At 47.2% G+C, this 72089-nt stretch overlaps 2 protein-coding genes across 2 annotated transcripts; both read right to left on the bottom strand.

Moving 5' to 3' along the window:
• Positions 1 to 17420: 17420 nt before the first annotated feature.
• LOC144128267 (uncharacterized) lies at positions 17421 to 20371 on the bottom strand. The gene is made up of 4 exons (XM_077661544.1): positions 20250 to 20371; positions 18597 to 18795; positions 18370 to 18491; positions 17421 to 17547 (listed from the first exon to the last, which is right to left on the bottom strand). The coding sequence occupies exons 1-4, from the start codon at positions 20369 to 20371 to the stop codon at positions 17421 to 17423; spliced, it is 570 nt and encodes a 189-aa protein (XP_077517670.1).
• Positions 20372 to 45173: 24802 nt separating this feature from the next.
• On the bottom strand, positions 45174 to 68019 carry LOC144128261 (kinesin-like protein KIF20A). Its single transcript, XM_077661530.1, is given in 10 exon segments — positions 45174 to 45242; positions 50836 to 50922; positions 50924 to 51002; positions 53602 to 53948; positions 56191 to 56625; positions 56628 to 56714; positions 60388 to 60609; positions 60900 to 61106; positions 66754 to 66905; positions 67899 to 68019. Coding segments are annotated over 10 exon segments (1806 nt in total).
• Between the last annotated feature and the right edge of the window lie 4070 nt (positions 68020 to 72089).

Genomic DNA, 72089 nt, shown 5'->3' with positions numbered 1-72089 from the left:
CACGAGTCCTGCAGTCTGACTCTCCATCTGTTGCTTCTTTTCTGGTCGCAGATGTTGTCCGAGTGGCGCGAGAGGCACGAGTGGTGCGCCAAGTAGTACGCAGATGGTTTTCATCAGCTGCTGGCTCATCCCCCCCCGGTGGCAGACTGCCGCAATCAACGCAGCTTTTCCTCTTTTGCTTCCACAAGCTCCGTGGCTGCCTTGTGGGAGGACAGCTCTCTGCGAGGCATGCACAGCGGGGACATTTCATTCCTTGGATGAGCTGCAGTGGTCATTGCTCATTTGCTTGGGCTTCATTTTATTCATCAGCTGTTTCATGAAGGGATGCTGAAGGGGGATCTGCAGGCTGCGAATGTCATTTTTTTGCTAAGAACAGATCTTGAATAAGCCAGAAGGTCATGGACTGCAACAATTTGCGGTAATTCTAGTAACTCTGCCTGGTCAAGTTACAGCACTGGCTGCAATTGATTCATTGCTTTATTGTGCAATGCTATTCAGCGCCGAGAAATAGGAACAAAATTAGAGAAATGCTTTGCATTTATCATTGCCGAGAAGAATGGATATCACAGCATGAAAGGTGGTAATCTGTAGTATATGCAATAATTATAGGCCAAGTGGTCATTTCTCTCAGATCCACCAACTACCTGACATGTACACATCATAAAAACTACATGAACAGCTACACTGCGTATGACTGTGTAAAGAGGGAGCAAATTGGAACCACTTAAGAATCTGGCATCAACACAGCCAGTTTTTGATGCAGGAAAAACGGCTAAGCCGTGAAGTGCAGTGCAGGTCATTTCAGGTCACATGCCACAACTTTGCATTCGCTGTACATACTCTAGAACTGGCTATTGCAGAGTTGGCGATATGCATGCTCGTGGATGCATACCGTATAACTGCAGCTGATATGTAGAACACGCGGCACCTCATGCACCCCACAATCTCCATTTTTCAGCCACGTTGTCTGGAGCTCGCCAAACTGTTGGCGCCAAAATCCTGAATACCTCAACCTCTTCACCGTATGACTACCGACAGCTGCTGCTCTTGTGTCGACACCATCTCTGGAGGCGCGGGAGTGTGTTTGCAACACAGAAAATTTGCAACACAGAAAACACAGAAAAACCCAATGCACTTTCACTAGAGAATTTAGTGAATCTGCACAATTGTAGTGTCATAAAAAAAAAGTACAGTAGAATCAGAAGCCAGTGACAACAATGCAAAATGTGCTTGGAGTTCATCCACATGCATGATTTCTAGTAAGTGGTGGCTGGAGAAATTAGGTAGAATCTGGACAGCAGAGTTACAGTTGATGCGAGGGTCGTAGTTGCAACCACGCCTTAGAGCACTAAGCACTACCCGCGCATCGTTGATGTGCGGTGAGCCACAAACAGATCACAAACAGATCAGGCTGAATGCATTTCTCGTGCTTCTGCATACAAATTTTGTTTGCTTTGGACAATAAGAACATTTTTCCAAGAATCCATGAGATTCGTATGATCTAATTATTAATGTACATAGTGCTGATTACTATCCCGCAGGGAAACGATTAAAAATGGATGTCATGAGCCAATGCAGAGGCAATCACGGCGTGCCTTCACCTTGCCGCCAGCTCCTCGAGACAGTCTGGCAGGTTGGCATTTGACTGCTTGGCCTCACAAGCCGACTCGGTGGTGTCCTCGAGTTCCATGGCCAGTTTGGAGCAGCGCTCTTCCGCAGCCATCCTCACTGCCACCTCCCTTTCCAGGTCCTCCTTGAGGGCATGAAAACTCAGCTCAGCTTCCCTGAGTGCCTTATCCTTGTCATCGAGCTTCTAGCGCAGGGAGAGCTCGTGATTCTCAATCTGGCACCTCAGCTGCTCCAGTTCTTGGCACAGTTTAGAGGAGGCAGGCTGCAACACTTCTCCAGCACCCCGCTCTAGCTGCTCGATGCGCTGTTGCAGACTCGAGCTGTGCGCAACCTCTTCCGCGAGTTTCTCCGAGACAGTGGACAGCTCTTCGTGCGCTTGTTGGGCAGAGTATTCGGCATCACTGCGTGCTTGTACTTCGCATGCCAGCTGAGATGACATCTCTTCAAGCAAGTAGCGAAGGCTCTCCAGCTCTACTCCTGCAGCAGTCCGCTGAGCCTGTGCTTCTCGTTCCACTGCAGCACCTCCGTCTGTCTGCACTGCCTTGTCATCCATCAGGGCGGCAAGACTGCATTTGAGCAAAGAGCACATGTTAGACAAGTTAATAGCAAATTAATAGTAAAGGAGAAGTGGGACGTAACGGGTCCACAGGTGAACAGTACATCTTGTGAATCTGCCTTTAGCACCGTTGCTTCGAAAGGTGTTTGCTGTATCACGGCACAATCCAACAATTTTGTAGTAGCCAACAGCGCCAGCTAATCACGGTGAGATAAAGTGAACATGCTGAACATGGCGCTGAAGGACAGGTGCACGTCTTTTACGGGAGGCTAAAAAACCCTCCGGACGGTTACTAGTGTGTACTTTGAATGTTTAATCGTTAGCTGGGACGCGAGAGAGGTTAGGCCTTTTTGCTCCTGATCTCGTGCTCGCCAGATTGCTTGGGGGCCTGAAGGCCCTGCTTCCTCAGCGTTCAGGTTGCAACTGCTACGCTCCTCTACAAAGCTCAAACGCTCGCCTGCTTTCCAAGCATACAATGGTACAACGGTGCAACAACCTAATCGCAAACGCAAAAAAAAAAACGACGCCAGTGAGAACAAGCCAACAAGAGTCGACGCCAGCTAGAGTCACTGGATGGTTGGAGGGAAGGTAGGACTGTCCCCTTTGAAACGGGGTGATGGCAGTTGCGACCATGCTCAGCTTTTTTCTTTATTTTTGTTTAGCTATGTTCTAAGTCATTCAAATTCACAACATTCTTTAAATACACTTCCTACACATTTAACTTTATGTTACCTCTCTTCTTTTGAGCCACCAATCTTCCAATCGCTTTTTGCTAATTTCCACCACAGATTTACTTACATGACTATTGTTATCTCTAAACCCTAAGGCCTCAGGAAGAGTGACTGTGCTATCGACATCGGAATGGATACCATCATATTTTAGAATGAGGTGTTCTGTTGTTTCTACAGATTTACCACACACAGCACATGTGTCATCTTCGTTAAATTTCTTTTTGTAGCTGCGCATTCTAAGACACCCTGACCTAGCTTCAAAGAGGAGGGCACTGCCTCTTGAGTTATCATAAAATGTTTCCTTCCTGATCGGCCTTTTCCAGCATCGAAATAGTTCTACACTATGCTTCTTTTTTCATTGAAGCTGCCTAATTTTTACCTTCGATGTTTTTAACCTGTCGTTTAATGCTCTTTCTTTCTCGTTCCTCGTCTCTGGCAAACTTATTGGCCAGCTTTCTAGTTTGTTTCCGCCCCTGTGCGTCAACGCTCTTTCTGTACAGGTATTTAAATACCTTAGCTGCCCACCTGTTATCGTTCAATATCCTCAGGCATTCTTCGTATGGTACTTTACTCTGAGCTTCCCATGCTTTGAACGTTGTCCAGCCCATATCCCTCTGTACTGCCTCGTTTGTGGTTTTTCCGCGGGCACCTGCTAATCTTCCAACAGTTTTCCGATTTACTTCTAATTGCGACTGAACTTCAGCCCTTACGCATAGAACCGCATTCCCAAAAGTAAGCCCCGGCACCATTATTTCTTTCCAAAGACCTCTGAGGACTTCATACCTGTTGTACCCCCACAATGCCCTATGTTTCATTATCCCGGCATCTCTTCGCCCGCCCTTTTTCTATGAGAGACTGTTCGTGCTTTTCCATGTACATATGCCATAGTTTACCCATACCCCGAGATATTTGTATTCGGCCACTTGCGGTATTTCATGGCCTTGTATTGTAAGCTCCTGATCAGTTGTACCGTTGAAAACCATCACACCTGACTTAGTTGCGTTAAAACTGAAACCTAGACTGTCTCCTTTGTCTCCACAGCAATTCACCAACTGGCGCGATGAGAGGGCGCCACCTCTTGACGAATGCTCGCAACCTGTAGCGAGGTTTGTGGCCTCCGTGACCGCAAAAGGAAACAGCCATCTCGAAGGCACCGAGTGCTCGCAATTGCCGCCAAGACGCCAGCAAAGGAGCGAGCGATCCCACCGCCATCTGTCTGTTAATCCTTGCAACTGATGCAAAAACGTGGCCATGTGACTAACAGGCAGCAGGGCATGGAGCAGCGTGCTTTGTTCGCTCTTTCTCGTGTTTGGTGTCAGTGCGTGTAGTTCTGCATTCCGTGCTTCGAGTCTTAGGCCTATCCCCATCAAACGGTCGAGTTGCCTTCAAGCGGAATGGCGTGCTCACGCGCTCAGTATACAGCTGGCTTCAAGTGCAACGCTATTCTGCTTGCTCAGAAAGTGGGAAATTGAGCGGCTGCAAGACGTCTGGACGTCAACGAATCGACGATCAGGGGATGGAGGAAACATCGCGAGGAATTGTTTAACTTCAACAGCCTGCGAAAAGGCTTTCGGGGGCCCAAGAAAGGCCGCTTCTCGGAGTTGGAGCGTCGCCTTGCAGAGTTCATTACCGAGCAACATTCCAAACTTCTTGGAGTAAGCGTCGAAATGCTTCAATGCAAAGCACAGGAGCTTGCGTGGGACATGGGTTTGACCCAAAACCAGTTTAAGGCATCACGAGGCTGGGTGCAGAGGTTTATGCGAAGGGCCGGGTTCTGCCTTCGACGCACGACTTCTATTTGCCAAAATCTGCCCGGGGACTTTGAATCCAAACTTCGAGAGTTCCAGCACTACGTCATCGATCTTCGTCACTCGACCAACATGCCACTTGGACATATCGGCAATGCCAACCAGACCCCCGTGTATCCGGACATGCCTATGTTCAGAACAGTGCACAAGTCTGGTGAGCATGAAGTTCGCCTTAGAAGCACAGGCAACGAAGAAAATAGGATTACCGTTATGCTGGCATGTTTGGCTGACGGCCGCAAGCTCCCTCCATTAATCATTTTTTCGCCGGAAGACGATCCCGAAGGAAACTTTCCCGAAAGACGTTATCGTGCGCTGTCACGAAAAATGTTGGATGGATTCGAATCTTGTCATAAATTGGATTCAAAGCGGGTGGGACCGAAGGCCAGGCGCATTGCTGCATGAAGAAGCAATATTGGTTCTGGACTCTTTCCGAGGTCACCTGACACCCAACATCGAATAAAAGCTACAGCATGACCAAACGCATCTCGTTGTTATACCGGATGGCATGACCTCCATTCTGCAGTATCTGGACGTTTGCATGAACAAGCCCTAGAAGGATCGTTTGCGACAATTATACTGGGAGTGGATTGAAATCGGATCAGCAACACCTGCAGGTAGGCTGAAATGCCCAAGCGCGTCTATCGTTGCCCATTGGGTTTCAGCAGCCTGGTACGGGCTGCCTCATGATTTGGGCTACCGCGCATTTAAAAAATGCTCAATTTCAAATGCTATAGACGGAAGCGAGGACGACCTGCTGTGGGAGGCAGCTAGTGACAAAGAAGAGTCAAGCTGTGATGATGACAGTGACGGCGACAACTGTCGTGGGGATGAGGGTGCAGAGGAATGCCTGTTTGGCTTGTATTTCAATAAAGTTGTCTTTGGCCCTCAGAACTGTGCGATGTCCATTCCTCGCGTCACATTCGGGTTCTTTCGGTTTTTCTGTCGCATGCCTGAAGTCTACCCTCGCATTACAATCGTAGTATTTTTTTTTCCCTTTTCATACCCGAAAAGTCGACCCTCGCGTTACAATCATGGTCGCGTTACATTCGAGTAAATACGGTACTCTGCTCCAGGGCAACGATTAAAAATGGATGTCATGAGCAAATGCAATGGCAATCCCGGCATGCCCTCACCTTGCTGCCAGATCCTCCCGACAGTCTGGCAGGTTGGCATTTCCCTTTTCTAGACATGACTGCACTTTTCTCATCGACTGCTTGGCCTCACAAGCCGACTCGGTGGTGTACTCGAGCTCCATGGCCAGTTTGGAACAGCGCTCTTCCGCAGCCATCCTCACTGCCACCTCCCTTTCCAGGTTCTCCTTGAGGGCAAGCAAACTCAGCTCGGCTTCCCTGAGTTCCTCATCCTTGTCATTGAGCTTCTTGCGCAGGGAGAGCTCATGCTTCTCAATCTGGCACCTCAGCTGCTCCAGTTTTTGGCACAGTTTAGAGGAGGCAGGCTGCAGCACTTCTCCAGCGCCGCGCTCTACCTGCTCGATGCGCTGTTGCAGACTCGAGCTGTGCGCAACCTCTTCCGCGAGTTTCTCCGAGACAGTGGACAGCTCTTCATGCGCTTGTTGGGCAGAGTCTTCGGCATCACTACGTGCTTGTACTTCGCATGCCAGCTGGGATGACATCTTTTCAAGCAAGAAGGGAAGGCTCTCCAGCCCTACTCCTGTAGCAGTCAGCCGAGCCTCTGCTTCTCGTTCCGCTGCAGCACCTCCGTCTGTCTGCATTGCCTTGTCATCCATCAGGGCGGCAACACTGCATTTGAGCAAAGAGCACATGTTAGAGAAGTTAATAGTAAATAATAGTAAAGGGGACGTGGGACGTAACGGGTCTGCAGGTGAACAGTACATCTTGTAAATCTGCCTTTAGCATCATTGCTTCGAAAGGTGTTTGCTGTATCACGGCGCAATCAAACAATTTTGTAGTAGCCAACGGCACCAGTTAATCACGGCGAGATAAAGTGAACATGCTGAACATGGCCCTGAAAGACAGGTGCATGTCTTTTACGAGAGGTTAAAAAACTCTCCGGACGGTTACTAGTGTGTACTTCGAATGTTTAACTGTCAGCTGGGACGCGAGAGAGGTTAGGTCTTTTTGCTCCTAATCTCGAGCTCGCCAGATTGCTTGGGGGCCGAAGGCCCTGCTTCCTCAGCGTTCAGGTTGAAACTGCTACGCTCCTCTACAAAGCTCAAATGCTCGCCTGCTTTCCAAGCATACAATGGTACAAGGGTGCAGCTGGATGCGCAGCAGCGTGCCGAGCAAGCCACTGCCGCTGGTGCTCCTGCGAAGGGCGAGCAGCATCTTTGTGCTCTGCCAAGTATGCCGAGTGGGCAGTTCCCACAAGAGCTCTGGTCAAAAAAGGAAAAAAATACTCCGCTGTGATGTTATCAGTGTACATCCTCTTGGCGCGCTGCCATGGCCCATGCTGCAGACGGAACAGAACTGAGGATTGCGCTAAAACGCTTAAAAACAAACAACTTTCTACGATAAAAGTGGACGTGAGTAAAGAGGGTAAATACAGCACAATGCCACGTACAGTTCACAAAAACGACCACCCAAAGTTGGGGGGGAGAGTTGTATACAAGGATACATGGCTCATGCGGGTACCTGTTCCTAATAGAATACTTCGAACTGCGAGCCCCCCCAAAAAAAGAAACATTGTTGATTCATGCCCAAATCGATTCCATTAAAGAAAATTGAAACTGCATGCCGCTTTACCTGGCTCATTTGTGTTAGTAGTTTCTTCCTCGAACAAGTGGTAGGTGGCAAGAGAACAAAACTTCGGATAATCAAGGGAATGTGCATTGTGCTGGAATCCCGAACTGCGGGGCTGTTCGTAATTTAGTATGCCACTAGCCAATTGGGCAGTGTCCCTGCTCTTGATCTTTATTTGTTTCCACCTGCTGGCTTGGTGATCACATTGTTATCAGTTTATTGCTTTAAGTTGCAGGGGCAACACGCTGTTATCCCGTGTGAAACTAAACAACAGTGTCAGTGGCAGGGAGAAGCAAGGTGGCATGTGTCGAATATTTTGTAAGCTAAGGCAACGAATTGGAGGGTCAACGGCAAATTACGGTATTTTGAAAGAGTAAATGACAGGGTGTCTACCAAGTGGCTGGGATGCCAACATCACATGCAGTTACATTCAAACAGTGCACACAATTTGGAAATAAGTTGCTGATGAAGCCACAAACTTCCCATTCATTTCAGGAATGGTAGATACACCCCTCCAAAGCATGCAGAGCCATTTGCCATTTTGCCTGTATGGATACCACGTACACCGTGTGTCCAACTTGTGCCAATTTCATCACTTACAAAAAAGCAAGCATGAGCAATAAATGCACATTTAGCACTTTTCCAAACCTGTAGCGATGAAAAATATGGTAGCAAATATTGCGGCTGCAATGTCAATTCATCAAATCTGGCTTACCTGAGATGCCGCTCTTCTGCATTGTGCCGATCACTGCCCTCGTCAAGCAATTTCGTCACTCTGCAACGCGCCGCTCTGCCTCTTCTAAACGCCCCAGGTGTTCCATGGTGGAGCCCGCCTCAGCCTGCACACATACATTAGGAGTGTCCAGGAAAAGAAATATTACCGTCCTGCAAGCAGCAGATATGTGAGAAATATTTTTTCCTGCTGGTGAGCCTGTGGTGCAAAGGGCTGTTCAGATAACTGCAATAGGCCTGGCATAATACCACAACAGATTTGAAATGTCATATCACATAAGTATGAGCTTGAATTGGTAGAGGGGCTGAAAAAATCTCCATGCCATTTTGTTAGTAAAAAATTTTATGGCTCTAGCCGGGTACGTTGACAGAGGCAATCGCATCAAGAAATTTTCCTGCCCCTCACTTGCAATGTCTACACTGAAAAGAACTCTAATCACAGTTTTGAAGTGAATGCCGTATATACTCATGCAATGGCCACACCCCGAACTTTGCAACTGGTAATTAAAAAAAAGTAAGATGGCTGATTTGCGTAGTTAGGCCAAATGCGAATTAGGTGTGCTGGCAATTCAGTTTTCACTACGGTTTCAGTGTTCAGATCCACTGTTCATAAATAGCAGCTGACCAGACAGCGATAGTGGGTTAGTAATCATACACAGTAGAATTTGTGATACGAATCATACGTGGTCGTGGAAAAATTCATGTCATCAGAAATTTTGTATCACTCGTACAAACTAAATTCATAAGCAGAAGCATGAGAAATGCATTCACACAGATCTGTTTAGTGCTGATGGTAGTTATTTCCTGCTGTGTGGCCACAGCTCGCTACTGACGGTGCATAACGCACCATAAGAAATCGCGAAGTCAGCAATGAGCGGGCCGCGGACCGCCGCTCACTGCTCGTGGTGAGTGCTGTGCGGTTAGAGATCGCCACTTCAGCGATGTACGGGCAGCGCTTAGTGCTCGACAATGCAGACGCGGCTCGCGTATTCGTATCATCCGTCCGATTCGTATTACCATGTCCGAAATTCCACACATTGTACGCGATGCACTCAAGGCAGGAAATTTTAGTGTTTCGTATCATTGCGAAATTCAGATCAACAGTGCTTATATCACAGATTATACTGTATGCGGAATTGGTCATTCTCTCCATTCGTAGATTCCTGGAAGTCTTCCTGCGACTCGCGGCACAGCGGTCTAGCGACTGCCCTTCTACGGCAGGTGCTACAATCGGTGGCACCTGGGTCCAGGTTCCTCTTCCCAGGCAGCCTTTCACGATCATTTGTGCTTCCGCCTGACACAGTGGGCATGTGAGCAGCCTGCTACAATAGTGGCTTCAGACAAACACTAAATGCAGCAGATGGCCACTATAAGTGCTAGTGCATTAAGAGGGGACACTGGTCTTTGGGACCAAAAGATGGCCCAAAAATCAGTTTTTTATAAAATGACATTTTTAGAGCCTATAGCTATTATTCTTCAACTCCACCAGTTTTGTCCTCCAGGAAATCGGTATTTTGACCATAATATTAAATTCAGATCACTGTGTGGGCTCAATTTGTGCAGGAGCAGGCGATTTAACACCATGAAAATTTTAGACAGCTGGCTGTCTTAGTACGTCAATATCTCAACGTCTAGGTCAGATAGACATGTCACATTGCTTGCTAAGAGAAGCTGAAGGCACAATGTATGAAATAATTGAAGCACAATTGTTCAATCACGCTTCAAGAATTTATAATTTTGCAAAGTTTATCTATGCATGATTTTCACACTTTGACTACTACTATTCTAAGTGCTGCAAAATTACTAATGAGGGTGAATTGAGAAAACTGCTTTGATTATTGCGCTGTTTACTCACCATACTATGTAGCCATGGGTTAAAAATTGTTTTTTATTGAGCCATTTTTTTACCGAGGTACTATTAAATGACTAAAGCTAATTATCTTAGGAACTAACAAATTAATTAAAAAGCAACTTCATATTTAAAATCCGCATAAAACAACTGACCAAGGTGATACAGTTTCATTAGGATTGGGCTTAAAAATAAGAAAAATAAGTCTAAGACCAGTGTCCCCTTGAAAAAAAAAGAAAAGTCAGCCACAAGGACTGCTTTATGTGTGCACAATTTTGCTGATATGGTATGTTACTCAGGGAGCTGATAGACGATAACAGCCTGCGACATTCTGTACAAAAACTCACTCCCTGGACTGCCTGGACTCCGCCTGGAAAAGCGAACATGTAGTGCCTCAGTGCTGCTAACGCGCCTTGTGCACTCTGTTTTCACCAAAAAGCACAAAACACTGCTGCGCAAAAACTAAAATTGGGAGTACCCTCTGCAGTGGTACATCACCAGTTTTGGGCACGGCGAAAGAACAACTACAGTAATCCCTAGTTATAATGAAATCAGCATGATGGCGAAAAAATTCGTTATAAGTGGTAATTCTATATAACCGACCACCCGAGAAAATCTAAAGCAGTCGAGCTTTCATTGCGCCGCAACGGTGAGGAAGTCAGAAATACAATGTATTCAGTGAAGCAAAACTTTATTCAGGTGCAAAAAAGGCAGTGAGCTTTGGTTGTTTAAAGTTCTTACCGGGCGTGTGCAACCCCCGCTCTAATCTGGCCAAGCTTTGAATGAGAACGCGGTCGCCGCGCCTGTGCATTCAACCTTCGGGGCGTTTCGAATCGCGAAGGCAGTGGCCGCTTTTATGAGGGTATTTCGAAGGCAGTGCCCGATTTCATGCGGGGGGGTCACGGAAATGTCGTGGCTCGAGTCTGAGGTTGTGTTTGTTGTGCTCAAAAAACGATTAGCCGCTCATTGTAGATACGCAGCGCAATCATGAAAACTGAACTGTTTTGCAATAGGGGCTTTGCATGATTACTGGGCACTTTTTCCCGAAGTGTAGAGCTGTGAAGTTTGCAATTGGGTTTTTCGGCGCACTGTTGCCGACGACACTTGTTGCCAATGACGTTTTCGCGCGCTTTCGAGAGTTTCATCTGCTTTGGCCGATGTGAAACGGTGTGGCTTAGCGACGACTACGACAGCCAGGGCGCTGCTAAGTTCGTTGCCGAAAGCTCACCTCGCTCGCTACTCGCAAGCGTGAATGGGCTTCTAATCGGAGGGACACTTCTTTTGTGCTTTTTGGGACGTTTCAGCACCAGAAATGTTCTTTAGAGCAATAAAATTTTAAAATAGGGGCTTTGCATGATTACTGGGCACTTTTTCCCGAAGTGTAGAGCTGTGAAGTTTGCAATTGGGTTTTTCGGCGCACTGTTGCCGACGACACTTGTTGCCAATGGCGTTTTCGCGCGCTTTCGAGAGTTTCATCTGCTTTGGCCGATGTGAAACGGTGTGGCTTAGCGACGACTACGACAGCCAGGGCGCAGCTAAGTTCGTTGCCGAAAGCTCACCTCGCTCGCTACTCGCAAGCGTGAATGGGCTCCTATTCGGAGGGACACTTCTTTTGTGCTTTTTGGGACGTTTCAGCACCAGAAATGTTCTTTAGAGCAATAAAATTTTAAAATAGGGGCTTTGCATGATTACTGGGCAGTTTTTCCCGAAGTGTAGAGCTGTGAAGTTTGCAATTGGGTTTTTCGGCGCACTGTTGTCGACGACACTATGCTAAATCTACGGATCTAGTGTCAGTGCTCGCGCAGCGTCGTGTCTGCGCCATTGACAGTTTTCTAGGAACAAACCTCAATGACCCTACCACGCATTTAGACCGTTTGTCTAGTTGGATGGCGCAAATCGCCGTCTCTGGAGAAAATCGCCATAGAAACACAGTGGTTGCGTTGACCCACCATGTTGACAGCCTGACTCGCCGCTAGCGACGCTCGGATTTTTTGTGTCTTCGGCAAGTTACCAATCTATTTGCATTGTCAAAAGTGCAACGAAACTAGGGGCAGTGTTTTATTGTGATGCAGGCTGATAATCAGACGAGCGGCAAGCAGATTTCTAGACCGGCTTCACAAAGTCGTCTGCCCGATTTGTTAACGTAGCTCGTCGCGTTGAACACGGTAAAGAGCATGCGACCAGCAGTCGCTTGCGACCAGGCAGGAGCTCGACAACACCGTTGTTCACACTTGCAAGCGCGACCTGCTAGTCACCTTCTCGTTTGAAGCCAAAACTCTCGGGAATGACGTTTTCGCGCGCTTTCGAGAGTTTCATCTGCTTTGGCCGATGTGAAACGGTGTGGCTTAGCGACGACTACGACAGCCAGGGAGCAGCTAAGTTCGTTGCCGAAAGCTCACCTCGCTCGCTACTCGCAAGCGTGAATGGGCTCCTAATCGGAGGGACAATTCTTTTGTGCTTTTTGGGCCGTTTCAGCACCAGAAATGTTCTTTAGAGCAATAAAATTTTGCTCCCCGAGCACACCCAATGGAATGCTACGTCGCAAGTCTGCTCACGGTCTTTTGGCCACTTTTCGGCATCCAAGAGACCACGGTTTTCTGGAATCGCAAAGCGTCACGAAAATTTCATTTTCGTTTGGATTCTATCACGGGGGACACCAGAGATATGATTGTGACCGGATCGGGCGCGCTTCCGTTCGCATCCACTGTTAACAGCTGGGGCACTCGGCACTCGCTTACTCGTTACTAGGCAGGTCATCGGTCGTAGGTTTGGTACTTTTGTGGCCTGTTCTGTGCCTGCCTGAGACTAATTCGTCGGCTGCATTAATTTGACACTGCATGCGCAAAAGGGTCGCCACCGCAGCGGCAATGCCTCCGCTCGCCACTTCGCTCTAAGCGGGTCAAGCTATTTGTGCGCTTCGAGTAATGCGACCTAAAATGCATGCGTTTGGGTCAGGAGCGAAAGAAATTTCGAATAAAACAAAATTTTGAGTAAAGCGATTTTGTTATAACGAGGTATTACTGTACGCAAAAACTCGTGGAATGTTTACTGCTGTCAATGTATGTATGTCACTATGTATGGAGCCTCTGGCAGGTGGCAACCCGGCCTCCAGGTTGTGGGTAACTTGCAAGAAGGGTTTATAGGCCAGCTATACAAAATACTTAGTGTGTGAGGACAAAGCCTTCAATCTCAGATTTCGCCAATGTTTGTGTGTCCGAAGCCTCTCCGTGATCCTGAGGCTGCTCAGGAAGAGCAACTTTGGTCTCGCAGCCTACTGGTGCCAATACGTCCCTTCGCAAAGCAGTGGAGCATCGCTTAACTTCTGCACCACTGTGCCAGGAGTGGTATAAGGATTCCCAGCGAACTATGAATATAATGTCGAGAATGACCAATTCTGCATAGCGCATGGACATTAACCCTTTTACGCCATCATGTCATACTCTTAAGAAGTACAATTTCGCCGGCCTTTATATGAAGCCCACTTTACCTTTAAAACCGAGCTTCAAACTGAAAGCAAAGTGAAAACTGAAGTGCTAGCGCACCTAATTCCCATTCGGCCTTACCGCGCTAAATTGTCCGCCATTTTCTGGTATTTCTTCATGCGCCCCAAGACTCAAAAATATTTGGGCAGAGATGGTGTGTCATGCATAGCGAGAAAAATGCGTGCATTTCAATCACAAAAAAGCTTGCGGAACAGCACACCGGAATGGCCATGTTCCATTGTTTGGAGGGACCCAATAAAGGACCACAAAGGGTACCATAGAAATGTGTAACTGGAAACAAGAAGCCATGCAAGAGTGGCCATATACCTTGTGGGAACATTAAAGCTGCTTTTTTTCTGCACAAAGAAGCGACTACACTGCGGAGGAAATAGCAACCCCAATTTCTTCCACTCTTTGGAGGGCAGCCTATTTGCACTGTATAAGGAATGCCATTTGGGAGAGCTCTGGATAAAGTTCCACCACCCACTAGCCATACCAGAACCACATCACTCCCTGCTTCGAAGCTGGGCAAATTATGGCACAGAGTGGAGAACTGAAGTGGGACATAAAGTGTTCCTCAAGGCAACAACGAGCGTGCTAACCCAAGGTGGGGACACGCTGGAAAAAGCATGCCTCCAATCCACCCCTCTTTCTCAGATAGTGTAGCTGCCTTAACAATGCGATCGCATGCTAGAAGCAGGTGCACTTCGCATGCTGCAGTGCTGCCATACAGGGCTCCTTTTATTATTATTATTAAGTGCCCGGTTTGTGTAACGAAGTTTGCTCTATAATATAACACTGGACAGAAGGCCTAATTGTTCACAATTTACGATGAAGAGACCAAAAAATCTTTCAGTACATTGCGTATCTCTGAACTTTTTATTTTTAAAACTTTTTGTTCAAGTTACTGAGGGCTAAGTGTACTATACTGTTCTGCAGCAAATTTGTGTAAACACAGAACGCCAACAAATGCAGCTGCAGTGCAGTAGAAAACATAAAACATCTTGACATATATGTCAATCAGATGAAAGTAAACAGCTACTTTACCTGCTAATAAGCTTGTGTAACAAGCTCTAGACTTCTTTGGTGAAAGTCCTAGTGGCTGGGTGGCAACAAAAACACAGCGAGCGATCAATAAGGAATCAAAACACTTAACCCTGCACATAAACAGCTTCTCATATAATAGACAAACACTCCTCTCCTCTACTTGTCTCTTATAAAGGGGTTCAACGGGTGAATTTCAGGCACAGATTGGTGTGGCAGCTGCAGGCAGCTCAGATTCATCCTGCGGAAGCACGGGCGCAGACCTGCACCAGTGCACAGACATGGTGCGTGGGTATTGGTTGCTCATGCACCATGGTCCTGCTGAACAGACTGCTTGAAGCAAGCATTCCAGAAACTTTATTCGCTAGAGAATAATACTTCGAGCTTTTGAATATCAAACATTTGGATTGAATATCTAATACTTAATTATTTCACCAAACGTTCGAAATTATCGAATAGTGTTCGCACAGCCCTAGTAATTAGGAGCGATGAGAGCAGCCAAACATGGGATAATTACCGTGCGGTACAAGTCCAGTCGCATGATCTCGCAGGCATTGCGGATGCGAGTGGCCATCTCTTTGTCTGCAATACGCAAGAGCTCATGCTGTCTTCTCCATCTCTGCAACCAGATTCTTGTAGTCTGCGACCTCTGCCCTGCTAGCACTGAGCATCCTCTCATTCCACCTGCGGTGAAGACAGAACAAATTGACCATTTAAGTGGGCATCATGGCACTACATCGGTTGCAAGACTGCTCTGACACCCGTAGGTAACATCACCACTGCCAGAAGGAAGACCTCTGATGAGTGACAACATAGACTGAAGCACCTAGGAAAATGTAACTGCGACGCTACGCTAAAGAAAGGCGTCTGAAAAAGGTCGTCTGAACACATCGCAGGACTACAACTTGAAAAAAAAAAGTTTCATGTGCTGCCATGCAAGCATTCTTTTCTTCCAAAAGGAACTTCGGTCGCCCTATACCTGGCGGACACACTGTGTCTGAGCAATGATACTCCACATGGTGATTGAACCACAAAGATCAGAAATCTGTGTTGCATGTACTGTCCCACATATGGACACACCACAGCTGTTGAAATGCGATGAGCAGCTAGCACCCCAGAAGGACTGGCATGCAAGACGGATGGCTGGCTTAATAGCGGCAATATCTGACAGAAGCAGTTGCGGATTACACATGAAGTACTTTTATGGGGTGAGCAACATAGTGCAGCTTTCTTGGTGAGAATGTTGAGAGAGCTGCTGCACACACTGCCACAATACCCATTTGTTTTAACACCTTTCGAAATTCATTACTGTTGGATTGAATCTAATGCCCCGGGCATTATGATGGAGTTCCATTCCTTGCTTCAGAAGTGCGGGTCACCCAACCAGTTTTGCACCTTGCTCGTGCCCAAGAACAAACATCACCTGTGCTTAAATAGCACTTTCAGGTTTTATTTTGTGACATGCTTCATACACATGGAATTGCTAGGAGTCTCGTTTGCGCAGTAGAAATAGAAACCCACAGTTTGCATGCCCATCCGTGATAGCTGGCAGTACCAGTCAATTTGGCTGGCTAACTCCCTCTTCGGGAGGTTAGAGGATTAGCCCCGAGTTCCAGTGCCTGGCAGATGCAACTTATCTTCAAAGGTCAACCGAATGAATTGGACGAACTTAAAGGGGTGAAATATGTGAAAGCTGCAGGCAAGGCATGTCAAGTCTTCTCGTGCTAGCGTTAAAAATGACAATCGCTGAATAAAGCTGCAGTGGCGTTAAGGCTTCTCCACAGCGCATAGGCTTCTCCACAGCGCAGTGACAGTTTACAGTGAGAAGCTGTTACAGAGGGCTTAACCATCATGTCATCACAGCACAGTTGCAATGCAGCAGGAGTGCATCAAACACACCCTTGGCTGCAAGACTGTAAACGTTCGCCAACAGGGTAAGGTGTACCTGTAATTGCAAATTCCAGCCCATCGTGGGATAGAAGGCAAAGCCGCTAGGTTGCACAGACAAACCAGACATCTTCACCAGACGAATGCAGCTTATGTTCAGGAGTGTTGCAAGTGTACAGGGGAAGCATCTGGCAAAGATGTCCTGACAATGCCCAGACTGTCGACAGATGTCACTGCTAATGTTTACAGACGGATCAGTAGTGCACTTGCACAGTCTAGTGGCACCGGAAATGCCACCACGAGGACAGCTTTTCATTGAATTGTTCATGTTCAGCAGTGCCTTTGCCGATGGCTTTTTTTGTAACATAGCTAGCAAATAAAAATATGCTCAAGAAGTACCCTTTCCACCTCGCTTTCACTGTGGCTCTTTAATGGAAGAATATTTTAGTGAAATTTCATCATTTTGCTCACAGCACAACAAGAATGGGACACACTGAGTGCTGTGTTGTGCTGTGAGCAAAATGATGAACACTTAACAACTTGCCCAAATTTCAGCCTTGCTGTTAGTGGAATTTCACACACACAAAAAGGAATGCCTATTTGTAGCAACATAAAGCAGGTCTAGCAAAATGGCAATGTTTGGCACAACATTCCCAGCACTCTACTATGCAAACAGTAGTGTCTCCACAGGCTGTCTCAAACGTAACCTAACCCTTTTTTCCTTTGTTCTGTTCAAAGCACCCCATGCATCTCGGCTGATGTCAAGCTTAGTACAGCCAAGTCCACCAGCAGTCGTGGCAGGTGTAATGAAAGCTGAGTCAGTACAGAGTTCCTTACTGATAACAATGCTGATAATGGGGGGCACAATGCTGGTGGCTATTTAGCATGCAACAGATTTAGCATGTATCATGTAAAAGATAACAAAATACACAGCTGTTAAAAACCAGATGAACATTAAATAAAGCTGAGACGAGGAGGATGATCAATGTTTAGCCCGTCGGCAGCCAGTTGTCTTGAGCGCTGATGGTGGCGGCTCCTCGTCTTCCACCTCGACAAAGTCTTGGTCAGGTGGCAGGAGCCGGCGAGTCTTGCATGTGCTGGCTGTTGCACTGCGCATAGGATGCAACATTCCCTTCATTGCTGTGCCGTTCTCACAAAGAAAAGCTATGCCCAGAAAGGGAGGTCAATTCATGAACTGACAAATGTTTCATAAAATGAAAAAAAACTGAAAGGCAAGTATTTTGTGCTCAGTGAAGGGGTCATTTAAATGCAGTGGGCCACTAATGCCCTCGATGTTTTATGAAAACATAAGGCTGGTTCACCTGCAAGTGACTAGGCGATTGAGTGGTGCGTCGCAGCGAAAATTTCCAACTTGCTGGAACCTCGCCGCTCATTGCAGCGATGACTCGAAACAGGGTTTTCTGCCACGGCGGCACGATTCGCTACAGGCTATACAAAGACTAGTGCTTTGGGTGGCAAAAGTATTTCCACCAGTGGGACTACGGTATAGACTCCCATACACATTATTCCAAAGTTTGAGAAAAACTGCAACACTAGAACGGAGGGTTACACGAATAGCGGATGATTGAGTTCAGGCTAGAAGGTGGATACCCATCTTCAAGCTGTCAAAAGCTATATCTACCTTACTTTTCCTGGTAGCCAGAGAAAACAATGCAAAGGAGGAGGCCAATCAGGGTCACAAGACTCAAGTTCTATTTGAATCCAGCAGAAGGGAAAAAATGGCGCGGTATGGCATGAGAGGCTTAACGTTTCCAAGCTGCACACTGGCTATGAGGAATGGTGCAGTGGAGGACGGGATTAATTCAGACCACCAGGGGTTTTGCATTGTGCACCGACATGACATAGTACACGGGAATTTTCATGTTCTGCATCCATTGAAAAAGAGGGAAAAGAAAGGAACATACACTCACCCATCATTTGAACTGCGAGAGAACATGCCAACGACCATTTCGCCAGGGCACTTCAGGGGCGAGAATTCAGAATTGCCATCGACGAGAACAGATCCACGACAAGCAATATCGTCGTCATCGTCCTAGCAAGCACAAGAAAAATACATGGATACACACAGCTGCCAGGAACTGAACCCAAAATTGTAAACCCAAACCGAACCCGAATTCTGGTTCGACACCCTGCTCACCAGTGGGTCTTCGGAGACTGCCACGGACTTCTTTACACGACGCGGGCGCTGTGCACGAGTCCTGCAGTCTGACTCTCCATCTGTTGCTTCTTTTCTGGTCGCAGATGTTGTCCGAGTGGCGCGAGAGGCACGAGTGGTGCGCCAAGTAGTACGCGGATGGTTTTCATCAGCTGCTGGCTCATCCCCCCCCGGTGGCAGACTGCCGCAATCAACGCAGCTTTTCCTCTTTTGCTTCCACAAGCTCCGTGGCTGCCTTGTGGGAGGACATCTCTCTGCGAGGCATGCACAGCGGGGACATTTCATTCCTTGGATGAGCTGCAGTGGTCATTGCTCATTTGCTTGGGCTTCATTTTATTCATCAGCTGTTTCATGAAGGGATGCTGAAGGGGGATCTGCAGGCTGCGAATGTCATTTTTTTGCTAAGAACAGATCTTCAATAAGCCAGAAGGTCATGGACTGCAACAATTTGCGGTAATTCTAGTAACTCTGCCTGGTCAAGTTACAGCACTGGCTGCAATTGATTCATTGCTTTATTGTGCAATGCTATTCAGCGCCGAGAAATAGGAACAAAATTAGAGAAATGCTTTGCATTTATCATTGCCGAGAAGAATGGATATCACAGCATGAAAGGTGGTAATCTGTAGTATATGCAGTAATTATAGGCCAAGTGGTCATTTCTCTCAGATCCACCAACTACCTGACATGTACACATCATAAAAACTACATGAACAGCTACACTGCGTATGACTGTGTAAAGAGGGAGCAAATTGGAACCACTTAAGAATCTGGCATCAACACAGCCAGTTTTTGATGCAGGAAAAACGGCTAAGCCGTGAAGTGCAGTGCAGGTCATTTCAGGTCACATGCCACAACTTTGCATTCGCTGTACATACTCTAGAACTGGCTATTGCAGAGTTGGCGATATGCATGCTCGTGGATGCATACCGTATAACTGCAGCTGATATGTAGAACACGCGGCACCTCATGCACCCCACAATCTCCATTTTTCAGCCACGTTGTCTGGAGCTCGCCAAACTGTTGGCGCCAAAATCCTGAATACCTCAACCTCTTCACCGTATGACTACCGACAGCTGCTGCTCTTGTGTCGACACCATCTCTGGAGGCGCGGGAGTGTGTTTGCAACACAGAAAATTTGCAACACAGAAAACACAGAAAAACCCAATGCACTTTCACTAGAGAATTTAGTGAATCTGCACAATTGTAGTGTCATAAAAAAAAGTACAGTAGAATCTGAAGCCAGTGACAACAATGCAAAATGTGCTTGGAGTTCATCCACATGCATGATTTCTAGTAATTGGTGGCTGGAGAAATTAGGTAGAATCTGGACAGCACAGTTACAGTTGATGCGAGGGTCGTAGTTGCAACCACGCCTTAGAGCACTAAGCACTACCCGCGCATCGTTGATGTGCGGTGAGCCACAAACAGATCACAAACAGATCAGGCTGAATGCATTTCTCGTGCTTCTGCATACAAATTTTGTTTGCTTTGGACAATAAGAACATTTTTCCAAGAATCCATGAGATTCGTATGATCTAATTTTTAATGTACATAGTGCTGATTACTATCCCGCAGGGAAACGATTAAAAATGGATGTCATGAGCCAATGCATAGGCAATCACGGCGTGCCTTCACCTTGCCGCCAGCTCCTCGAGACAGTCTGGCAGGTTGGCATTTGACTGCTTGGCCTCACAAGCCGACTCGGTGGTGTCCTCGAGTTCCATGGCCAGTTTGGAGCAGCGCTCTTCCGCAGCCATCCTCACTGCCACCTCCCTTTCCAGGTCCTCCTTGAGGGCATGAAAACTCAGCTCAGCTTCCCTGAGTGCCTTATCCTTGTCATCGAGCTTCTAGCGCAGGGAGAGCTCGTGATTCTCAATCTGGCACCTCAGCTGCTCCAGTTCTTGGCACAGTTTAGAGGAGGCAGGCTGCAACACTTCTCCAGCACCCCGCTCTAGCTGCTCGATGCGCTGTTGCAGACTCGAGCTGTGCGCAACCTCTTCCGCGAGTTTCTCCGAGACAGTGGACAGCTCTTCGTGCGCTTGTTGGGCAGAGTATTCGGCATCACTGCGTGCTTGTACTTCGCATGCCAGCTGAGATGACATCTCTTCAAGCAAGTAGCGAAGGCTCTCCAGCTCTACTCCTGCAGCAGTCCGCTGAGCCTGTGCTTCTCGTTCCACTGCAGCACCTCCGTCTGTCTGCACTGCCTTGTCATCCATCAGGGCGGCAAGACTGCATTTGAGCAAAGAGCACATGTTAGACAAGTTAATAGTAAATTAATAGTAAAGGAGAAGTGGGACGTAACGGGTCCACAGGTGAACAGTACATCTTGTGAATCTGCCTTTAGCACCGTTGCTTCGAAAGGTGTTTGCTGTATCACGGCACAATCCAACAATTTTGTAGTAGCCAACAGCGCCAGCTAATCACGGTGAGATAAAGTAAACATGCTGAACATGGCGCTGAAGGACAGGTGCATGTCTTTTACGGGAGGCTAAAAAACCCTCCGGACGGTTACTAGTGTGTACTTTGAATGTTTAATCGTTAGCTGGGACGCGAGAGAGGTTAGGCCTTTTTGCTCCTGATCTCGTGCTCGCCAGATTGCTTGGGGGCCTGAAGGCCCTGCTTCCTCAGCGTTCAGGTTGCAACTGCTACGCTCCTCTACAAAGCTCAAACGCTCGCCTGCTTTCCAAGCATACAATGGTACAACGGTGCAACAACCTAATCGCAAACGCAAAAAAAAACGACGCCAGTGAGAACAAGCCAACAAGAGTCGACGCCAGCTAGAGTCACTGGATGGTTGGAGGGAAGGTAGGACTGTCCCCTTTGAAACGGGGTGATGGCAGTTGCGACCATGCTCAGCTTTTCTCTTTATTTTTGTTTAGCTATGTTCTAAGTCATTCAAATTCACAACTTTCTTTAAATACACTTCCTACACATTTAACTTTATGTTACCTCTCTTCTTTTGAGCCACCAATCTTCCAATCGCTTTTTGCTAATTTCCACCACAGATTTACTTACATGACTATTGTTATCTCTAAACCCTAAGGCCTCAGGAAGAGTGACTGTGCTATCGACATCGGAATGGATACCATCATATTTTAGAATGAGGTGTTCTGTTGTTTCTACAGATTTACCACACACAGCACATGTGTCATCTTCGTTAAATTTCTTTTTGTAGCTGCGCATTCTAAGACACCCTGACCTAGCTTCAAAGAGGAGGGCACTGCCTCTTGAGTTATCATAAAATGTTTTCTTCCTGATCGGCCTTTTCCAGCATCGAAATAGTTCTACACTATGCTTCTTTTTCATTGAAGCTGCCTAATTTTTACCTTCGATGTTTTTAACCTGTCGTTTAATGCTCTTTCTTTCTCGTTCCTCGTCTCTGGCAAACTTATTGGCCAGCTTTCTAGTTTGTTTCCGCCCCTGTGCGTCAACGCTCTTTCTGTACAGGTATTTAAATACCTTAGCTGCCCACCTGTTATCGTTCAATATCCTCAGGCATTCTTCGTATGGTACTTTACTCTGAGCTTCCCATGCTTTGAACGTTGTCCAGCCCATATCCCTCTGTACTGCCTCGTTTGTGGTTTTTCCGCGGGCACCTGCTAATCTTCCAACAGTTTTCCGATTTACTTCTAATTGCGACTGAACTTCAGCCCTTAAGCATAGAACCGCATTCAAAAAAGTAAGCCCCGGCACCATTATTCCTTTCCAAAGACCTCTGAGGACTTCATACCTGTTGTACCCCCACAATGCCCTATGTTTCATTATCCCGGCATCTCTTCGCCCGCCCTTTTTCTATGAGAGACTGTTCGTGCTTTTCCATGTACATATGCCATAGTTTACCCATACCCCGAGATATTTGTATTCGGCCACTTGCGGTATTTCATGGCCTTGTATTGTAAGCTCCTGATCAGTTGTACCGTTGAAAACCATCACACCTGACTTAGTTGCGTTAAAACTGAAACCTAGACTGTCTCCTTTGTCTCCACAGCAATTCACCAACTGGCGCGATGAGATGGCGCCACCTCTTGACGAATGCTCGCAACCTGTAGCGAGGTTGTGGGGCCTCCGTGACCGCAAAATGAAACAGCCATCTCGAAGGCACCGAGTGCTCGCAATCGCCGCCAAGACGCCAGCAAAGGAGCGAGCGATCCCACCGCCATCTGTCTGTTAATCCTTGCAACTGATGCAAAAACGTGGCCATGTGACTAACAGGCAGCAGGGCATGGAGCAGCGTGCTTTGTTCGCTCTTTCTCGTGTTTGGTGTCAGTGCGTGTAGTTCTGCATTCCGTGCTTCGAGTCTTAGGCCTATCCCCATCAAACGGTCGAGTTGCCTTCAAGCGGAATGGCGTGCTCACGCGCTCAGTATACAGCTGGTTTCAAGTGCAACGCTATTCTGCTTGCTCAGAAAGTGGGAAATTGAGCGGCTCCAAGACGTCTGGACGTCAACGAATCGACGATCAGGGGATGGAGGAAACATCGCGAGGAATTGTTTAACTTCAACAGCCTGCGAAAAGGCTTTCGGGGGCCCAAGAAAGGCCGCTTCTCGGAGTTGGAGCGTCGCCTTGCAGAGTTCATTACCGAGCAACATTCCAAACTTCTTGGAGTAAGCGTCGAAATGCTTCAATGCAAAGCACAGGAGCTTGCGTGGGACATGGGTTTGACCCAAAACCAGTTTAAGGCATCACGAGGCTGGGTGCAGAGGTTTATGCGAAGGGCCGGGTTCTGCCTTCGACGCACGACTTCTATTTGCCAAAATCTGCCCGGGGACTTTGAATCCAAACTTCGAGAGTTCCAGCACTACGTCATCGATCTTCGTCACTCTACCAACATGCCACTTGGACATATCGGCAATGCCAACCAGACCCCCGTGTATCCGGACATGCCTATGTTCAGAACAGTGCACAAGTCTGGTGAGCATGAAGTTCGCCTTAGAAGCACAGGCAACGAAGAAAATAGGATTACCGTTATGCTGGCATGTTTGGCTGACGGCCGCAAGCTCCCTCCATTAATCATTTTTTCGCCGGAAGACGATCCCGAAGGAAACTTTCCCGAAAGACGTTATCGTGCGCTGTCACGAAAAATGTTGGATGGACTCGAATCTTGTCATAAATTGGATTCAAAGCGGGTGGGACCGAAGGCCAGGCGCATTGCTGCATGAAGAAGCAATATTGGTTCTGGACTCTTTCCGAGGTCACCTGACACCCAACATCGAATAAAAGCTACAGCATGACCAAACGCATCTCGTTGTTATACCGGATGGCATGACCTCCATTCTGCAGTATCTGGACGTTTGCATGAACAAGCCCTAGAAGGATCGTTTGCGACAATTATACTGGGAGTGGATTGAAATCGGATCAGCAACACCTGCAGGTAGGCTGAAATGCCCAAGCGCGTCTATCGTTGCCCATTGGGTTTCAGCAGCCTGGTACGGGCTGCCTCATGATTTGGGCTACCGCGCATTTAAAAAATGCTCAATTTCAAATGCTATAGACGGAAGCGAGGACGACCTGCTGTGGGAGGCAGCTAGTGACAAAGAAGAGTCAAGCTGTGATGATGACAGTGACGGCGACAACTGTCGTGGGGATGAGGGTGCAGAGGAATGCCTGTTTGGCTTGTATTTCAATAAAGTTGTCTTTGGCCCTCAGAACTGTGCGATGTCCATTCCTCGCGTCACATTCGGGTTCTTTCGGTTTTTCTGTCGCATGCCTGAAGTCTACCCTCGCATTACAATCGTAGTATTTTTTTCCCCCTTTTCATACCCGAAAAGTCGACCCTCGCGTTACAATCATGGTCGCGTTACATTCGAGTAAATACGGTACTCTGCTCCAGGGCAACGATTAAAAATGGATGTCATGAGCAAATGCAATGGCAATCCCGGCATGCCCTCACCTTGATGCCAGATCCTCCCGACAGTCTGGCAGGTTGGGATTTCCCTTTTCTAGACATGACTGCACTTTTCTCATCGACTGCTTGGCCTCACAAGCCGACTCGGTGGTGTACTCGAGTTCCATGGCCAGTTTGAAACAGCGCTCTTCCGCAGCCATCCTCACTGCCACCTCCCTTTCCAGGTTCTCCTTGAGGGCAAGCAAACTCAGCTCGGCTTCCCTGAGTTCCTCATCCTTGTCATTGAGCTTCTTGCGCAGGGAGAGCTCATGCTTCTCAATCTGGCACCTCAGCTGCTCCAGTTTTTGGCACAGTTTAGAGGAGGCAGGCTGCAGCACTTCTCCAGCGCCGCGCTCTACCTGCTCGATGCGCTGTTGCAGACTCGAGCTGTGCACAACCTCTTCCGCGAGTTTCTCCGAGACAGTGGACAGCTCTTCATGCGCTTGTTGGGCAGAGTCTTCGGCATCACTACGTGCTTGTACTTCGCATGCCAGCTGGGATGACATCTTTTCAAGCAAGAAGGGAAGGCTCTCCAGCCCTACTCCTGTAGCAGTCAGCCGAGCCTCTGCTTCTCGTTCCGCTGCAGCACCTCCGTCTGTCTGCATTGCCTTGTCATCCATCAGGGCGGCAACACTGCATTTGAGCAAAGAGCACATGTTAGAGAAGTTAATAGTAAATTATTAGTAAAGGGGAAGTGGGACGTAACGGGCCTGCAGGTGAACAGTACATCTTGTAAATCTGCCTTTAGCATCATTGCTTCGAAAGGTGTTTGCTGTATCACGGCGCAATCAAACAATTTTGTAGTAGCCAACGGCACCAGTTAATCACGGCGAGATAAAGTGAACATGCTGAACATGGCCCTGAAAGACAGGTGCATGTCTTTTACGAGAGGTTAAAAAACTCTCCGGACGGTTACTAGTGTGTACTTCGAATGTTTAACTGTCAGCTGGGACGCGAGAGAGGTTAGGTCTTTTTGCTCCTAATCTCGAGCTCGCCAGATTGCTTGGGGGCCGAAGGCCCTGCTTCCTCAGCGTTCAGGTTGAAACTGCTACGCTCCTCTACAAAGCTCAAATGCTCGCCTGCTTTCCAAGCATACAATGGTACAAGGGTGCAGCTGGATGCGCAGCAGCGTGCCGAGCAAGCCACTGCCGCTGGTGCTCCTGCGAAGGGCGAGCAGCATCTTTGTGCTCTGCCAAGTTTGCCGAGTGGGCAGTTCCCACAAGAGCTCTGGTCAAAAAGGAAAAAAATACTCCGCTGTGATGTTATCAGTGTACATCCTCTTGGCGCGCTGCCATGGCCCATGCTGCAGACGGCACAGAACTGAGGATTGCGCTAAAACGCTTAAAAACAAACAACTTTCTACGATAAAAGTGGACGTGAGTAAAGAGGGTAAATACAGCACAATGCCACGTACAGTTCACAAAAACGACCACCCAAAGTTGGGGGGGAGAGTTGTATACAAGGATACATGGCTCATGCGGGTACCTGTTCCTAATAGAATACTTCGAACTGCGAGCCCCCCCCCAAAAAAAGAAACTGTTGATTCATGCCCAAATCGATTCCATTAAAGAAAATTGAAACTGCATGCCGCTTTACCTGGCTCATTTGTGTTGGTAGTTTCTTCCTCGAACAAGTGGTAGGTGGCAAGAGAACAAAACTTCGGATAATCAAGGGAATGTGCATTGTGCTGGAATCCCGAACTGCGGGGCTGTTCGTAATTTAGTATGCCACTAGCCAATTGGGCAGTGTCCCTGCTCTTGATCTTTATTTGTTTCCACCTGCTGGCTTGGTGATCACATTGTTATCAGTTTATTGCTTTAAGTTGCAGGGGCAACACGCTGTTATCCCGTGTGAAACTAAACAACAGTGTCAGTGGCAGGGAGAAGCAAGGTGGCATGTGTCGAATATTTTGTAAGCTAGGGCAACGAATTGGAGGGTCAACGGCAAATTACGGTATTTTGAAAGAGTAAATGACAGGGTGTCTACCAAGTGGCTGGGATGCCAACATCACATGCAGTTACATTCAAACAGTGCACACAATTTGGAAATAAGTTGCTGATGAAGCCACAAACTTCCCATTCATTTCAGGAATGGTAGATACACCCCTCCAAAGCATGCAGAGCAATTTGCCATTTTGCCTGTATGGGTACCACGTACACCGTGTGTCCAACTTGTGCCAATTTCATCACTTACAAAAAAGCAAGCATGAGCAATAAATGCACATTTAGCACTTTTCCAAACCTGTAGCGATGAAAAATATGGTAGCAAATATTGCGGCTGCAATGTCAATTCATCAAATCTGGCTTACCTGAGATGCCGCTCTTCTGCATTGTGCCGATCACTGCCCTCGTCAAGCAATTTCGTCACTCTGCAACGCGCCGCTCTGCCTCTTCTAAACGCCCCAGGTGTTCCATGGTGGAGCCCGCCTCAGCCTGCACACATACATTAGGAGTGTCCAGGAAAAGAAATATTACCGTCCTGCAAGCAGCAGATATGTGAGAAATATTTTTTCCTGCTGGTGAGCCTGTGGTGCAAAGGGCTGTTCAGATAACTGCAATAGGCCTGGCATAATACCACAACAGATTTGAAATGTCATATCACATAAGTATGAGCTTGAATTGGTAGAGGGGCTGAAAAAATCTCCATGCCATTTTGTTAGTAAAAAATTTTATGGCTCTAGCCGGGTACGTTGACAGAGGCAATCGCATCAAGAAATTTTCCTGCCCCTCACTTGCAATGTCTACACTGAAAAGAACTCTAATCACAGTTTTGAAGTGAATGCCGTATATACTCATGTAATGGCCACACCCCGAACTTTGCAACTGGTAATTAAAAAAAAGTAAGATGGCTGATTTGCGTAGTTAGGCCAAATGCGAATTAGGTGTGCTGGCAATTCAGTTTTCACTACGGTTTCAGTGTTCAGATCCACTGTTCATAAATAGCAGCTGACCAGACAGCGATAGTGGGTTAGTAATCATACACAGTAGAATTTGTGATACGAATCATACGTGGTCGTGGAAAAATTCATGTCATCAGAAATTTTGTATCACTCGTACAAACAAAATTCATAAGCAGAAGCATGAGAAATGCATTCACACAGATCTGTTTAGTGCTGATGGTAGTTATTTCCTGCTGTGTGGCCACAGCTCGCTACTGACGGTGCATAACGCACCATAAGAAATCGCGAAGTCAGCAATGAGCGGGCCGCGGACCGCCGCTCACTGCTCGTGGTGAGTGCTGTGCGGTTAGAGATCGCCACTTCAGCGATGTACGGGCAGCGCTTAGTGCTCGACAATGCAGACGCGGCTCGCGTATTCGTATCATCCGTCCGATTCGTATTACCATGTCCGAAATTCCACACATTGTACGCGATGCACTCAAGGCAGGAAATTTTAGTGTTTCGTATCATTGCGAAATTCAGATCAACAGTGCTTATATCACAGATTATACTGTATGCGGAATTGGTCATTCTCTCCATTCGTAGATTCCTGGAAGTCTTCCTGCGACTCGCGGCACAGCGGTCTAGCGACTGCCCTTCTACGGCAGGTGCTACCATCGGTGGCACCTGGGTCCAGGTTCCTCTTCCCAGGCAGCCTTTCACGATCATTTGTGCTTCCGCCTGACACAGTGGGCATGTGAGCAGCCTGCTACAATAGTGGCTTCAGACAAACACTAAATGCAGCAGATGGCCACTATAAGTGCTAGTGCATTAAGAGGGGACACTGGTCTTTGGGACCAAAAGATGGCCCAAAAATCAGTTTTTTATAAAATGACATTTTTAGAGCCTATAGCTATTATTCTTCAACTCCACCAGTTTTGTCCTCCAGGAAATCGGTATTTTGACCATAATATTAAATTCAGATCACTGTGTGGGCTCAATTTGTGCAGGAGCAGGCGATTTAACACCATGAAAATTTTGGACAGCTGGCTGTCCTAGTACGTCAATATCTCAACGTCTAGGTCAGATAGACATGTCACATTGCTTGCTAAGAGAAGCTGAAGGCACAATGTATGAAATAATTGAAGCACAATTGTTCAATCACGCTTCAAGAATTTATAATTTTGCAAAGTTTATCTATGCATGATTTTCACACTTTGACTACTACTATTCTAAGTGCTGCAAAATTACTAATGAGGGTGAATTGAGAAAACTGCTTTGATTATTGCGCTGTTTACTCACCATACTATGTAGCCATGGGTTAAAAATTGTTTTTTATTGAGCCATTTTTTTACCGAGGTACTATTAAATGACTAAAGCTAATTATCTTAGGAACTAACAAATTAATTAAAAAGCAACTTCATATTTAAAATCCGCATAAAAAAACTGACCAAGGTGATACAGTTTCATTAGGATTGGGCTTAAAAATAAGAAAAATAAGTCTAAGACCAGTGTCCCCTTGAAAAAAAAAGAAAAGTCAGCCACAAGGACTGCTTTATGTGTGCACAATTTTGCTGATATGGTATGTTACTCAGGGAGCTGATAGACGATAACAGCCTGCGACATTCTGTACAAAAACTCACTCCCTGGACTGCCTGGACTCCGCCTGGAAAAGCGAACATGTAGTGCCTCAGTGCTGCTAACGCGCCTTGTGCACTCTGTTTTCACCAAAAAGCACAAAACACTGCTGCGCAAAAACTAAAATTGGGAGTACCCTCTGCAGTGGTACATCACCAGTTTTGGGCACGGCGAAAGAACAACTACAGTAATCCCTAGTTATAATGAAATCAGCATGATGGCGAAAAAATTCGTTATAAGTGGTAATTCTATATAACCGACCACCCGAGAAAATCTAAAGCAGTCGAGCTTTCATTGCGCCGCAACGGTGAGGAAGTCAAAAATACAATGTATTCAGTGAAGCAAAACTTTATTCAGGTGCAAAAAAGGCAGTGAGCTTTGGTTGTTTAAAGTTCTTACCGGGCGTGTGCAACCCCCGCTCTAATCTGGCCAAGCTTTGAATGAGGACGCGGTCGCCGCGCCTGTGCATTCAACCTTCGGGGCGTTTCGAATCGCGAAGGCAGTGGCCGCTTTTATGAGGGTATTTCGAAGGCAGTGCCCGATTTCATGCGGGGGGGTCACGGAAATGTCGTGGCTCGAGTCTGAGGTTGTGTTTGTTGTGCTCAAAAAACGATTAGCCGCTCATTGTAGATACGCAGCGCAATCATGAAAACTGAACTGTTTTGCAATAGGGGCTTTGCATGATTACTGGGCACTTTTTCCCGAAGTGTAGAGCTGTGAAGTTTGCAATTGGGTTTTTCGGCGCACTGTTGCCGACGACACTTGTTGCCAATGACGTTTTCGCGCGCTTTCGAGAGTTTCATCTGCTTTGGCCGATGTGAAACGGTGTGGCTTAGCGACGACTACGACAGCCAGGGCGCAGCTAAGTTCGTTGCCGAAAGCTCACCTCGCTCGCTACTCGCAAGCGTGAATGGGCTCCTATTCGGAGGGACACTTCTTTTGTGCTTTTTGGGACGTTTCAGCACCAGAAATGTTCTTTAGAGCAATAAAATTTTAAAATAGGGGCTTTGCATGATTACTGGGCAGTTTTTCCCGAAGTGTAGAGCTGTGAAGTTTGCAATTGGGTTTTTCGGCGCACTGTTGTCGACGACACTATGCTAAATCTACGGATCTAGTGTCAGTGCTCGCGCAGCGTCGTGTCTGCGCCATTGACAGTTTTCTAGGAACAAAACTCAATGACCCTACCACGCATTTAGACCGTTTGTCTAGTTGGATGGCGCAAATCGCCGTCTCTGGAGAAAATCGCCATAGAAACACAGTGGTTGCGTTGACCCACCATGTTGACAGCCTGACTCGCCGCTAGCGACGCTCGGATTTTTTGTGTCTTCGGCAAGTTACCAATCTATTTGCATTGTCAAAAGTGCAACGAAACTAGGGGCAGTGTTTTATTGTGATGCAGGCTGATAATCAGACGAGCGGCAAGCAGATTTCTAGACCGGCTTCACAAAGTCGTCTGCCCGATTTGTTAACGTAGCTCGTCGCGTTGAACACGGTAAAGAGCATGCGACCAGCAGTCGCTTGCGACCAGGCAGGAGCTCGACAACACCGTTGTTCACACTTGCAAGCGCGACCTGCTAGTCACCTTCTCGTTTGAAGCCAAAACTCTCGGGAATGACGTTTTCGCGCGCTTTCGAGAGTTTCATCTGCTTTGGCCGATGTGAAACGGTGTGGCTTAGCGACGACTACGACAGCCAGGGAGCAGCTAAGTTCGTTGCCGAAAGCTCACCTCGCTCGCTACTCGCAAGCGTGAATGGGCTCCTAATCGGAGGGACAATTCTTTTGTGCTTTTTGGGCCGTTTCAGCACCAGAAATGTTCTTTAGAGCAATAAAATTTTGCTCCCCGAGCACACCCAATGGAATGCTACGTCGCAAGTCTGCTCACGGTCTTTTGGCCACTTTTCGGCATCCAAGAGACCACGGTTTTCTGGTATCGCAAAGCGTCACGAAAATTTCATTTTCGTTTGGATTCTATCACGGGGGACACCAGAGATATGATTGTGACCGGATCGGGCGCGCTTCCGTTCGCATCCACTGTTAACAGCTGGGGCACTCGGCACTCGCTTACTCGTTACTAGGCAGGTCATCGGTCGTAGGTTTGGTACTTTTGTGGCCTGTTCTGTGCCTGCCTGAGACTAATTCGTCGGCTGCATTAATTTGACACTGCATGCGCAAAAGGGTCGCCACCGCAGCGGCAATGCCTCCGCTCGCCACTTCGCTCTAAGCGGGTCAAGCTATTTGTGCGCTTCGAGTAATGCGACCTAAAATGCATGCGTTTGGGTCAGGAGCGAAAGAAATTTCGAATAAAACAAAATTTTGAGTAAAGCGATTTTGTTATAACGAGGTATTACTGTACGCAAAAACTCGTGGAATGTTTACTGCTGTCAATGTATGTATGTCACTATGTATGGAGCCTCTGGCAGGTGGCAACCCGGCCTCCAGGTTGTGGGTAACTTGCAAGAAGGGTTTATAGGCCAGCTATACAAAATACTTAGTGTGTGAGGACAAAGCCTTCAATCTCAGATTTCGCCAATGTTTGTGTGTCCGAAGCCTCTCCGTGATCCTGAGGCTGCTCAGGAAGAGCAACTTTGGTCTCGCAGCCTACTGGTGCCAATACGTCCCTTCGCAAAGCAGTGGAGCATCGCTTAACTTCTGCACCACTGTGCCAGGAGTGGTATAAGGATTCCCAGCGAACTATGAATATAATGTCGAGAATGACCAATTCTGCATAGCGCATGGACATTAACCCTTTTACGCCATCATGTCATACTCTTAAGAAGTACAATTTCGCCGGCCTTTATATGAAGCCCACTTTACCTTTAAAACCGAGCTTCAAACTGAAAGCAAAGTGAAAACTGAAGTGCTAGCGCACCTAATTCCCATTCGGCCTTACCGCGCTAAATTGTCCGCCATTTTCTGGTATTTCTTCATGCGCCCCAAGACTCAAAAATATTTGGGCAGAGATGGTGTGTCATGCATAGCGAGAAAAATGCGTGCATTTCAATCACAAAAAAGCTTGCGGAACAGCACACCGGAATGGCCATGTTCCATTGTTTGGAGGGACCCAATAAAGGACCACAAAGGGTACCAAAGAAATGTCTAACTGGAAACAAGAAGCCATGCAAGAGTGGCCATATACCTTGTGGGAACATTAAAGCTGCTTTTTTTCTGCACAAAGAAGCGACTACACTGCGGAGGAAATAGCAACCCCAATTTCTTCCACTCTTTGGAGGGCAGCCTATTTGCACTGTATAAGGAATGCCATTTGGGAGAGCTCTGGATAAAGTTCCACCACCCACTAGCCATACCAGAACCACATCACTCCCTGCTTCGAAGCTGGGCAAATTATGGCACAGAGTGGAGAACTGAAGTGGGACATAAAGTGTTCCTCAAGGCAACAACGAGCGTGCTAACCCAAGGTGGGGACACGCTGGAAAAAGCATGCCTCCAATCCACCCCTCTTTCTCAGATAGTGTAGCTGCCTTAACAATGCGATCGCATGCTAGAAGCAGGTGCACTTCGCATGCTGCAGTGCTGCCATACAGGGCTCCTTTTATTATTATTATTAAGTGCCCGGTTTGTGTAACGAAGTTTGCTCTATAATATAACACTGGACAGAAGGCCTAATTGTTCACAATTTACGATGAAGAGACCAAAAAATCTTTCAGTACATTGCGTATCTCTGAACTTTTTATTTTTAAAACTTTTTGTTCAAGTTACTGAGGGCTAAGTGTACTATACTGTTCTGCAGCAAATTTGTGTAAACACAGAACGCCAACAAATGCAGCTGCAGTGCAGTAGAAAACATAAAACATCTTGACATAATGTCAATCAGATGAAAGTAAACAGCTACTTTACCTGCTAATAAGCTTGTGTAACAAGCTCTAGACTTCTTTGGTGAAAGTCCTAGTGGCTGGGTGGCAACAAAAACACAGCGAGCGATCAATAAGGAATCAAAACACTTAACCCTGCACATAAACAGCTTCTCATATAATAGACAAACACTCCTCTCCTCTACTTGTCTCTTATAAAGGGGTTCAACGGGTGAATTTCAGGCACAGATTGGTGTGGCAGCTGCAGGCAGCTCAGATTCATCCTGCGGAAGCACGGGCGCAGACCTGCACCAGTGCACAGACATGGTGCGTGGGTATTGGTTGCTCATGCACCATGGTCCTGCTGAACAGACTGCTTGAAGCAAGCATTCCAGAAACTTTATTCGCTAGAGAATAATACTTCGAGCTTTTGAATATCAAACATTTGGATTGAATATCTAATACTTAATTATTTCACCAAACGTTCGAAATTATCGAATAGTGTTCGCACAGCCCTAGTAATTAGGAGCGATGAGAGCAGCCAAACATGGGATAATTACCGTGCGGTACAAGTCCAGCCGCATGATCTCGCAGGCATTGCGGATGCGAGTGGCCATCTCTTTGTCTGCAATACGCAAGAGCTCATGCTGTCTTCTCCATCTCTGCAACCAGATTCTTGTAGTCTGCGACCTCTGCCCTGCTAGCACTGAGCATCCTCTCATTCCACCTGCGGTGAAGACAGAACAAATTGACCATTTAAGTGGGCATCATGGCACTACATCGGTTGCAAGACTGCTCTGACACCCGTAGGTAACATCACCACTGCCAGAAGGAAGACCTCTGATGAGTGACAACATAGACTGAAGCACCTAGGAAAATGTAACTGCGACGCTACGCTAAAGAAAGGCGTCTGAAAAAGGTCGTCTGAACACATCGCAGGACTACAACTTGAAAAAAAAAAGTTTCATGTGCTGCCATGCAAGCATTCTTTTCTTCCAAAAGGAACTTCGGTCGCCCTATACCTGGCGGACACACTGTGTCTGAGCAATGATACTCCACATGGTGATTGAACCACAAAGATCAGAACTCTGTGTTGCATGTACTGTCCCACATATGGACACACCACAGCTGTTGAAATGCGATGAGCAGCTAGCACCCCAGAAGGACTGGCATGCAAGACGGATGGCTGGCTTAATAGCGGCAATATCTGACAGAAGCAGTTGCGGATTACACATGAAGTACTTTTATGGGGTGAGCAACATAGTGCAGCTTTCTTGGTGAGAATGTTGAGAGAGCTGCTGCACACACTGCCACAATACCCATTTGTTTTAACACCTTTCGAAATTTATTACTGTTGGATTGAATCTAATGCCCCGGGCATTATGATGGAGTTCCATTCCTTGCTTCAGAAGTGCGGGTCACCCAACCAGTTTTGCACCTTGCTCGTGCCCAAGAACAAACATCACCTGTGCTTAAATAGCACTTTCAGGTTTTATTTTGTGACATGCTTCATACACATGGAATTGCTAGGAGTCTCGTTTGCGCAGTAGAAATAGAAACCCACAGTTTGCATGCCCATCCGTGATAGCTGGCAGTACCAGTCAATTTGGCTGGCTAACTCCCTCTTCGGGAGGTTAGAGGATTAGCCCCGAGTTCCAGTGCCTGGCAGATGCAACTTATCTTCAAAGGTCAACCGAATGAATTGGACGAACTTAAAGGGGTGAAATATGTGAAAGCTGCAGGCAAGGCATGTCAAGTCTTCTCGTGCTAGCGTTAAAAATGACAATCGCTGAATAAAGCTGCAGTGGCGTTAAGGCTTCTCCACAGCGCATAGGCTTCTCCACAGCGCAGTGACAGTTTACAGTGAGAAGCTGTTACAGAGGGCTTAACCATCATGTCATCACAGCACAGTTGCAATGCAGCAGGAGTGCATCAAACACACCCTTGGCTGCAAGACTGTAAACGTTCGCCAACAGGGTAAGGTGTACCTGTAATTGCAAATTCCAGCCCATCGTGGGATAGAAGGCAAAGCCGCTAGGTTGCACAGACAAACCAGACATCTTCACCAGACGAATGCAGCTTATGTTCAGGAGTGTTGCAAGTGTACAGGGGAAGCATCTGGCAAAGATGTCCTGACAATGCCCAGACTGTCGACAGATGTCACTGCTAATGTTTACAGACGGATCAGTAGTGCACTTGCACAGTCTAGTGGCACCGGAAATGCCACCACGAGGACAGCTTTTCATTGAATTGTTCATGTTCAGCAGTGCCTTTGCCGATGGCTTTTTTTGTAACATAGCTAGCAAATAAAAATATGCTCAAGAAGTACCCTTTCCACCTCGCTTTCACTGTGGCTCTTTAATGGAAGAATATTTTAGTGAAATTTCATCATTTTGCTCACAGCACAACAAGAATGGGACACACTGAGTGCTGTGTTGTGCTGTGAGCAAAATGATGAACACTTAACAACTTGCCCAAATTTCAGCCTTGCTGTTAGTGGAATTTCACACACACAAAAAGGAATGCCTATTTGTAGCAACATAAAGCAGGTCTAGCAAAATGGCAATGTTTGGCACAACATTCCCAGCACTCTACTATGCAAACAGTAGTGTCTCCACAGGCTGTCTCAAACGTAACCTAACCCTTTTTTCCTTTGTTCTGTTCAAAGCACCCCATGCATCTCGGCTGATGTCAAGCTTAGTACAGCCAAGTCCACCAGCAGTCGTGGCAGGTGTAATGAAAGCTGAGTCAGTACAGAGTTCCTTACTGATAACAATGCTGATAATGGGGGGCACAATGCTGGTGGCTATTTAGCATGCAACAGATTTAGCATGTATCATGTAAAAGATAACAAAATACACAGCTGTTAAAAACCAGATGAACATTAAATAAAGCTGAGACGAGGAGGATGATCAATGTTTAGCCCGTCGGCAGCCAGTTGTCTTGAGCGCTGATGGTGGCGGCTCCTCGTCTTCCACCTCGACAAAGTCTTGGTCAGGTGGCAGGAGCCGGCGAGTCTTGCATGTGCTGGCTGTTGCACTGCGCATAGGATGCAACATTCCCTTCATTGCTGTGCCGTTCTCACAAAGAAAAGCTATGCCCAGAAAGGGAGGTCAATTCATGAACTGACAAATGTTTCATAAAATGAAAAAAAACTGAAAGGCAAGTATTTTGTGCTCAGTGAAGGGGTCATTTAAATGCAGTGGGCCACTAATGCCCTCGATGTTTTATGAAAACATAAGGCTGGTTCACCTGCAAGTGACTAGGCGATTGAGTGGTGCGTCGCAGCGAAAATTTCCAACTTGCTGGAACCTCGCCGCTCATTGCAGCGATGACTCGAAACAGGGTTTTCTGCCACGGCGGCACGATTCGCTACAGGCTATACAAAGACTAGTGCTTTGGGTGGCAAAAGTATTTCCACCAGTGGGACTACGGTATAGACTCCCATACACATTATTCCAAAGTTTGAGAAAAACTGCAACACTAGAACGGAGGGTTACACGAATAGCGGATGATTGAGTTCAGGCTAGAAGGTGGATACCCATCTTCAAGCTGTCAAAAGCTATATCTACCTTACTTTTCCTGGTAGCCAGAGAAAACAATGCAAAGGAGGAGGCCAATCAGGGTCACAAGACTCAAGTTCTATTTGAATCCAGCAGAAGGGAAAAAATGGCGCGGTATGGCATGAGAGGCTTAACGTTTCCAAGCTGCACACTGGCTATCAGGAATGGTGCAGTGGAGGACGGGATTAATTCAGACCACCAGGGGTTTTGCATTGTGCACCGACATGACATAGTACACGGGAATTTTCATGTTCTGCATCCATTGAAAAAGAGGGAAAAGAAAGGAACATACACTCACCCATCTTTTGAACTGCGAGAGAACATGCCAACGAACATTTCGCCAGGGCACTTCAGGGGCGAGAATTCAGAATTGCCATCGACGAGAACAGATCCACGACAAGCAATATCGTCGTCATCGTCCTAGCAAGCACAAGAAAAATACATGGATACACACAGCTGCCAGGAACTGAACCCAAAATTGTAAACCCAAACCGAACCCGAATTCTGGTTCGACACCCTGCTCACCAGTGGGTCTTCGGAGACTGCCACGGACTTCTTTACACGACGCGGGCGCTGTGCACGAGTCCTGCAGTCTGACTCTCCATCTGTTGCTTCTTTTCTGGTCGCAGATGTTGTCCGAGTGGCGCGAGAGGCACGAGTGGTGCGCCAAGTAGTACGCGGATGGTTTTCATCAGCTGCTGGCTCATCCCCCCCCGGTGGCAGACTGCCGCAATCAACGCAGCTTTTCCTCTTTTGCTTCCACAAGCTCCGTGGCTGCCTTGTGGGAGGACAGCTCTCTGCGAGGCATGCACAGCGGGGACATTTCATTCCTTGGATGAGCTGCAGTGGTCATTGCTCATTTGCTTGGGCTTCATTTTATTCATCAGCTGTTTCATGAAGGGATGCTGAAGGGGGATCTGCAGGCTGCGAATGTCATTTTTTTGCTAAGAACAGATCTTGAATAAGCCAGAAGGTCATGGACTGCAACAATTTGCGGTAATTCTAGTAACTCTGCCTGGTCAAGTTACAGCACTGGCTGCAATTGATTCATTGCTTTATTGTGCAATGCTATTCAACGCCGAGAAATAGGAACAAAATTAGAGAAATGCTTTGCATTTATCATTGCCGAGAAGAATGGATATCACAGCATGAAAGGTGGTAATCTGTAGTATATGCAATAATTATAGGCCAAGTGGTCATTTCTCTCAGATCCACCAACTACCTGACATGTACACATCATAAAAACTACATGAACAGCTACACTGCGTATGACTGTGTAAAGAGGGAGCAAATTGGAACCACTTAAGAATCTGGCATCAACACAGCCAGTTTTTGATGCAGGAAAAACGGCTAAGCCGTGAAGTGCAGTGCAGGTCATTTCAGGTCACATGCCACAACTTTGCATTCGCTGTACATACTCTAGAACTGGCTATTGCAGAGTTGGCGATATGCATGCTCGTGGATGCATACCGTATAACTGCAGCTGATATGTAGAACACGCGGCACCTCATGCACCCCACAATCTCCATTTTTCAGCCACGTTGTCTGGAGCTCGCCAAACTGTTGGCGCCAAAATCCTGAATACCTCAACCTCTTCACCGTATGACTACCGACAGCTGCTGCTCTTGTGTCGACACCATCTCTGGAGGCGCGGGAGTGTGTTTGCAACACAGAAAATTTGCAACACAGAAAACACAGAAAAACCCAATGCACTTTCACTAGAGAATTTAGTGAATCTGCACAATTGTAGTGTCATAAAAAAAGTACAGTAGAATCTGAAGCCAGTGACAACAATGCAAAATGTGCTTGGAGTTCATCCACATGCATGATTTCTAGTAATTGGTGGCTGGAGAAATTAGGTAGAATCTGGACAGCACAGTTACAGTTGATGCGAGGGTCGTAGTTGCAACCACGCCTTAGAGCACTAAGCACTACCCGCGCATCGTTGATGTGCGGTGAGCCACAAACAGATCACAAACAGATCAGGCTGAATGCATTTCTCGTGCTTCTGCATACAAATTTTGTTTGCTTTGGACAATAAGAACATTTTTCCAAGAATCCATGAGATTCGTATGATCTAATTTTTAATGTACATAGTGCTGATTACTATCCCGCAGGGAAACCATTAAAAATGGATGTCATGAGCCAATGCAGAGGCAATCACGGCGTGCCTTCACCTTGCCGCCAGCTCCTCGAGACAGTCTGGCAGGTTGGCATTTGACTGCTTGGCCTCACAAGCCGACTCGGTGGTGTCCTCGAGTTCCATGGCCAGTTTGGAGCAGCGCTCTTCCGCAGCCATCCTCACTGCCACCTCCCTTTCCAGGTCCTCCTTGAGGGCATGAAAACTCAGCTCAGCTTCCCTGAGTGCCTTATCCTTGTCATCGAGCTTCTAGCGCAGGGAGAGCTCGTGATTCTCAATCTGGCACCTCAGCTGCTCCAGTTCTTGGCACAGTTTAGAGGAGGCAGGCTGCAACACTTCTCCAGCACCCCGCTCTAGCTGCTCGATGCGCTGTTGCAGACTCGAGCTGTGCGCAACCTCTTCCGCGAGTTTCTCCGAGACAGTGGACAGCTCTTCGTGCGCTTGTTGGGCAGAGTATTCGGCATCACTGCGTGCTTGTACTTCGCATGCCAGCTGAGATGACATCTCTTCAAGCAAGTAGCGAAGGCTCTCCAGCTCTACTCCTGCAGCAGTCCGCTGAGCCTGTGCTTCTCGTTCCACTGCAGCACCTCCGTCTGTCTGCACTGCCTTGTCATCCATCAGGGCGGCAAGACTGCATTTGAGCAAAGAGCACATGTTAGACAAGTTAATAGTAAATTAATAGTAAAGGAGAAGTGGGACGTAACGGGTCCACAGGTGAACAGTACATCTTGTGAATCTGCCTTTAGCACCGTTGCTTCGAAAGGTGTTTGCTGTATCACGGCACAATCCAACAATTTTGTAGTAGCCAACAGCGCCAGCTAATCACGGTGAGATAAAGTAAACATGCTGAACATGGCGCTGAAGGACAGGTGCATGTCTTTTACGGGAGGCTAAAAAACCCTCCGGACGGTTACTAGTGTGTACTTTGAATGTTTAATCGTTAGCTGGGACGCGAGAGAGGTTAGGCCTTTTTGCTCCTGATCTCGTGCTCGCCAGATTGCTTGGGGGCCTGAAGGCCCTGCTTCCTCAGCGTTCAGGTTGCAACTGCTACGCTCCTCTACAAAGCTCAAACGCTCGCCTGCTTTCCAAGCATACAATGGTACAACGGTGCAACAACCTAATCGCAAACGCAAAAAAAAACGACGCCAGTGAGAACAAGCCAACAAGAGTCGACGCCAGCTAGAGTCACTGGATGGTTGGAGGGAAGGTAGGACTGTCCCCTTTGAAACGGGGTGATGGCAGTTGCGACCATGCTCAGCTTTTTTCTTTACTTTTGTTTAGCTATGTTCTAAGTCATTCAAATTCACAACTTTCTTTAAATACACTTCCTACACATTTAACTTTATGTTACCTCTCTTCTTTTGAGCCACCAATCTTCCAATCGCTTTTTGCTAATTTCCACCACAGATTTACTTACATGACTATTGTTATCTCTAAATCCTAAGGCCTCAGGAAGAGTGACTGTGCTATCGACATCGGAATGGATACCATCATATTTTAGAATGAGGTGTTCTGTTGTTTCTACAGATTTACCACACACAGCACATGTGTCATCTTCGTTAAATTTCTTTTTGTAGCTGCGCATTCTAAGACACCCTGACCTAGCTTCAAAGAGGAGGGCACTGCCTCTTGAGTTATCATAAAATGTTTTCTTCCTGATCGGCCTTTTCCAGCATCGAAATAGTTCTACACTATGCTTCTTTTTCATTGAAGCTGCCTAATTTTTACCTTCGATGTTTTTAACCTGTCGTTTAATGCTCTTTCTTTCTCGTTCCTCGTCTCTGGCAAACTTATTGGCCAGCTTTCTAGTTTGTTTCCGCCCCTGTGCGTCAACGCTCTTTCTGTACAGGTATTTAAATACCTTAGCTGCCCACCTGTTATCGTTCAATATCCTCAGGCATTCTTCGTATGGTACTTTACTCTGAGCTTCCCATGCTTTGAACGTTGTCCAGCCCATATCCCTCTGTACTGCCTCGTTTGTGGTTTTTCCGCGGGCACCTGCTAATCTTCCAACAGTTTTCCGATTTACTTCTAATTGCGACTGAACTTCAGCCCTTAAGCATAGAACCGCATTCAAAAAAGTAAGCCCCGGCACCATTATTCCTTTCCAAAGACCTCTGAGGACTTCATACCTGTTGTACCCCCACAATGCCCTATGTTTCATTATCCCGGCATCTCTTCGCCCGCCCTTTTTCTATGAGAGACTGTTCGTGCTTTTCCATGTACATATGCCATAGTTTACCCATACCCCGAGATATTTGTATTCGGCCACTTGCGGTATTTCATGGCCTTGTATTGTAAGCTCCTGATCAGTTGTACCGTTGAAAACCATCACACCTGACTTAGTTGCGTTAAAACTGAAACCTAGACTGTCTCCTTTGTCTCCACAGCAATTCACCAACTGGCGCGATGAGATGGCGCCATCTCTTGACGAATGCTCGCAACCTGTAGCGAGGTTGTGGGGCCTCCGTGACCGCAAAATGAAACAGCCATCTCGAAGGCACCGAGTGCTCGCAATCGCCGCCAAGACGCCAGCAAAGGAGCGAGCGATCCCACCGCCATCTGTCTGTTAATCCTTGCAACTGATGCAAAAACGTGGCCATGTGACTAACAGGCAGCAGGGCATGGAGCAGCGTGCTTTGTTCGCTCTTTCTCGTGTTTGGTGTCAGTGCGTGTAGTTCTGCATTCCGTGCTTCGAGTCTTAGGCCTATCCCCATCAAACGGTCGAGTTGCCTTCAAGCGGAATGGCGTGCTCACGCGCTCAGTATACAGCTGGTTTCAAGTGCAACGCTATTCTGCTTGCTCAGAAAGTGGGAAATTGAGCGGCTCCAAGACGTCTGGACGTCAACGAATCGACGATCAGGGGATGGAGGAAACATCGCGAGGAATTGTTTAACTTCAACAGCCTGCGAAAAGGCTTTCGGGGGCCCAAGAAAGGCCGCTTCTCGGAGTTGGAGCGTCGCCTTGCAGAGTTCATTACCGAGCAACATTCCAAACTTCTTGGAGTAAGCGTCGAAATGCTTCAATGCAAAGCACAGGAGCTTGCGTGGGACATGGGTTTGACCCAAAACCAGTTTAAGGCATCACGAGGCTGGGTGCAGAGGTTTATGCGAAGGGCCGGGTTCTGCCTTCGACGCACGACTTCTATTTGCCAAAATCTGCCCGGGGACTTTGAATCCAAACTTCGAGAGTTCCAGCACTACGTCATCGATCTTCGTCACTCTACCAACATGCCACTTGGACATATCGGCAATGCCAACCAGACCCCCGTGTATCCGGACATGCCTATGTTCAGAACAGTGCACAAGTCTGGTGAGCATGAAGTTCGCCTTAGAAGCACAGGCAACGAAGAAAATAGGATTACCGTTATGCTGGCATGTTTGGCTGACGGCCGCAAGCTCCCTCCATTAATCATTTTTTCGCCGGAAGACGATCCCGAAGGAAACTTTCCCGAAAGACGTTATCGTGCGCTGTCACGAAAAATGTTGGATGGACTCGAATCTTGTCATAAATTGGATTCAAAGCGGGTGGGACCGAAGGCCAGGCGCATTGCTGCATGAAGAAGCAATATTGCTTCTGGACTCTTTCCGAGGTCACCTGACACCCAACATCGAATAAAAGCTACAGCATGACCAAACGCATCTCGTTGTAATACCGGATGGCATGACCTCCATTCTGCAGTATCTGGACGTTTGCATGAACAAGCCCTAGAAGGATCGTTTGCGACAATTATACTGGGAGTGGATTGAAATCGGATCAGCAACACCTGCAGGTAGGCTGAAATGCCCAAGCGCGTCTATCGTTGCCCATTGGGTTTCAGCAGCCTGGTACGGGCTGCCTCATGATTTGGGCTACCGCGCATTTAAAAAATGCTCAATTTCAAATGCTATAGACGGAAGCGAGGACGACCTGCTGTGGGAGGCAGCTAGTGACAAAGAAGAGTCAAGCTGTGATGATGACAGTGACGGCGACAACTGTCGTGGGGATGAGGGTGCAGAGGAATGCCTGTTTGGCTTGTATTTCAATAAAGTTGTCTTTGGCCCTCAGAACTGTGTGATGTCCATTCCTCGCGTCACATTCGGGTTCTTTCGGTTTTTCTGTCGCATGCCTGAAGTCTACCCTCGCATTACAATCGTAGTATTTTTTTTCCCCTTTTCATACCCGAAAAGTCGACCCTCGCGTTACAATCATGGTCGCGTTACATTCGAGTAAATACGGTACTCTGCTCCAGGGCAACGATTAAAAATGGATGTCATGAGCAAATGCAATGGCAATCCCGGCATGCCCTCACCTTGCTGCCAGATCCTCCCGACAGTCTGGCAGGTTGGCATTTCCCTTTTCTAGACATGACTGCACTTTTCTCATCGACTGCTTGGCCTCACAAGCCGACTCGGTGGTGTACTCGAGTTCCATGGCCAGTTTGAAACAGCGCTCTTCCGCAGCCATCCTCACTGCCACCTCCCTTTCCAGGTTCTCCTTGAGGGCAAGCAAACTCAGCTCGGCTTCCCTGAGTTCCTTATCCTTGTCATTGAGCTTCTTGCGCAGGGAGAGCTCATGCTTCTCAATCTGGCACCTCAGCTGCTCCAGTTTTTGGCACAGTTTAGAGGAGGCAGGCTGCAGCACTTCTCCAGCGCCGCGCTCTACCTGCTCGATGCGCTGTTGCAGACTCGAGCTGTGCGCAACCTCTTCCGCGAGTTTCTCCGAGACAGTGGACAGCTCTTCATGCGCTTGTTGGGCAGAGTCTTCGGCATCACTACGTGCTTGTACTTCGCATGCCAGCTGGGATGACATCTTTTCAAGCAAGAAGGGAAGGCTCTCCAGCCCTACTCCTGTAGCAGTCAGCCGAGCCTCTGCTTCTCGTTCCGCTGCAGCACCTCCGTCTGTCTGCATTGCCTTGTCATCCATCAGGGCGGCAACACTGCATTTGAGCAAAGAGCACATGTTAGAGAAGTTAATAGTAAATTATTAGTAAAGGGGAAGTGGGACGTAACGGGCCTGCAGGTGAACAGTACATCTTGTAAATCTGCCTTTAGCATCATTGCTTCGAAAGGTGTTTGCTGTATCACGGCGCAATCAAACAATTTTGTAGTAGCCAACGGCACCAGTTAATCACGGCGAGATAAAGTGAACATGCTGAACATGGCCCTGAAAGACAGGTGCATGTCTTTTACGAGAGGTTAAAAAACTCTCCGGACGGTTACTAGTGTGTACTTCGAATGTTTAACTGTCAGCTGGGACGCGAGAGAGGTTAGGTCTTTTTGCTCCTAATCTCGAGCTCGCCAGATTGCTTGGGGGCCGAAGGCCCTGCTTCCTCAGCGTTCAGGTTGAAACTGCTACGCTCCTCTACAAAGCTCAAATGCTCGCCTGCTTTCCAAGCATACAATGGTACAAGGGTGCAGCTGGATGCGCAGCAGCGTGCCGAGCAAGCCACTGCCGCTGGTGCTCCTGCGAAGGGCGAGCAGCATCTTTGTGCTCTGCCAAGTTTGCCGAGTGGGCAGTTCCCACAAGAGCTCTGGTCAAAAAGGAAAAAAATACTCCGCTGTGATGTTATCAGTGTACATCCTCTTGGCGCGCTGCCATGGCCCATGCTGCAGACGGCACAGAACTGAGGATTGCGCTAAAACGCTTAAAAACAAACAACTTTCTACGATAAAAGTGGACGTGAGTAAAGAGGGTAAATACAGCACAATGCCACGTACAGTTCACAAAAACGACCACCCAAAGTTGGGGGGGAGAGTTGTATACAAGGATACATGGCTCATGCGGGTACCTGTTCCTAATAGAATACTTCGAACTGCGAGCCCCCCCCCAAAAAAAGAAACTGTTGATTCATGCCCAAATCGATTCCATTAAAGAAAATTGAAACTGCATGCCGCTTTACCTGGCTCATTTGTGTTGGTAGTTTCTTCCTCGAACAAGTGGTAGGTGGCAAGAGAACAAAACTTCGGATAATCAAGGGAATGTGCATTGTGCTGGAATCCCGAACTGCGGGGCTGTTCGTAATTTAGTATGCCACTAGCCAATTGGGCAGTGTCCCTGCTCTTGATCTTTATTTGTTTCCACCTGCTGGCTTGGTGATCACATTGTTATCAGTTTATTGCTTTAAGTTGCAGGGGCAACACGCTGTTATCCCGTGTGAAACTAAACAACAGTGTCAGTGGCAGGGAGAAGCAAGGTGGCATGTGTCGAATATTTTGTAAGCTAGGGCAACGAATTGGAGGGTCAACGGCAAATTACGGTATTTTGAAAGAGTAAATGACAGGGTGTCTACCAAGTGGCTGGGATGCCAACATCACATGCAGTTACATTCAAACAGTGCACACAATTTGGAAATAAGTTGCTGATGAAGCCACAAACTTCCCATTCATTTCAGGAATGGTAGATACACCCCTCCAAAGCATGCAGAGCAATTTGCCATTTTGCCTGTATGGGTACCACGTACACCGTGTGTCCAACTTGTGCCAATTTCATCACTTACAAAAAAGCAAGCATGAGCAATAAATGCACATTTAGCACTTTTCCAAACCTGTAGCGATGAAAAATATGGTAGCAAATATTGCGGCTGCAATGTCAATTCATCAAATCTGGCTTACCTGAGATGCCGCTCTTCTGCATTGTGCCGATCACTGCCCTCGTCAAGCAATTTCGTCACTCTGCAACGCGCCGCTCTGCCTCTTCTAAACGCCCCAGGTGTTCCATGGTGGAGCCCGCCTCAGCCTGCACACATACATTAGGAGTGTCCAGGAAAAGAAATATTACCGTCCTGCAAGCAGCAGATATGTGAGAAATATTTTTTCCTGCTGGTGAGCCTGTGGTGCAAAGGGCTGTTCAGATAACTGCAATAGGCCTGGCATAATACCACAACAGATTTGAAATGTCATATCACATAAGTATGAGCTTGAATTGGTAGAGGGGCTGAAAAAATCTCCATGCCATTTTGTTAGTAAAAAATTTTATGGCTCTAGCCGGGTACGTTGACAGAGGCAATCGCATCAAGAAATTTTCCTGCCCCTCACTTGCAATGTCTACACTGAAAAGAACTCTAATCACAGTTTTGAAGTGAATGCCGTATATACTCATGTAATGGCCACACCCCGAACTTTGCAACTGGTAATTAAAAAAAAGTAAGATGGCTGATTTGCGTAGTTAGGCCAAATGCGAATTAGGTGTGCTGGCAATTCAGTTTTCACTACGGTTTCAGTGTTCAGATCCACTGTTCATAAATAGCAGCTGACCAGACAGCGATAGTGGGTTAGTAATCATACACAGTAGAATTTGTGATACGAATCATACGTGGTCGTGGAAAAATTCATGTCATCAGAAATTTTGTATCACTCGTACAAACAAAATTCATAAGCAGAAGCATGAGAAATGCATCACACAGATCTGTTTAGTGCTGATGGTAGTTATTTCCTGCTGTGTGGCCACAGCTCGCTACTGACGGTGCATAACGCACCATAAGAAATCGCGAAGTCAGCAATGAGCGGGCCGCGGACCGCCGCTCACTGCTCGTAGTGAGTGCTGTGCGGTTAGAGATCGCCACTTCAGCGATGTACGGGCAGCGCTTAGTGCTCGACAATGCAGACGCGGCTCGCGTATTCGTATCATCCGTCCGATTCGTATCACCATGTCCGAAATTCCACACATTGTACGCGATGCACTCAAGGCAGGAAATTTTAGTGTTTCGTATCATTGCGAAATTCATATCAACAGTGCTTATATCACAGATTATACTGTATGCGGAATTGGTCATTCTCTCCGTTCGTAGATTCCTGGAAGTCTTCCTGCGACTCGCGGCACAGCGGTCTAGCGACTGCCCTTCTACGGCAGGTGCTACCATCGGTGGCACCTGGGTCCAGGTTCCTCTTCCCAGGCAGCCTTTCACGATCATTTGTGCTTCCGCCTGACACAGTGGGCATGTGAGCAGCCTGCTACAATAGTGGCTTCAGACAAACACTAAATGCAGCAGATGGCCACTATAAGTGCTAGTGCATTAAGAGGGGACACTGGTCTTTGGGACCAAAAGATGGCCCAAAAATCAGTTTTTTATAAAATGACATTTTTAGAGCCTATAGCTATTATTCTTCAACTCCACCAGTTTTGTCCTCCAGGAAATCGGTATTTTGACCATAATATTAAATTCAGATCACTGTGTGGGCTCAATTTGTGCAGGAGCAGGCGATTTAACACCATGAAAATTTTGGACAGCTGGCTGACTTAGTACGTCAATATCTCAACGTCTAGGTCAGATAGACATGTCACATTGCTTGCTAAGAGAAGCTGAAGGCACAATGTATGAAATAATTGAAGCACAATTGTTCAATCACGCTTCAAGAATTTATAATTTTGCAAAGTTTATCTATGCATGATTTTCACACTTTGACTACTACTATTCTAAGTGCTGCAAAATTACTAATGAGGGTGAATTGAGAAAACTGCTTTGATTATTGCGCTGTTTACTCACCATACTATGTAGCCATGGGTTAAAAATTGTTTTTTATTGAGCCATTTTTTTACCGAGGTACTATTAAATGACTAAAGCTAATTATCTTAGGAACTAACAAATTAATTAAAAAGCAACTTCATATTTAAAATCCGCATAAAAAAACTGACCAAGGTGATACAGTTTCATTAGGATTAGGCTTAAAAATAAGAAAAATAAGTCTAAGACCAGTGTCCCCTTGAAAAAAAAAGAAAAGTCAGCCACAAGGACTGTTTTATGTGTGCACAATTTTGCTGATATGGTATGTTACTCAGGGAGCTGATAGACGATAACAGCCTGCGACATTCTGTACAAAAACTCACTCCCTGGACTGCCTGGACTCCGCCTGGAAAAGCGAACATGTAGTGCCTCAGTGCTGCTAACGCGCCTTGTGCACTCTGTTTTCACCAAAAAGCACAAAACACTGCTGCGCAAAAACTAAAATTGGGAGTACCCTCTGCAGTGGTACATCACCAGTTTTGGGCACGGCGAAAGAACAACTACAGTAATCCCTAGTTATAATGAAATCAGCATGATGGCGAAAAAATTCGTTATAAGTGGTAATTCTATATAACCGACCACCCGAGAAAATCTAAAGCAGTCGAGCTTTCATTGCGCCGCAACAGTGAGGAAGTCAAAAATACAATGTATTCAGTGAAGCAAAACTTTATTCAGGTGCAAAAAAGGCAGTGAGCTTTGGCTGTTTCAAGTTCTTACCGGGCGTGTGCAACCCCCGCTCTAATCTGGCCAAGCTTTGAATGAGGACGCGGTCGCCGCGCCTGTGCATTCAACCTTCGGGGCGTTTCGAATCGCGAAGGCAGTGGCCGCTTTTATGAGGGTATTTCGAAGGCAGTGCCCGATTTCATGGCTCGAGTCTGAGGTTGTGTTTGTTGTGCTCAAAAAACGATTAGCCGCTTATTGTAGATACGCAGCGCAATCATGAAAACTGAACTGTTTTGCAATAGGGGCTTTGCATGATTACTGGGCAGTTTTTCCCGAAGTGTAGAGCTGTGAAGTTTGCAATTGGGCTTTTCGGCGCACTGTTGCCGACGACACTTGTTGCCAATGACGTTTTCGCGCGCTTTCGAGAGTTTCATCTGCTTTGGCCGATGTGAAACGGTGTGGCTAAGCGACGACTACGACAGCCAGGGCGCAGCTAAGTTCGTTGCCGAAAGCTCACCTCGCTCGCTACTCGCAAGCGTGAATGGGCTCCTAATCGGAGGGACACTTCTTTTGTGCTTTTTGGGACGTTTCAGCACCAGAAATGTTCTTTAGAGCAATAAAATTTTGCTCCCCGAGCACACCCCATGGAATGCTACGTCGCAAGTCTGCTCACGGTCTTTTGGCCACTTTTCGGCATCCAAGAGACCACGGTTTTCTGGTATCGCAAAGCGTCACGAAAATTTCATTTTCGTTTGGATTCTATCACGGGGGACACCAGAGACATGATTGTGACCGGTTCGGGCGCGCTTCCGTTCGCATCCACTTTTAACAGCTGGGGCACTCGGCACTCGCTTACTCGTTACTAGGCAGGTCATCGGTCGTAGGTTTGGTACTTTTGTGGCCTGTTCTGTGCCTGCCTGAGTCTAATTCGTCGGCTGCATTAATTTGACACTGCATGCGCAAAAGGGTCGCCACAGCAGCGGCAATGCCTCCGCTCGCCACTTCGCTCTAAGCGGGTCAAGCTATTTGTGCGCTTCGAGTAATGCGACCTAAAATGCATGCGTTTGGGTCAGGAGCGAAAGAAATTTCGAATAAAACAAAACTTTGAGTAAAGCGATTTTGTTATAACGAGGTATTACTTTACGCAAAAACTCGTGGAATGTTTACTGCTGTCAATGTATGTATGTCACTATGTATGGAGCCTCTGGCAGGTGGCAACCCGGCTGCCAGGTTGTGGGCAACTTGCAAGAAGGGTTTATAGGCCAGCTATACAAAATACTTAGTGTGTGAGGACAAAGCCTTCAATCTCAAATTTCGCCTATGTTTGTGTGTCCGAAGCCTCTCCGTGATCCTGAGGCTGCTCAGGAAGAGCAACTTTGGCCTCGCAGCCTACTGGTGCCAATACGTCCCTTCGCAAAGCAGTGGAGCATCGCTTAACTTCTGCACCACTGTGCCAGGAGTGGTATAAGGATTCCCAGCGAACTATGAATATAATGTCGAGAATGACCAATTCTGCATAGCGCATGGACATTAACCCTTTTACGCCATCATGTCATACTCTTAAGAAGTACAATTTCGCCGGCCTTTATATGAAGCCCGCTTTACCTTTAAAACCGAGCTTCAAACTGAAAGCAAAGTGAAAACTGAAGTTCTAGCGCACATAATTCACATTCGGCCTTACCGCGCTAAATTGTCCGCCATTTTCTGGTATTTCTTCATGCGCCCCAAGACTCAAAAATATTTGGGCAGAGATGGTATGTCATGCATAGCGAGAAAAATGCGTGCATTTCAGTCACAAAAAAGCTTGCGGAACAGCACACCGGAATGGCCATGTTTCATTGTTTGGAGGGACCCAATAAAGGCCCACAAGGGTACCAAAGAAATGTCTAACTGGAAACAAGAAGCCATGCAAGAGTGGCCATATACCTTGTGGGAACATTAAAGCTGCTTTTTTTCTGCACAAAGAAGCGACTACACTGCGGAGGAAATAGCAACCCCAATTTCTTCCACTATTTGGAGGGCAGCCTATTTGAACTGTATAAGGAATGCCATTCGGGAGAGCTCTGGATAAAGTTCCAATCCACCACCCACTAGCCATACCAGAACCACATCACTCCCTGCTTCGAAGCTGGGCAAATTATGGCACAGAGTGGAGAACTGAAGTGGGACATAAAGTGTTCCTCAAGGCAACAACGAGCGTGCTAACCCAAGGTGGGGACACGCTGGAAAAAGCATGCCTCCAATCCACCCCTCTTTCTCAGATAGTGTAGCTGCCTTAACAATGCGATCGCATGCTCGAAGCAGGTGCACTTCGCATGCTGCAGTGCTGCCATACAGGGCTCCTTTTATTATTATTATTAAGTGCCCGGTTTGTGTAACGAAGTTTGCTCTATAATATAACACTGGACAGAAGGCCTAATTGTTCACAATTCACGATGAAGAGACCAAAAAATCTTTCAGTACATTGCGTATCTCTGAACTTTTTATTTTTAAAACTTTTTGTTCAAGTTACTGAGGGCTAAGTGTACTATACTGTTCTGCAGCAAATTTGTGTAAACACAGAACGCCAACAAATGCAGCTGCAGTGCAGTAGAAAACATAAAACATCTTGACATATATGTCAATCAGATGAAAGTAAACAGCTACTTTACCTGCTAATAAGCTTGTGTAACAAGCTCTAGACTTCTTTGGTGAAAGTCCTAGTGGCTGGGTGACAACAAAAACAAAGCGAGCGATCAATAAGGAATCAAAACACTTAACCCTGCACATAAACAGCTTCTAATATAATAGACAAACACTCCTCTTCTCTACTTGTCTCTTATAAAGGGGTTCAACGGGTGAATTTCAGGCACAGATTGGTGTGGCAGCTGCAGGCAGCTCAGATTCATCCTGCGGAAGCACGGGCGCAGACCTGCACCAGTGCACAGACATGGTGCGTGGGTATTGGTTTCTCATGCACCATGGTCCTGCTGAACAGACTGCTTGAAGCAAGCATTCCAGAAACTTTATTCGCTAGAGAATAATACTTCGAGCTTTTGAATATCAAACATTTGGATTGAATATCTAATACTTAATTATTTCACCAAACGTTCGAAATTATCGAATAGTGTTCGCACAGCCCTAGTAATTAGGAGCGATGAGAGCAGCCAAACATGGGATAATTACCGTGCGGTACAAGTCCAGCCGCGTGATCTCGCAGGCATTGCGGATGCGAGTGGCCATCTCTTTGTCTGCAATACGCAAGAGCTCATGCTGTCTTCTCCATCTCTGCAACCAGATTCTTGTAGTCTGTGACCTCTGCCCTGCTAGCACTGAGCATCCTCTCATTCCACCTGCGGTGAAGACAGAACAAATTGACCATTTAAGTGGGCATCATGGCACTACATCGGTTGCAAGACTGCTCTGACACCCGTAGGTAACATCACAACTGCCAGAAGGAAGACCTCTGATGAGTGACAACATAGACTGAAGCACCTAGGAAAATGTAGCTGCGACGCCACGCTAAAGAAAGGCGTCTGAAAAAGGTCGTCTGAACACATCGCAGGACTACAACTTGAAAAAAAAAGTTTCATGTGCTGCCATGCAAGCATTCTTTTCTTCCAAAAGGAACTTCGGTCGCCCTATACCTGGCGGACACACTGTGTCTGAGCAATGATACTCCACATGGTGATTGAACCACAAAGATCAGAACTCTGTGTTGCATGTACTGTCCCACATATGGACACACCACGGCTGTTGAAATGCGATGAGCAGCTAGCACCCCAGAAGGACTGGCATGCAAGACGGATGGCTGGCTTAATAGCGGCAATATCTGACAGAAGCAGTTGCGGATTACACATGAAGTACTTTTATGGGGTGAGCAACATAGTGCAGCTTTCTTGGTGAGAATGTTGAGAGAGCTGCTGCACACACTGCCACAATACCCATTTGTTTTAACACCTTTCGAAATTCATTACTGTTGGATTGAATCTTATGCCCCGGGCATTATGATGGAGTTCCATTCCTTGCTTCAGAAGTGCGGGTCACCCAACCAGTTTTGCACCTTGCTCGTGCCCAAGAACAAACATCACCTGTGCTTAAATAGCACTTTCAGGTTTTATTTTGTGACATGCTTCATACACACGGAATTGCTAGGAGTCTCGTTTGCGCAGTATAAATAGAAACCCACAGTTTGCATGCCCATCCGTGATAGCTGGCAGTACCAGTCAATTTGGCTGGCTAACTCCCTCTTCGGGAGGTTAGAGGATTAGCCCCGAGTTCCAGTGCCTGGCAGATGCAACTTATCTTCAAAGGTCAACCGAATGAATTGGACGAACTTGAAGGGGTGAAATATGTGAAAGCTGCAGGCAAGGCATGTCAAGTCTTCTCGTGCTAGCGTTAAAAATGACAATCGCTGAATAAAGCTGCAGTGGCGTTAAGGCTTCTCCACAGCGCATAGGGGCTGGTAGGGAACGCGATGATGACTGCTTCTACAGTAGCAGTGCATTTTTGATGCATAAATGTTTGCTCGGAGGAAGTAAATCAGCACCACTGAAGGCAAAGACTGCTGCACGCTGTTTGGCGGTGCCAGACAATGTATAACACGATGTGAAAGAAGGCGGCAGAAATTTGAAATGTGTCAAGCAATGACATCATCGTCCAGTTTCTCCACCGTCCTCGATGCTTTGAGTAGCCTGAAGAGTGCTACGACTTTACTTGGCAATTATGTCGTTACTTTATATGCTAGAGCTCAACAACTTGCTATGCTTAACCTACAAGCTTCATGCATTTGAATCCTTGTATCTCCCCGATTTGACAAAAAAAGCGTTTCAGCTTCCCTTTCAGAGGACCAATCTTGCAGGCAACTTTGAGGCATACAGTGGAACAGTATGGAATGACTAACACACTACCACAGATAGCAGTGCGAATAGACCAGTTGCCATGCAAGCAAGAACTAAGAGACACATCAGACTCCTACAATGGAAATGTCAATGGTCCACCTCGAGAATCTACACGAAGTTGGCATAGATTATGTGTTAATCAACTAACAACAGGCTCTCTCGAGATAACCACTGTGGCACTGTGGCGCTTGTGGAGCGCAGAACAGACCTGGTTTTGGCTGGCTGGCGTCGAGTGAGGAAAGCAAAGGCCATTGACTCGCTTCAATGCGATTCTGCTGCGACAGTCAATGGACCTTTTGTCGTTCCCATGCTAAAAGAACAGTATACTGTCAAAGAATAGTATAAAAATTAGTACATTCTTTTAAATCTCCCTCTGTGATGAAAATTACTAAGGAAATACTCTTGGTTTTGGTAAGAATTGCTATCTTAATTGCCAAGAAACTCAGGCCAGACCTGCCACTGCTATCACGCAGTTTTCAAGCTTCAAGGCTCTCATGGCAGCCTGGCTCTACCTCATGGAATGGACACATAACACGCTTTACTCACTCCTGTTCATAAAGTAATTTTCGTTTGAATGCATTTAAGACATTCATGTTTTGTTCCTTGGAACTGCTCATTTCTTGAAATGCTTTGAATCAGGTTGCCAAAATAATGACAGGGGCAGATCTGCTACCAGCAGAAACCTTTCTGGCAACAACATCACCTTCCTTATTTTATTGATAGGTTTTTAAAATCTCTTTAGAGCATTAAAGCATGTTTGTGCATACAAGTAATGTAATACTCATTACTGTCACTGTACTCTACCTAAGCAGCGGCAGTCATGTCTGCGATGCCTTTTTACTGACCCTCACTACCATGGGAAACTCTGCCATATAAAGAATTTTTTTAATTGTTCTACCACATTTCTGAGCCCCAGAGCAGGATGTAAGTTTGTTTTGGAAAGATTCTTTAGATTGCCAGAATTAAGCCTTCGTTAATTCGGGCTTCAAGAGAGTTCAGATTATCAGAATCAACATTGGACACAACAGTAAAGGCAAAGCAATGCACGGACCTGAGTGCTTTCTGGGTGTTGTCAAGCTCCTGCTGCAGTGCAGTGACCGTGTCAAAGAGCTCGTCAGTCTCGGCACGGTCCAAGATGGCAGGGCCAGCGGAGCTGTCAGCAGCCATGAAAGAGTCACCTTCACCTGTACTTGCACGGGCGTTGCTCCAGACCTCTGTGAGTCGACGGACGGCCTTCCGACAGCGTTCATGCCGTGGTTCCAGCTGAAGTGGCACCACTTGACAGGCGATGCCAGAGAACTTGAGCGCATTTAGAGACTCTTGAAACATTGCCATTGATGGGCAGATGTTCACCACAAGTGAAATCTGGCCACCCATTGTAAAGTAGGCCTGCATCACCTGCAGACAACCACAGAAACAGTGATGAAATGATTCAATTACACTGAAGCCCTAGGCAGCTCAAAAATATACATACCCTGGAAAACCAATTTTATTGAATGCATCCGGAGAAAATGAAAACATCATTAAAAAGAGCTTATTTACCAGTTGAACTCTGGCAAGCGTAGGAAAAAAGCAGTAGTGAATTTGAGTGTGTTGTGTTTTATGGCACATAAGCAGCTAAGGCGATCATGCGCCAAGTACAAGAAATATATGAAAAGTTTTTTGCCGAAATTTATACAACCGAAAAGTCATCGGCAGCCAAAAGGGCCTAAAACATCCGTACTACCTAGTGATCGCATCGAAAACAAATTTTACGATAACTATTAGTAGAAGCTTAAAATTGGGTTCGGTAACCTTGGCTGGGCAAGAATCTCAAGGCTCCCAACGAACCTAATAAAGACCTCAGTCTTCTCCACATTGAATCTGAGCATGCGCCGCAAATATTTTAATAAAATGCTCCATTCAATCAAACACTTGTGTTTAACGCCCGAGTTGTGACAATACATCAGCAGGTTCAACAGCTACTAGCACGTGAACTACAGTAGAACCTCGATAATACGACTTTCAGGGGACTGCGTGAAACAGCTGTATAATCTGAACGTCGTATAATCGAAAATCTTGCACAAATGATGCATTCGTGTAATAAACGCGTCCACTACTCTGGCTTTCAAAAATTCATTAAAGTTCTTGCCCCCCCCCCCCCCCGCATTAAAAAACCGCCTGTTTTCATTCTGAGAGAATTAGTTCTCGAACCGCGCCCAGCCAGGCCTTTCTGTGTCGAAGAGGAGGCTTAATTAAATGAGGTGCACGATAAATAGACGTCACATGCTCCAATAAACAGATAATTTGGATGACGCGACAGAAATACAGCTTCTCCGACCCTGTTTTGCGGTATGCAGTACTATGATATGCCAGCGACATGTCTTTCTGCTCATGCTTACTTGAGAACAGTTGTCACACCGTGGCAGCTGTGTCTGTACTAGAACTTCGCATCATAAAGGAAAAAAACACTGCATGCGATGCAAATGAGCTGGCGGCACTTTCTGCAGCGATGTGCGACCCACCTGGTCACAGCACTTCATTCACTCCTGGCTTGCTCGGTGTTGCTAGGCCTAACGTGCTTTGCACTGAAGCCACAGTGGCAAGCGCTTTCGAGCTAGCTGCCGATGATCATGGAATGTGCTGTCTTGTTACTGCCTCTACAATAAGTTCATGCTGGTATGAAAGTACAGATGATTTCTCTAGCGCCTTTATCAGTGAAGCCTGCAGAAAAATGAGGCAGGCAAACCACCTGGCACCGACTGTTGCAAGTCAAGTGCGGAGTCTGAGCCGTTAGCAGAACTGTCATTACAAGCAGTCATGCTTTCGTTCGCATCTCTGCAAGCACAGCTCCGTCCTGATAATAAAGTCTGCCAATAAAGTGCTCCGCCAGAGTCTATCATTCGGGATGGTTCCCGCCGGCCATCGTATGAAGCGGGCCGTGCGTATTTTTCAGCCATATAAGCAAGGCTTTTAATGCATTATCTCTATAGGAGATGCACCGGGCTGGCGCCAATTCATTGTAAAATGCAGGTCGTCGCATGAGTGGGGGACGCATAATTGGGGTTCCACCGTATAAAGGCCAGCTACATGGCTTGTTTACTGCCGGGGACACAGGCAATGACTTTAGCCCCTGGAGCCATCCAACGAATACAGCGCTGCGTTCACTGCTACTGTCAACATCAACAACGGGTGCCAACCGCTGCTTCAGTAAACAATTAGCAGTTTGGCGGACAAGTTCTTGTAACACTCGCACTTTAGCAACAAGTGTGCCAAGGATGCATTCAGTTCTAGAAGCCAACATCTCACGAAGCTTGGAAGCAGCAAGGTTTCGCTATTATAGTGCAAACAGTACCATACAGAGCCAAAACATGACAAGATGAATTCTCTGTGGAAAAGCTCGATAATCATGACGTTATACTAAAGGAGGCAGGTAAGGTACAAACAATAGTTCTCATTAACAACTTGAAATATCAAGGGAAAAAAAGTTCAGAATAGTAGAGAAAAGTAAAAAAAGTAAAAGTCACCTGATTGACCTCTCAACCAAACAAAGAAAGCTGTATAGCTTTTTTTATGTAACATAACCGTATGCCTACTATTTGGCTACCCTTGCAAAATACAGATCAGCCCCCTTTGGGTAGCTGTTGGCAGTGTTTTGTACCTTGGTGAGCTTGCTATCACGAAAGGGCACAGGCACCTTCTTGGCAGCGTCCTTGTTGCGACACAGGCCTTCGAGGCAGCGGCTGAGCACCATGAGGGAGGTGTTGATCCGGCCAGCTTCGCGAAGCTGCGACCCGTTGGTTCCAGACTTGGATGGCTTCTCTGAGCCAGCCAGGTCACAGAGCATGAGTGAGCTGACGTGCCAGTCCTGGCTGCCCGCCCCCGAGGCCACCAGCCGCACGGTAAACACGCTGTGGCTGCAGCTCGAGTTGCGGTTTAGGTGTGTCTCGGCGATGCTCCGGTTGTGGTATGCAAGACACAGCAGCCGGTGTGCTTCGTCAGCAGTGTGAATGGGTACTTCAATGAGCCCACGGATGAAGAAGCGCTTTGCATGGTCCTCCCCAAGCCTCAGCAGGGTGCGGCAGGTGCCTTTGGCACCTTTTTTGTGGGTGCCTCCGCTGAAGGGAGCAGCAGGTCATATATTCTTTCATTGTTGATTTCGTAGAAGGACAGCCACAGCAGAACCTATTGCGGATACAGTGAACAATGAAGTCAACATTCTGTACCAGATATGGCAGATATATGGCGAGTAACCCTTTCCAAACTACACACCAACTCCACTTCAAGGGATGAAAACAAAAAATCACTACAGTCAACTACTCCACTTGACTGCTGCTGCTGAACAAACAGATCTACAGTCAACTGTGAAAAGTGGTTCATTGGTCCTTTTAAACTGGTTGAACTTAACAGAAGTGCTCGAAATGTCTGGGCATGCAAAAGCATATAGGCAGAATTGGTTAACCAGCAATAAGACGAGCATGCAATAATATGTGCAACGGGAATGTTGAGCACCCTAAGATACATTTTCACAAATTCAACAGAAGGCCTGCATTAAACTTCTTTGGCTTTGGCATAGGCTTTGGCATTCTCAGTGAGCCTCTTTGATTTACCGCGCTCGGGCAGCCCGCTGGATGCCAGAAAGTTCTCCCCAGACAGGAAAGCGCGTCATGGTCACATGGGCTGGCGGCCACCAGAACCAGCTCACGGTAAGCCCTCCATGAATCACGGAGGGCAAATGCTCTCCGCAGCTTTGGGTTCTGCTGCATCTCACTGCTATGTGCGCTTGAGATCGAAAACAACGACCGGAGGTTATTGATGGCTGCCGCAGACTGCAGAAAAAACAGTGACCTTAAGTTATTGAGGGCAAACCGCAGACTGCAGAAAACAGCTCATCGCGCTCGCAACCTGTATAGTACATCGGCGACGACAACGTGAGCGTGTGCCTTCTTCGGTGCACAGTATGCTGTGTAAGCTTCATGAAATCCTCAAAAGCATCCGATGAGCAATCACAATCCAATGTCTGTCAGTCGACACCACATCGGAGGGAAAAGCTGCCTGTGTGTTGCTCATCAAACGACACACCACACTCTCGGATTATCGCGCGTTTGTTTACTACGTAGTAAGCATGACTGGTATAACCGCTGACAGTCGACCCTGCGTGGTGATTGACTTTGCTACAGTCATTGCGATTTCTACGTCTGAACCGCTTCCTGTGGGCTGTAAACAGAAAAGAATGTGGATACATTCCGTTCAACTGTAGTCTGTCAGCCGCCAGCTTTTGCTGCTGGCAAGGAATGCACGCATAATCTCTACACTTGCTACCATACCACCTCTTCGTCATCTGCTAGTTGCCCGAGCTCTGCCAGCACAAAATAGTCCTGGCAAGTCTGGCTGCCCGCTGGTAGCTTGAAACCGCCCAGCCAGAGAAAAATGAACGCATTCTGGGCAGCCACTGGAAGTGCACGGAGCAACCCAAGAAAATCGAGCGCTTAGCTCCACGCTCTGGCAGCCCGCAGGCAGATAATTGAAGAGGCACAATGGTTAGCAGTACACTTCTGGAAAATTCTTACAAGGGCATTTGCATTTATGAACAGCAATCCTGAAGTTAATAGAATATGCATGCTCAATGCCTAATTTAAGAGGAAAGCTGGTCTTAGAAAAAAAATTAAGCTATTCAACAAGAGTAAAATTATTACCCTGCCTATCATAGAAGTTGAGTTAAAGGGTTTTCAAGGTTCCACTTGACAAACTGGATGGAAAGTTCGTGTTCCTGTTTCTGAAGTGACAACTTAAAAATCCTGTAACTCAATGTTATGATAGGCAGGATGACAATTTTACCTTTATTGTATAGCTTGATGTCAAGAGAAACCAATAGCATGCAATCTAGGAAATTCCATGCAGCAAATTTTCTTTAAAGCTCTCGGCAAGAAGTTGCATAACATATTGCTTAAGTGCACAAGGAATAGTACCTACATAAAATTAAAAGACATTTGAAATCAGAGTGCAAAAATACGTGTTCCCTGAGGATTTCATAATTGTGACTTCATTAAGACAGCCAGGAGTCCAAAATTTTCATGATGTGAAATTGTCTGCTCCTGCGCAAACTTAGCCTATACCATGATCTGAATTTAATATTATGGTCAAAATAAAGATTTCCTGAAGAAATAAATTGGTAGAGCTGGACAGATCAGCGAACCTTTTTTTCATTTATTTAAGCATCCTTGTCATCCCTCATTACATATCCTTTTATACCCCGAGGCAATAAACATCTCTTAAAAAAATAAGAGCTGTAGATTCAACAAATGTCATTTTTAGACCAATGCCCCTTTAATAATTTTTTTCTAAGACCCTCTTCCCCGCTTAAAGTGCTCACGGCCTTTACACTGATGCGAGTGAAGAATACTCACTCCAATTCCAAATGGATGTAGTACCGGTAAGTGCTAACATGACTCATTACTACATGGAATGTCCGTGTAATCTGCTGTGTTTAATCGAGAACGCATAGAATTCTTTGACAATTTGCAAGGCATAATTTCAAGTCAACATAGCAGATGCCGGTGCATGTGTTTCTTTGTGAATTCATGCTCTCCCCTCCTCCAACCACTTTTAACTCCTGGACAGTCAGCCATGTGCTGCACTGTGCGCACGATGCCCCTCACTGACCTCCACAATCACACAACGGCCGGATCTCCCCAGCCTCCTCTGTGGATGGCGTTATTAAGACTGGCGTCAGCAGGTTCTCGAGGTTTTCCACCAAGACAGCATCTCTCACCAGGTGTCTGCGTGGGGCCATTATCACGCTTTGCCCGGTCGTGGCGTGGGACAAGCATGGCGTGGGCATATCAGGGTTCAGAGAAAATCCCCTTAAGGAGTTGCCGACGCCTCCACCGCCAGCAAGTGGTTTCAGCCGTCTACAGATCTTTCCCGGCGTCTCTAACGACCCAACTACTCCTGGCTTCCCGGGATCTGAACGAGCAAGAGCTCAAGCGTGGAAATCAACCTTTTCAGCAGTCTTCGGTGCCACTCGTCCACAGTTTCCACCAGCCCTGCTAATGGCAGAACCACTTTGGATTATGTCCCGACGGGGTGCTCCGGCTTTGCGCCTCGGCTTCTTTGAAGAAAATAGGGTTCGCCGAACATGGCAGAGTTTGCCGACCAGCTGACGTCACCTACCAGCCCGGCGGGGGTTCTGACCGCATCCCCCTCTCTAACGGGCTCAACTTATGCCAGTGGCGTGTCTGTGTGTGTGTAGGTGTCTGCCTGTGCGTGCGTGTAAAAGTTTTCGGTCACTCCTACCATGACGAGGGCGTCCCCAACCTGGGGAATATAGGGAAGCAAAAGTGTATAAAACTGAACGGTGGATGCAGTAGAAGCAGCTCACTTCTGAACTCAAATGCTTGTAAATAAGTAAAAGAAACCAAGTCTCCTTTCTCCTCTAACAAACCCTGTCACTCAGCAGCACTCCTGTCCGGGTCGGAGCAGTCGTCGTCTTGACAGAGGTTGTGTCGAGAAGCGACCCCGATCCCCACCTTCAACAACGTCTACCTGCACCTTTTCACATCCCTTAACTGGGTGTTGCCAGTAAAAACAAAACAAGAATGCAGTTTGCTTAAAGCACGACTTCGGCAGGGGCAGGAAAATTTAGTTAGTGTTGGTTTGAAATACTTCAGCACACTTCGGTGACTGAAGGAGAACTCATGGCTAAAAATTATTCATCCCTGTGCATGTAAGCAGCGCCAGAGACAGCAGAGGTGGCCAAATTGCTCGATGCACCGGGAAACGAAGTTGCTCTCTTTGCGACACCGCCATGACATGCATCATTGGCACTGCACGCCTTTGGTGCTGATTCAGAATGCACCTGCCCAGCGGAGTCATTGCTGCCTGAGCTGGAGAGCGACAGGAAGAGTGAAGCATCGCTGCCATTGTGAGGCAGGTGGTAAGTGCTGCAGTCCGCTGCACTGCGGGCACCCTTCTCGCCGAGCAGCTGGTTCTTGAGCTGCAAAACGGCAGCCTCTTCTGTGGTGCTCAGCTGAACCACTTCGTCAAAGCAGTCTGGCCGCACGGCTGCCCCCTGGCATATCTGCACAGCAGAAAGAGATTGTACCGAGTCATCAACATTGTGTATGCTTGTAAATGCCAGAAGGGTCACCCAATATGCTTGTAAATGCCAGAAGGGTCACCCAATATCAGTTTTTAGCACGCCAATGTAACAAATATGAAAGAAAAAGGACCACCATAGTATGCTCAAGTATGTTGTCGTTGGCTGCAGACAATATAACAGCGACAACAGAATGGATAAATAAAAATACACTTAAAAAAGGTCTAAGTGCAGATCAAATCTTGGGCTGCTGCGAGGGAAGAGGGGCGTACCTGGGTGCCAAGCAAACGGAAGAGGCGGTCCAAGGTGCGGAGCACGATGCCAGGGTCAGTGCATGGCCCCTGCATGGTGTGAGTCTTCCCACTGGCCGTGGGACCGTGCGCAAAGAGCAGCACGTTTCTGCCCTCAATGAATGCGTCTAGGGAATCCTGCACCACCCCCTGGAACAGCTGCTCCTGGCTGCTGCCCTCTGGGAACACCTGTGCACGCAGAGTGACGCACCTTGAGGCACACAGCTACTGCCAATACAGCGTCCGACTGCCGCCTGAAGTGTTATGACTGTACAACCGACACTCACCCCTGCAATAAGGAGGTGACACAACAAACGCAGTGCTACGTATACTGTTGCCTGCTTGCAAGCATTGCAAAAGGACTGCTGCATCAAAGCTGTGCAAACATGTAGCAGTGGTCAGCCAAAAGGCAAGGCGACCAAACTGTACAAAATCTTCCATCCCCGAAAAAGACCCCATGTACACATTTACAGCGACAGCTATTAGGCTACTTTCAGTTTTTGTGTCGACGTAACACGTGTGGAATGTGGTATGCTGGTTGGTTCGCTTAGAGTTACGGCAACACGACACTGATTCGTCAGGTGCAGCAACATCAAGTATGACATGACCAAGCACCACACTGGCTGGCCGGCTAGGATGCCAATCACGAATTGGTCCAAGCGCGCAATAGGCAAGCCTGCTCAAATTATGAAACACCCCAAATGCCATCGTAATTTCGAGCCACCTCAGCTGTCACTGAAAATGACTGCTAAATTAAAAAAGGTCTTCTTGGGCACCCAAACAAAACTGGAAGCATTGCACATGCCCTGCAAGTACTTGCACTAAGTACAGTCGTGCCTCGTTGTCACGACCCTCGTTAATGTGGATAGTCTTTCGGGGCACCAAACCTTTTAATACTATTACACCTCTTTAATAAGGAAACCTGCTGGCCAGACAATGGACGGGGCCAAAATGCACCAAGCCCATTGGGGCCTTGTATTTCTGTCACATTAATACAGACAGCGATGAAAACAGAACTTCCTCTATCCCAAATAGATTTCTTTCTCTGCGCTTTGAGTGCAGGACACCTGCTAGAAACAGACAGCAAAGCGAAGCTGAAGGAGTTGACGCTGGTGTAACGCGGGTTCTAGCCAGGGTACTGGCAAATCGAAGTGGATGCGAGAGACCGGGAGAAGATGGCTTTCGTGACGCCCGACGGCCTCTATGAGCTAACGGTGCTCCCATTTGGTCTGTGCTCAGCACCGGCCATGTTCCAACGCATGATGGACACCGTTCTCTCTGGCTTGAAGTGGCAGACCTGCCTGGTGTACCTGGACGATGTCGTTATATTTTCGACCGCATTTGACCAACACTTGGAGCGGTTGCGCATTGTGCTACAAGCACTCAAATCCACACAACTCACCATCAAAGCCGAGAAATGCAATTTTGACTTTAAGGAACTTCACTTGCTTGGTCACGTTGTCAGCGCACAAGGTGTTCGGCCGGACCCTGACAAGACCGCTGCCATCTCATGTTTTCTATGCCCAACTGACAAGAAGGCCGTTCACCGCGTTTTGAGTCTGTGCTCGTATTATTGGCGCTTTGCTGAAAAATTTCTCGCGAATCGCCGAACCATTAAACTGACTGACTTTCAACGATATGCCCTTCGTGTGGGGAAGCGACCAAGAGGCTGCATTTGTCGAGCTTAGAAGCCGCCCACAACGTACTCCAATACTCGCCCATTTCAACGAACACGCTGCCACGGACATCCACACTGATGCCTGCAATGTTGGCCTTGGTGCGGTACTGATCCAGTGGCAAGATGGAGCCGAACACTTACGCGCTCTGAGACCAATTATTCTACGACGGAGAAAGAGTGCCTTGCAGTGATATGGGCCATCAGCAAGTTCCGACCGTACCTCTACGGGCGACCCTTCCGTGGGGTAAGCGACCACCATTCCTTATGCTGGCTGGCGAGCCTCAAAGACCCCTCAGGACACTTGGCTAGATGGAGCTTATGCTTGCAAGAATATGACTTAACAGTCGTCTACAAGTCGGGCCGTAAGCATCAGGGTGCGTGCGGACTGTTTGTCACGCACACCTATCACAATCGGCCCCGAAGAACCCGCCGATGATTTTCCTTTCCTGGGCACTGTTAGTACCACCCAAATGGTGCAGCTTCAGCGGGCGATTCGGAGTTCGCGCCACTCATCGATTACCACGAAGGCGTCGATGCTCGCATCACGCGTGTGTTTCGTCGTAGGCTGTACACCTTCACTTTACAATCTGGTGTTCTCTACAAGCACAACTTTGCCAGCCACAAACAATTATTCCTGCTTGTCGTACCATCGCAGTTGCGGCTAGAGATTTTGAGTGCCTGTCATGATGCACCCTCCGCCGGCCATCTGCGAGTAAGTCGTACACTCGCACGAATTAAACAAGTATTATTGGCCCAGGTTACTCCCAACGGTGCGGGCCTACGTAAAAACATGCCGTGACTGACAACGTCGGAAGTCTCCTCCGTTGAAACCGGCCGGATTTCTTCACCCCGTCGATCCACAGAAGACCCTTTTTCACTAAGTGGGCATGGACCTCCTTGGCCCTTTTCCGAAGTCTTCGTCTGGAAACCGTTGGATCATCGTTGCCACTGACTACCTGTTACTGTACGCTGAGACCACGTCCCTTGTCGAAGGCACTGCTGCTGAAGTGGCGCAGTTCTTCGTCCACAACATTTTCCTGCATCATGGAGCCCCGCCCTTGTTACTGACCGGGGAACTGCTTTCACTGCCCGCTTAAACCATTCCGTGTTGACTGACGCACACCCGCCATCGACGTGCTAAGGCCTATCACCCACAGACAAACGGGTTGGTAGAGAAACGCAACCGCACACTAGCCGACATGCTTTCTATGTATTTTGACGTTGAGCATCGAACTTGGGACGCCATTCTGCCGTACGTAACGTTTGCGTACAACACCGCCCTGCAGGAGAAAACCCGACTGACCCCCTTTCAGCTTCGGTCGGCAAGTGACCACTTCGTTGGATGCTATGTCGCCCGTTGACCCCTACTGCGACTCTGACGCTGACCTCGATGCAGACACCTTCGTTCAGCGTGCTGAGGAAGCGCGGCAATTGGCACGTCTGTGAATTAATTGTCAACAGGAGACTGACGCCGCTAGGTACAACCTCTGATGCTGCTTCGTCAGTTACGCGCCTGGCGACTTGGTGTGGGTTTGGACACCTGTTCGTCGCCGCGGCTTTTCTGAAAAGTTGCTGCGCAGATACCTCGGCCTTTACGAAGTAGTGCGCTGCATCAGTCATGTGATATATGCAGTTGCTCCCGCACAAGCGATTTGCTCATCGCGCCGGTCGCACCGTACTTAAGTCATGCACATTGTTCGCATGAAGCCTTACCACGACAGACTGCCTGACTGAACAGCGGTTCACTGCCGCTGTGTTTTCGCAGACATTTCCCTCCTATCTGCATCATGGAGATGCTGCAGACGAGGAGGCAGTGATACGTGCCACTGTAGAAGAAAGAGAAGCGCCTGCATTCGAAGAAAAAGAAGATGGTTCTCTCTCGCTTGCGCACTCGGACCACTTAGGCACAGCCGCAGTTTTACGTGTCTTCCTCCGGAGGTTCTGCTTCAAATTGCTCGCAACAATACGCATGTCAAGAACCCACCCAAATAACTAAACTTCCCCGCGCCCGTTGCGAAAGGCACTCTAGCAAGAGACGGCGCAAAAGTTCAAGAGACTCAGTAACCGCCCTCCTTTTCTTTCTTGCATAACTTATTGTGCAAAAGTGCCTGGTGGATTCTTCTTTCGGATTATGGGTTGTGTTGGGTTTTATGACACATAGAAACTCAGGCCATCATGCTCCAAGCTATAAGATTCTTTCAATTTTGTCGCATTGCACGAATGCACCAAGCTGTCTATAGCTCTACAGCCGAAAGTCTCATTTCTGTCACTGTCAGCCGAGTGGGTACAGATGCGTATTGGTGGTTAGCAGGATGGTCAGGCTTCAATTTGTTTAAGCCCGTGTAAAAGTTAGGCTAGAGGCAATATTAACACTACACCATGTCTGCCGAGCTCTTGGTGGAGAGATGCCAGTGGCCCAATAATGCATGACGACACTCTACATAAACTTGCACACAACTTCCCTGAATTCAGATTGCTCCCGTTTCCAAAAGGCTGTTGACTATTTGTGTGCATAACAGTGGGGGTAAGATGCAATACTCGCTCAAAAGTCACAATTAGTACTTTAGTGTGCAGGCTGGATTCGGCTTGCAACCTTTTCAAGTTTTCCTCAGCACACTAGTTTTTATACAAGTGGACTCTCCTGCCATCTTACTATGCATTGACCGCCCCTGATGTGCACATTGCTGAGCAAGAAAAAAAAATCAACAAGGAAAAATGTGGCATTGGCATTTTAATGCTTAAACATTGTGTGGGATGTACTCATAGAAAAGACATTGTGGGCGATGAAACCCTTGCATAGCTGGCCCAGCTATGCTTCCTCATCGCGTCGACGGCACAGAATGGCCGTCGACGTGATGATGAAACGAATGGCTTTTTTCTTTGTGTACTTCCTTGGGACTGAAACGAACGCTTGCAGAATGGAATGGCTTCATATTCAATCAAGCTGTTCTCAGATACACAGAGAGTAGCCGTAAACAGTGTGTAGAGAGAGGTTCCAAGTCCTTCGATGCAGATAGGCACCCTAGATGCAAAACAATAGCCAGAGCCTCGGGTGGAAGTTTTTTTTTGTTCTGTATGCTCTGCAATTCCTTTACGCAAGGCAAACTTGTTGGCTTTGTTGTTCTGATATAAAACCAAGAAACGTGATGAAACATATCTTCATTTATTAACACAATTTGCAGTATATTTACTATTTGTCCAATCATCAAGCTCCCATCTGATGATGTCATGTCCACTGCTAAAAATCGCTAGTATGGCGACTCCATCAGCACCACGAAATTGTCTTTGCGAGCTAATTAAAATACTAAAACCGGAATATACATGGTACGACCGATGCTAATAGCAGAACTATAACAACCAGCAAGCAAAAGAATGGACTGAAAATGTGTTTCACAACCCCTCTAAGGCGTAAGCCTTTCTCGACTCATGAATGAGGTGGACAACATGGGCACGGAAGTTGAAGACTGAAGCTGTTGATTGAAGTTGTCCACAAGACTGTCTGCACGAACTCTCAATCAAATGTTTATGGTAATTAAAATAAAATGTAAAAGTTGATTAAGCAACACTTGATAAGCAACATATATGTAATGATAGTAGGGGGAGTTAGTAAATAGATAGTAAAATATAGTGGCAGACACTGATGACAGAGCTAGAGATAGATAGTGGTAGTGATAGCCCCTGACAGTGCCATAGATAGATAATGATAACACTATCATCATAAAGAAAAATAAAACAAAAATAAAATTGTAGGTAGAAAAAGAGGAAAGGCTTTCGCATCTTCGCTCTTAAACAGACTGAAGTGCAATCGTGTAATCCTGTGGAGAGTATATCAAGTCACTCAATCGCTACATACACTGTGTTTTCATGAACACCTGAGCCAAATAATGCACTCCTAAATGCAGCAGAGAACTCACAATTTCACATGAAAGTTCGAGAACAATTTCCGTGGACTTTTTCATGTTTGCAACCTCCCAACTTCCCCTCTCATGCTCCTGCATATGCCGGTTAAGATGTGGCTATTGGTTAGATTCTTGCAGATGTCCCGCAGCTACCATAGCCTCGGCCAGTCATTCTTGCCGCTCAAGCAGGTGAAGAAGCTGCTCCCCCCCCCCCCAAGTCCACCTGCTCAGTGCTCAACCCACCAGCCAATGAACCCACCATGTTGAAGTTGAAGCATTTCTGCTGCTGGTGCTCCAGAGTGGCCGTTGTTGATGCCACAGTTGTCTCACTGTGGGGTTCAAAAGCCGGGTTTGTGAACGGCTTACCGCCCACACGTGGTCGCAAGCGCAGGTACACCTTGGATGCAGAGCCTGCAGACAAAAGGCCGCTTCAATGTTGCAGCACTTCAGTATCTTCTTTCAGAGTTTGATGCATGACCCTGCACTTTGAGCAGGTCAGCTTGTCAAGCTGAAGGGTCACCCATATACTGTCGGGATCACAATATTGCGAGACATGGGAAAGCACGGCAAAGCTGTTCTGTGCCCCCTAACAGCCCACGTGCGTTCTCTTCTCCCTCGCAGGCACATCTGTACCCTCACTCCTACTTCATGTGTCATACATAATAAATTGGAACCGGCGGCAGGTGCCACATTGATATCCAGCTGCGGCTAGTGTTTGCTCTAGCCGTGTGATAGATGAAGCAAATTCCATGCTGCCTTTTGCTATGCGACAACTCTGCAGGGGGTTGAAATTATTTATTTTTCTCTTTTACTTTGCAATATAGCCCTCTTTCACCAAAAAGGCCACTATGCGTGCATGTGTGTGCATGCATGTGTCAGCTTTCCCCTCTTGAACCACCCATTGGTGGGTGCACATCAGGGTAACAATCCAGATGCCCCATACGAGCCTCCGCCCACTACCCATCATTCCGCCAGAAAGCCAATGCCCACCATACACACACCTACACCTCCCAGAAGCCCCTGCAGCAGTGGAACGAAAAAGCGACGGTGAAATCAAATTCAAAAATGCAATGGGAGGCAGATCGACCTATTGATCACTTGTCAAATTTTTAATTTTTCTTCATTTATCTTCCTTGCATTGCTTGCCCATTTGTCCAGCATCACGACTGAACAACACAATAAGACGTCCAAAGTTAGCACTGTTAAAAATTAGACGTCCTCCCCCAATGCAGAGTTGCCACGCTGCGAAAGGCGGTATGTGATCTGCTTCGCCCATCGTAGTGGCTATGGGAGAAGCTATGGGAAAAAGCTGAGCAGATGTTTTCACTTTCGAAACAATGATGCTTTACGAGTTTTTTTGCAGCAGTGCACTGCCTCCAAGTCTGAGAAATGCGAAGAACTCACTGGCAACAATGGATTTATCCAGCTTCTGACGCACCGATTCCACCGGGGAAAGCTCGGGTTCCATTTCGGGAAGTTGAGCAGACTCTGTAGAGTCTTCATAAGGTCGGGCGGGCCTGTGCATGACTTTTCTAGCCTGAACAGGAAGCAGGATAGCGTTACTTACACACAGCAACCAAAGAGACTGAAGACAGCTACACTGCCTGCCAAGAGGTACACAGTACAGAGATAACCGGCTACTTTCCACTGGCCAAGTAAGGACGTTTGCCTCAAATCAGCACAGCTGCACCTTTTCACTGCCTTAATAGGAACAAAGACACAAGATTCCAATGCAACGAAATTAAATCTCTTTGCCATAGTTGCATTCCATAAACATATGGCAATGCGTACAGGGATAGTCAGAAGTACTAAGGGCAAAGAATTTTTTTGTAGCGGTACAGCTTGGCACTTTGAAGCCTTTGAAGCTACCAAAACATTGAGCTGCACCTGCAGGGGCATCAGACACAAGGGCATAAGAAACCGGAAAAATTTTTATGGCAGGCTGCGACAGCGCAGAAACAATGCCAGCAAGATGGAGCTGGCGCCGGAAGCCCTCGAAGAAAATTGTGAGTGCGCTGACAACCAGAATGCCTTCGAGCGAGCCAGCATGCTGGCAGTCGCTAATCTGCTGATGGCGCTTAGTTGAAACCTTGGCATATTCAGCACAAAGTATTATAAGGCATCCAGGAACCCCACCTATGTAAATAGCATGTGTCAAGTGGTCAAGGGGAAGTGGACCGACAGCTTCAGCCCCCCGAGAGAACCGCCAACCAAGCCAATTCCAAAATGTGAAGACTTCACGACCCTCACAGCTGAAATGTCGACCTATTTAACAGCCACCAATTGGACATGGGCTCTTCTATATTCGCAAAAGACCTTGTATAAATTACTGCCGGAAGAACTTGAATATGTTGCCCTCAGTGTCAATACTTGTGTGGCAATAAGGAAATGATAGTCGATTTACACACTTAGGCCAAATGCGAATAAGGTGTGCTAGCAGTTCAGTTTTTCACTTCGATTTCGCTGTTCAGATCCAGTGTTCACGGATGGCAGTTTGGATAGCGATAATAGGCTAACACCCATGTATGAAGAATTGGTCATTTTCTACATTCATAGATCCTTGGGAGACTTCCTACCTCTCCTGGTGCAGTAGTCAAGCAATGCACCACTGCCCTTCTATGGCAGGTGGGACTTGGGTTGGGTAGCGACCCGGGTTGCTCTTCCCGAGGAGCCTCTCACGATTAACTGAGCTGTCGCCTGACACGGTGGGCAGGCTGCTCACCTGTCCCGGTATATATATAGAGATAAACATAGGCAGGTTGCCCACCACTCAGTGGGCAGGTGAGCAGCCTGCCACAAAACTGGCTTCAGACAGACATACAATGACAAAATGCAGGGAATGGTCACTGTAAGTGCTAGCGCACCAAAAAAAGCGCCCAAATACGCAGACAATACATCATAACAATATGGAACCTTGCCTTGACCATATTCCAGACACAATACAGCAAGCTGCAGGCAAGCGGGCAGCAAGGCTGTGTGCCATGTTTTCTGGATTGCATTGAGCAGAACAAAGCAGTAGCAAAAGCTGCCCTACGGCTGATCAACCCATGTAAATTAAACACAAGAACCAGCTGCCGCTTCACACGGGCACTCCATTGCACTCCATTAGTGATCTGGGCACTGCGCTTTTTATGTGGGAGAGCAGCGATTTTTTGTATGCGTCAGGCAGGTTGCGCAGAAGAGAATATGTTACCATCAGGGCCCGGCGCCGTCCAGAGGACGGGAACTTGGCGCCTGAAAGCGCCCTGCCCCCTCTCCCCGTTTAGGAGCATATTTTTTTTTTTTTTTGTGGGGGGGGGGGGGGGCTAAGGACCTAGCCGAAAGAGGCGCAACGCGCCAAGGGGTCGGTTGCGGTCACGGTGCTTGTGCCTTGTCCTCCGCACCAGTCGATGACAGGAACACACCCTCGAAAGCGTCTCACAGAACGAGTGCTAGGATTCGCATGCCTTACCGCAGTTTGTAGCATGCCTGAGAGAACAGCACGTATGCAAGGAGGTCGTTTGAAAATAATTTCGCCCACCCCACCGGCTGGCCCTACAACGGTCGCGTAGGGAGCAACCGGACCGATATCCGTGGTCACCCCCACGGTCACATCGGACTTAACTTTTTTTTCTTTCACTTTTTTTACTCCTCTCCCCGTGTGCCGGACAGCAGATACGGCATTGTTAGCTTCCTTGCTTTTGCCTTCTTTGCCTAAACTAATACCCCTGTCACACTAGCAAATTTAATGTCATTCCAATCGAATGTCATTCGATGCCTCCAATGTCATTCGGTGTCTTTCGGTGCTAAACGGTAAAAAATAATGTCATTCGAAAATGATGGCAGTGACGATCTGTGAAAAAAAATTGTACAATTCCAACACATCAACGCGCATAAAATATGTTATAAATTGTTGTGTACTGTTTTAAAAGCGGGTGAGAACATTTCTGTGCAATATTATAAGCTTAAAATATTATTTCTGGCCATTCTGCGGCACTTCAGCCACCAAAAGCCAAGCCAAGTACAAAGTCAACCACAAATCCGAAAAATGTAAACAAACAAAATGGCTGACACGGTGGCGCGTGGCGACGCGTGGAGCGTGGAAATGACTTCTGAAAGGTGAAGTGCTCAGTGACATCTTTAAGTACTTCCGAGCTAAACGAACATGTAACGCCAACCAAAAAGAAACACGCGACCCACAAGGTCGGCTGCTGCCGTTTGGCTGCTGCTGCGACCGAGAGTAATAGCTATCCACGACAGCTACAAATGTGGAGAAGTTCGCACCAAAATTAACATTTTTTAGCAGAACTAAATAAATACAATTTCTAACTTTGACAGTGCGCACACTATTTTTTCGCGTCGCTTGTTTCTGCTGCGTGTATGGTGTCCAAAGTACACATTCGGTTCGACATCGAATGCGAATGAGTTTCGTGAACTCGTTCGATAGCGAATGGCATTCGAACCTAATGACATTAAATGTTCCCGTGTAGCAACAGGTTTATCGCATTAGGTGCGAATGTCATTCGAAACGAATGACACTAAATTTGCTAGTGTGACAGGGGTATAAGTTGGTCTACAGGTTACCTTGCATCGACGAACAACACGATCCGTAGGCAGCGGTGCGTTGACAGCGTTCCTTGCGTCGCGTGCTAGCTAATTAGAGACCCACCGCACGCAACACACACAGACCTAGAAATGCAACACAGTTGGGAATGCAACTGCGCGAATCGTACCATTTAAATTCGTTTTGAGACCATGTGATTCTTGAAATCAAATCTGATTGGTTTCTAGAGATTTTTTTTTTTTTTCAGAGAGCTCTGATTGGTTCTTGTTCGTGTTAGAGTGAACTAGAAGATATAGTGTGTCAAACGAAAGCCGAAAAGTGAGGCAAAAAGAGGGTAATTTCCGCTAGGATCACTGCGAACGTTATCCTTCCCTAGGTGCAGGACCCGCGCGCTGCGTGGCGTAGTGATTAGTGAACTCGCTTCACGCGCGGAAGATCAGGGTTCAATTCCCGCTGAACGAACAACATTTATTTTAGTTTAAATCGCAGTTTGTTTTAGTGCAAACAAGCCGTGGTAGCAAAAAAAAAAGAAAACCGAAACCGAACTGAATTTTGTGAAGCGCCCTCTTGCTGCTGCCGTCAAAATAAAATGGCCCCAGAATCTCCGTGCCACCTGCAGCGCCAAATTTGAATGCGCGTTTAGAGCACACCCGACGTTACTCTCCAAGCTCCGATCTGTGCTTTTAGCAGATGGGTAAGACAAACACTCCTTTCAAACAGTGCTGTGAATATTTTCGTTCAGCTTGACGTCTGCGAGCTGCACAGAGTGCGCCACGCAGAAGTACGTTATCACTTAATGACGGCCAGCTGTGGGGCGCAAGTTGATGCATGACTGGAAAAACTTCGGCACAATGAAGACAACCGAAGAAAGAAAAAGACAACACATGCACACACTACCAACTGTTTATTGGAACAAAAGGGGCACATTTATAACCCTCATTCACCGTTCTATCGCTCACAACCCAGTAACAAGTAATATGCAAATTAAAAGAAAAAAAAACAAAACGCGGAAGGCTTATCTACAATTCGCTTAAACCCCTAGCTTGTGTAAA

The sequence above is a fragment of the Amblyomma americanum genome, chromosome 1 (assembly GCF_052857255.1).
Source record: "Amblyomma americanum isolate KBUSLIRL-KWMA chromosome 1, ASM5285725v1, whole genome shotgun sequence".
NCBI lineage: Eukaryota > Metazoa > Arthropoda > Arachnida > Ixodida > Ixodidae > Amblyomma > Amblyomma americanum.
The sequence above is the reverse complement of the archived record's forward strand: the minus strand, read 5'-3'. Positions and strand labels throughout refer to the sequence as shown.

What these genes read in the sequence shown, in the direction of transcription:
- LOC144128267 (XM_077661544.1), bottom strand. Translation starts at nt 20,371, where the DNA reads ATGGCTGCGGAAGAGCGCTGCTCCAAACTGGCCATGGAACTCGAGGAC. An exon ending in CAGTCTCCGAAGACCCACTG is followed by an intron (nt 18,492 to 18,596) that starts GTGAGCAGGGTG and finishes TGTGCTTGCTAG; the next exon opens with GACGATGACGACGATATTGC. An exon ending in TCTCGCAGTTCAAATGATGG is followed by an intron (nt 17,548 to 18,369) that starts GTGAGTGTATGT and finishes TCCTATGCGCAG; the next exon opens with TGCAACAGCCAGCACATGCA.